This window comes from Mercenaria mercenaria, unplaced genomic scaffold (genome assembly GCF_021730395.1).
Source record: "Mercenaria mercenaria strain notata unplaced genomic scaffold, MADL_Memer_1 contig_1738, whole genome shotgun sequence".
Taxonomy (NCBI): Eukaryota; Metazoa; Mollusca; class Bivalvia; order Venerida; family Veneridae; genus Mercenaria; species Mercenaria mercenaria.
The window spans coordinates 1-71617 of NW_026459739.1; the positions used below are offsets into that span (position 1 = coordinate 1).

Here is a 71617-nt window from a genome sequence, read left to right on the forward strand (position 1 = left end):
TCTAGACACTTTCTCAAGAGTAAATTAATTAGTAGCTGGATGCACCGTATTCGTATAAGCAAGGTATTTCATCAGCAAAAATATATCAGGTTTTATTTGTCAACACCTGAAACATTTTCCATGGCGTTGTATTTCAAAGAGGGTGCGTTGATATATCAAAACAGAAAACATGAATATTTTCCAGCCAAAGATATATCAATTTTTGCATATGGCGATCGTTTTTTCTTGTAAAGTGGCCCTAAATATTAATATAATGACAAAGATGACATGTTTTCTCATCCTGGCTATAAATATAAGTCATATATGTTTTATTTGATGTAATAAACATACTTGGTAAGTATCCTTGACGTGCCCTTCAATTAGGTTCACTACGTCACTAACATGAAAACCTTCGTTTTCGCCATCTTCTACCCCCATGGTGTCGCAAAGACGAAAGTTCCGAAGAAAACCTGTTCCTCTAAACCTTTTAAACTAGAAAAATATAATTTCAGTCAAAATATATCATTTCAACCAAACATACGTCTGAAAGATGGATTTCTTTAAGAATCATATATGAATGTCTTATATATTATCCATACTGTTTTCGTAAATCACATTGCTCCAAATCCCAAACGGAACGCTCTAAATAGGCAGCAATTCACCTAACAATTATTATAAAGCAACGCTCAGGTTTTACAACATTTGCTTTTTGATAAGTTAACTAAGACGTTTTGTTATTTTACCTACATGTGTAAAGGTTATTACCAACGAAAGCTAAAAATTACTTTGAAGTATAATCATGCAATGACATATTTTTATCTATTTGATTTCCTCCATTCAATTTGAAGGAATTATAAACTCTCTTACACTTTTATAATTTATTGGAGTTAACTAAAACATTTGCATTAAACTTAATTTTTGAAACTGACGAGCAAAATAATAATTTCGATATGAATTTCTGCAATTTCTGCAAATTGACCTGTATAAAAGAAAATTATTTCGAAGTGGGGATGACTTTTCCGAGGACAGTTTTAGGATGATTAAAATCAACAACTGTGTATGTTTGACAATTATACTGAACTGCTTAAACCTGCTTTGAACGGGATAGGCAAGAAAAATGATCTTACATGTCTGTCTGTGTAAACATGTTTTCGAAACCTCGGGCAGTTTGAATAAAAAACTTCTCTAACGCTAGATTTTTTTCATTCCACACTCCCTCTGGTAAGGAAAGCCCGTCTTAAACAGGCAGACATGTAAGATCTTTATAGTATTAAGAAACATACAGTTGAATGCGAACTGGTGTTTCTGAGAAAATTTTAATGCAAAAGCCTAAGCGTATAACAAGAGTTGTTTAGAGCTATGAAACTGGTGTGTTTCTAGGTCAGTTCAGTGTATTTATTACTGGATTATTTTCTAATATCAGATATAGGTACATCTTACTTCGAGTACATGAAGATGCTCTCAATAGTAACCCAATATGTGGCTTTAATAACCAATAAAATATGTAAAAAGAATCTTCACATAGTTGTTGATACTGACTTTTCTCAAAAATTTCCTAAACAAATTTTCTTTTTTATTTTTCAAAGCAATGAATTAAGTGTACGTACTATAATTTGATTGGTGTTAAACGTTCGTATGTGTTACGTCAAAGGGTAAGAATTACTTGTTACAGTAAGGAAAATGTACAGGAAAACTAACCAACAACTATTTACAATAACAAAAGATTGTTACATAATGTAACAATTCAAATACCTTAAGAAGTCCAATAGCGGCTAAGCCATAAATTTCAATCTTATATGTAAACAAGAGGGCCAAGATGGCCCTAGGTCGCTCACCTGAGAAACACACCATAACACACAATAACAGTGTAAACATGTTGACCTAATGATTTCATGGAAAAAAATATTCTGACCAATTATCATTAAAATTGGAGCAAAAAAATTTGAGTATAAATAAGTATTTTCTTTGATTTGACCTAGTGACCTAGTTTTTGACCCCAGACTACCCATATTCGAACTTGACCTAGATTTCATCAAGCCAACCATTCTGACCAAATTTAATGAAATCCAGTGTAAAATGCAGTCCCTATTGCATACACAAGGTTTTTTCTTGATTTGACTTAGTGACATAGTTGTTAAACCTAGATGACCCATATTCGAACTTGACCTAGATTTCATCAAGGCTATCATTCTGACAAAATTTCATGAAGATCAGTTGAAAAATACAGCCTCTATCGCATACACAAGTTTTTTCTTTGATTTGACCTAGTGACCTACTTTTTGACCCAGATGACTCATAATTGAACTTGACCTAGATTACATCAAGGCAATCATTCTGGCCAAATTTCATGAAGATTAATTGAAAAGTACAGCCTCTATCGCATACAGAAGGGTTTTCTTTGTTTTGACCTAGTGACCTACTTTTTGAGTCCAATGACCCATAATCAAACTCAACGTAGATTTTATCAAGGCAATCACTCTGAGGAAATTTCATGAATATCAATTGAAAAATACAGCCTCTATCGCATATATAAGGTTTTTCTTTAATTTGACCTAGTGACCTAGTGTTTGACCCGAAATGACCCATATTCAAACTCAACCTAGATTTTATCAAGGCAATCATTCTGACCAAATGTCATGAAGATCAATTGAAAAATACAGCCTCTATCGCATACAAAACGTTTTTCTTTGATTTGACCTAGTGACCTACTTTTTGATCCCAGATAACCCATATTAAAACATGTCCTAGATTTTATCAATACAATCATTCTGACCAAATGACATGAAGATCAATTGAAAAATTCAGCCTCTATCGCATACACAAGGTTTTTCTTTGATTTGATCTAGTGACCTTATTTTTGATCCGAGATGACCCATTTTCAAACTCGGCCTAGTTTTCATCAAGGCAATTATTCTGACCAAATGTCATGAAGATCAATTGAAAAATACAGCCTCTATCGCATACACAACGTTTTTCTTTGATTTAACCTAGTGACCTAGTTTTTAATTCCAGGTGACCCATTTTCTAACTCGGCCTAGATTTCATCAAGGTTATCATTCTGACCAATATTCATGAAGATTAATTGCAAAATACAGCCTCTATCGCATACACAAGGTTTTTCTTTGATTTAACCTAGTGACCTAGTTTGTGATCCGAGATGACCCATTTTCAAATTCGGCCTAGATTTCATTAAGGTTATCATTCTGACCAAAATTCATGAAGATTAATTGAAAAATACAGCCTCTATCGCATACACAACGTTTTTCTTTGATTTAACCTAGTGACCTAGTTTGTGACCCGAGATGACCCATTTTCAAATTCGACCTAGATTACATTAAGGTTATCATTCTGACCAATATTCATGAAGATTAATTGAAAAATACAGCCTGTATCGCATACACAAGGTTTTCCTTTGATTTGACCTAGTGTCCTAGTTTTTGATCCGAGATGACTCATTTTCGAACTCGGCCTAGATTTTATCAAGGTAATCATTCTGACCAAATGTCATGAAGATCAATTGAAAAATACAGCCTCTATCGCATACACAACGTTTTTCTTTGATTTGACCTAGTGATCTAGCTTTTGAATCCAGATGACCCATTTTCGAACTCGGGCTAGATTTCATCAAGGTTATCATTCTGACCAATATTCATGAAGATTAATTGAAAAATACAGCCTCTATCGCATACACAATGGTTTTCTTTGATTTGACCTAGTGACCTAGTTTTTGACCCGAGATGACCCATTTTCGAACTCGGCCTAGATTTCATCAAGATTATCATTCTGACCAACATTCATGAAGATTTTTGAAAAATACAGCATCTATCGCATACACAATGTTTTTCTTTGATTTGACCTAGTGACCTAGTTTTTGACCCCAGTTGACCCATTTTCAAACTCGGCCTAGATTTCATCCAGGTAATCATTCTGACCAAATTCATGAAGATCAGTTGAAAAATACAGCCTCTATCGCATACACATGCTAAATGTTGACAGACAGACAAACAGACGACAGACGATGGACGCCGGACATCGAGCGATATCAGAAAAACTCACCTGAGCATTGCTCAGGTGAGCTAAAAATAGTAAAAGTCCTGTCATAATCAATCCAAGTAGTAATAAATCTAAATCATTCATAAGTCCAAGCCGTACTTAGGGACGTCCAAAGATTATAAATTATCCCTTCAAAGTTAACTTTTAAGTCCACAAAGTTAATGTATTTTCTTCAAATGTTCAAAATATTTTGTTAAGAAGATTCTCCTCTGTCCTAAAACAGCTCCGTACTAAACGTAACATGGAAGGTTCAAGAACATTTTTGTTACACTAAGACTAAATAGAACATTTTATAAAAACCAAAAACAATCCGGACTTTTAAAGATAATTGTTACACCCTGTTTATCAGTATTGTGGTAGAAAATTGTGGAACACCATCAACTGTATTCACGCTGTCTCAAATCTAGGTCAATAAACAATGAGTCACCAATACAATAAAACCTAAAGAAGGGATGACATATAAATAACAATATGTTTTTATGACTTTTATGAAAGTGGTGTGTCATTTTATAATGGCAAAAAATATGATTCTTTAATGACATGTAAATTTAAAGCATGACATTTATAATGTTATCGCTTCAATACAAACATAATTTTAGTTATCGATGGTCGAATCCAATACATTTAGCCTCAATTTTTAAACTAGCTTATAGTCATAATGCGTTTTCGGTAAACTGCAAGAATATCATTTTCGTATTAGACTTTTTCATGGGTCAAGTAAACGGAAATGGGCATGTATATATGAACTGCGTTGTTTAGATAATATCTGAGTAGTTGTTTAAGAAATATTAATATTATCTTACCAGGACGGTTTATTCTTGTTAAGGAAATCGAATGCAAAACAGCTCAATATTGCAAACGTCGTATGATAGAGAACATACGGCTACATATACGAGTCAACTATACCCCATTCTACACTCAGTTCCAAAAGAAAGTGTGTACTTAGTTTTCTTTTTTTTCTCGGTTATTTTCATGAAAACATATAATGTTTGGTACCAAAATTTAAATCAGTTCGTAAACAAATTGGTGTGCATTTTAGACTTTGAGTTATATCTGAAAGTTAGTGTATGAAAAAATGAAACAAAAACGTCGGGGAATTTTTTAAAATATTTAAACTTAAAAAGTGCACACTTTCTTTTGGAACTGAGTATATTTCCGAAATTAAAACGTTTACTGTTATCAATCAACCTTTAGACAAACTTCGACTGTCACATTGTTTAAGTTACATCATGTCAATAAAAGTATCAAATTCAGTTTCCATTACTCTTTACTTTTGAATAAACACAAATTAAACCTCTGTCAAGGTACGAACTTGGTCACTTTAGGGAAACATATGCAAACAGTTTGAGCACCGAACATCGGGTTAAGCTTTATATCGGTCTTTCCGGCCTGCCTTCATCGGTTTACACTGGTCATGTAGTACCGCCTAAACCGATGGATAGCTAGCAAATAAAGATGTATTTACATGGATCTATGTCTTCAACAAAGATAAAAGATATGTCAATAGCTTTTGTACGGAATAATCATTTCTCAAATTACATTCTGACTTGTTCTTAAATGTAACATTTAGTGAAATTATTACAAACATATATCGATAAACGCACATGCATTTGGCTTCGTCGGTTGATAACAAAAAATCGAACAGATCTACATTTGCATTTCGTTTAGATTTCCATCCCCGTGCAAACTGTAACGGTATATCAATGCATCATTATCAAAGAAGCAAATGCCAATATCACCTTCGCTATTAAATTAAAACTACAGAAAGAATATTATAGACATACTGAAGTAGTGAAACTTTTCGCTGCAGCCCCGGTGTACGCTTTGTTAACAAGCCTTCCCTTGCCAATGCTACAAATTGAGTTGACAAATGTTGACTTTCCTGCCTTGATTGGTCCTAGAAGCAACAGACCTGGGTTCTTAACGTCTTTACTGCCTGTTTCATTTTTCTGTATCTCGCCCAAGATTTTTTCACTGAACTGAAATTATTTTGTTTATAAATGTACATACGATGAAATAATGCACAATTACACGAGGTCTATCATACAAATAGACAAATATGCAATGTACTAACCACCATTGATGAGACTTAAGACTTAATCCAAAGCATAATTTGTTCATTGGGAATAAGACAAACCCGGTAACTTGGAATAAATCTCCTCCACCTCTGATTCATGTGGGGAAGTTGGCAGTAACTTGCGAAAAACAGGTTTGTACTGGTACAGAATCCAGAAACACTGGTTAGGTTAACATACCGCCGTTACATGACTGAAATACTGTTGTAAAATAGCGTTAAACCCAAAACAAACAAAAAACAAACAAACAGATATCACTTTTTTTGGCTAGCTAACATCTCTAGAGTCAGATATTTTGTGATACAGTTTAAGTGACAACTTGTTTATTGTAAGTCGTTTTGTAACCCCGGCCGAAAATAACTTTTTATGAAACTGTGATAAGACAAAAGAAAGTTTTCTGATTTAAACTATTGTTTCCCTCTTATAAGAGGCTAACTCGTCTTGAAATTCATTAGGCAAATAGATGAAAGCAATCGCAACAACCCCAGTAAATGGTGTTTGAACGTATTATACACTGATAGTCTGTACAGAACTTTCTACTGTACATAAAGTAATTAAAACAGATTTGTTTTCAGAAATGTTAAGATAACTCAAAACATATGTTTGTTTTTAATAATAAGTAACGTTTACATTATAAACATAATTTACTTTACTATTCGATTTTATTTGAATTAAAAGGAATTTTTTGCACTCCCTTTGCATTAAGACTGACGTGTTCTGACATGTTAGCGAATGACGTTTTAACTCATATATAAAAATCTTTCAAGAACAGTTGAAGAAGAAAGAATGAGATCATTTGTGTTAAGAAATCACTTTGTGCATTACTCTTAGGTGTATATTAATATAAGCTGTAACTTAAATGCATAGATAGATACCTATATAATGCTTCTGGAAAAAAGCACATTTCTACATGTCTCCCTCGAAAGCATAATTATATGCAACACGTCAATAGGGGACAGAAGCCAAAGTCAAAGTGACCCTGCTATGCAACTGAAATGCCGTAGCGACCATCTAGGACTTCTATATGGAAATAAGTTTCAATGTTCAGATAGTTTGTGAGTGAGTGGGGGAGACATACCAATCAGTAAGTCCAATTATCCTGGGAAATGTCAAAGTTATACTACTCTGCAATAAAAAGTTTAAAGTTTCTTCGTCAAGTGGTTCTCAAATTATGTTTTCATGTTTCAGGACTCTGTGAGCTTGACCTTTGTTCTACTGATTCCAAAATCACTAGAAATCATCTTCTCAGCATGCCCAATTGTGACAGGGTTATAATTATTGTCCGATAGCTTTACCCTACAGTAATTGTGTGAGACTCAAATGATGTTATGTGAGACCTCCATTCCATTTCTACGACCCTGTTTGTAACTCCATTCTTATTGAAAAGGTCTATATGTAAAGATGGAAAAGAGAAAATAATAGAAAGGAACCACATATGATTAAAATCAAAGAGGAAATTATGAACTACCACACACACACACGCACACACACACACACACACACAAAAGGGAATATCTAAGGAACCAAACCAATGGATCAGTCATTTAAACCATTACAAGAGCAAGAGAAGAAGGTTGAAAAGGAAAGGAATGATGACAAAATTCAGATGATGAAGATTCTGAAGATTACTATGTAGTACACACATACCGTCGTGGTGACGCCCACGTGCAGAGTGGAAATTTGAAAGTAAGGAGGTGAATATGTAGTAAGGTAGAGTATAAGGGTGCACTTATATTTCCTTGCTATTGAGCTAGCTTTTATAGCGACGTGGTAGAGTGTCCGCCTTAGGTGTGAGAGTTCCCAGGTTCGATTCCCGGTCAGGCCTAAAGTATTTTCAGCCTGTTACATTTGGCGCCCAACTTAGATAACTCACAAGCAGATAGGAATGGACACCTTGGAACATCCCACAGAGGTTTAAACTCTGGAAATCGGGGATGAATTCTAAAATGGAGGGGTTGTATGTAGTACGGTAGAGTATAAGTGTGCACTTATTCTAAAGGAGTACATATGAAGGTATGTACTGACGGCACGAAGATGGATACAGTACTGTGTGTATCCGAAACAGACAAAAACAACAACTGGGTATCAAATAGAAGATCTAGATGGTACTGAAGAAGAACATGAAGAAATGTCAATCATCATAGTGTATGAACTCGGTGGAAGCAGAGATAGCAGTACTACAATATTAAGGTTTTAAAGAAATAAAACTAGCGAGCACAAAGAACAAGCCAAAACTGACAGTTGCAGTACATGTACACAGAGAAGATGACTCAAAGACAAGAAGCTGAACCAGACGCAAACTTCAAAAGGAAATATAAAGAATTCCACATGTATCAAATGACTTAAGTCATAAGACCAAAGGACAAAAAATTGGAAACCCTTAAATTTCTGATGAACTCTGAATCATTCATTGGTTTAGAAACATAGGCCGTCAATAAAATATTACAGCCATCTAATAGCAAAGTGTTATGCTTTCTGTGATTTTATGTTGTTTTATAAATATTCAAAAATTGTGTCGTCATTTTATTGTAAGATACTGCAACTATAATGCGATATGAAATGTCAGTAAAACAGTCAATTTTTATAAAAAAAAAAACATTCCGAGTAACATATATCATGTCAATATCATCTTAATATGTATATGTTACCATGCGTGCTGTCATACGTAATGTAATCATCCTATAGAGTTGAGATGATGCTCAAGTTATTGGTCGGAAATGAAATATGACGAAATAGAAGAAATTCGACATATCGTGCATAAAAGCTGCAGCACGTGACGGTCGATATTTCCACTTTCGTGCCTGACACAAGGTTTGATGAAATATTTATTTATTTTTATTCATAAACAATTTGACTTTTCTCAGTCATTTTCTCTATGATCTATTTTTGTACTTTGCGTTGTATATAAGCCTAGACCCATAAATAAATCAATGGCCATTTATGCTTTTCTGTTCAAATCAAGTCAATAAAAATATGATGATTTAAATTCAGACAAAAAAAAAAAAAAAAAAAAAAAAACCTTCCTTCTTGCATAATAAGATCGCCTTTAAGTGCACTGATGGCCGGACCGATTTATGTTATGATACCTAAAAACCTAAAACATGAGGATAGTAATGACGTTGTTTTTTTTTTTCTTTTGCAAAAGTGCTTGAATATTTGATCCTCCTTTCATAACAAAGAACGTCATTGAATGCATGTATCTAAAGCCACTTTATGTTTTGATACCTACAATCCTGATATAATGAGATTAGATTCCATTTTACAAGAGATGAACGCCCTTAGATATATCGTCTTACTTAGACTAAAGTTTAAATAAAGGGTTTACCTGCACGTTTTTGTGGTCTACCCGTGGACGATTAATCTGTTAAGCATTTACATGCAAATTAATTCGGTGGAGATTCAGCGGGTGTATCAGATGAGAATATAATTATGTATAAACGAGTACTTCGCTGAAAAGAAAAGCTTGTTAATCAAGCAATCTTAGCTTTTTCTGTTTCTTAAAAAGCATTTTAAAGACACGTTTCTATTGTGGTAACCGATCAATTATTTTTCACTAATTCATATTTGTTTTACAAATGTTGTAATATATATTGCACTCGGGAACCGATCTTGCAAAACCTTGATTCATATCACCATGAATTTAATCCATTTGTTGTTAGAGACAATTACCTGTTACAGTGATTGAACATTAATTGACAAATCATTAAGCGTTACAAAATGAAATGTAAAGTGACTTTTTAACTGTTATAGATAAATGTAACAAACTTCAATGTTCCTTTTAAAGTAGTATGAAATGTCGTATACGGACTTATTCCTTGCAGTTATTTCGCTATAATAATTTTAATATTTATTTCTTTTCTGATTAATTTTTCGTCATTTCTGTTTCATATTTCCTCATAAAGTTTACTACGAAGGAAGCAAGCTATGAATAAACCGCATATAATGCACACATATAGAAATACTGTATTTTAATATGCCACATTTTTGTCTTTTTTGGCATACTGAGTAATAGCCAAAATCATAACTGAACAATATCAAATAAATAAATGAAAAAATGTTTTTGAGAAAAGTCGGGTCGGTAAAAAATACTCCTCGTGCATGGTTCGAACCTACAACTTTGTAGTATTTAGTACGAGTTGACTTCATTGCGAGATAACCTCCCAAGAGACCCGGTCACGCTTCAAACCTTATTTCATGTAGATATAGTGTTTGAAAAAAATACATACTTTTTTTTCTCTTTTAATAATGTAATCGTGCCAAAATAGATTTAAGTTTTAAAGTAACGATATATTCATTGACTGGAAATTTGATAATTGTTTATTGTTCTCTTTATAAATACAGTTAGCTGACTTTCCAATAAACATTGGCTCTTGTTTACTGGAACCATACTTCAAACGTTATTGACCCCTAACCGTGCTTATAGAGACAAAACAGAAATACCTTGGCTCATTGCCACGACCTAGCCCTTTCAGTTCATATTATGAATGAGAGATTCCAAATTCTTTTTATAAAATTTTAATGTTAAAAATGGAAATGACGTCATAAAGTGAACGTCTGTATAGACGTGCAGGCAGTTTAAAGTCGTTTGGCGTCATAAATGTTACCAGAAACAGAGAAACAATCGACACGTTATGCACTAAAACTTGTAACGCGTGACTCTCGATTTTTACTCGTGCACAATAATATTGTTGTATTTTTACCATTAAAAGGACGTGAATTAGAATGCATGATCAATGGGACATTTAACAGATACGCAGAAACCGCACAAAACGAAACAAGCACGAATAGATGCATCAGTTTAGATCCTACTCCTGTAATGTACCGTTTTATATTTCAAAGGAATGTATGATGTTATATTCCTCAATATTCTTCCAGCTCCGGGCGTCGGTCGATAACACGTTTTCGTTGAAAGATTCAGATCAGAATTAGGGATATACATTTGAAAGCCATGGCTTATTCTGAAAAGAATAAACTGTATTGTTTCGGTTTGATGTATATGTGCAGTGGTTTCAAAATAATTTCGTCTCCTACAGTATTTAAATGTTAAGATCAGTATGTCTGTGCACGTGTAAGCTGTCATTATAAATGCGATGTACGTGTTCTTCGCTATTTTATTAATTTCAGTATACACAAGTTTCTTACTGCAGTATATACTCGGTCAAATATCCGTTAAATTGACTGCACTGTTATTTATTGTCGTAAATGTTTTAAAAATGTGTTTTCTGCAATAAATATTATCGGTTCGTTGAAACTTACGTTACACTGTGACAATGATAAACGCACTTAAACTTCCCGAGTGTTTTCTGAAATTATCAATATATGGAGGACATTACGGTCAGGAAATTAGATGCCATGAGGCATATGATACGCTATGCAAAAAAAAATCTAAAGCAACATTTTTTAACTTAAGATACCTTGATTTCACTGCCGAAGCGAGAAAACACATAATCTTCCAGCAACAATATTGCACATCTATTTATGAAGTGTTTGGATATTACTTCATTGCATTTATTTAAAGAAGATGCACATAAAAAGAGTGGTAAAATTATTACAATCCATCCAAATTTGAATGGATAAATAAAAATTGCTATTATTCCAGACATGAAACTTTTGCAAAGTTCGTTTGACTTGTCTGATAATATCACATATATTTCACTCTAAATAAATCAACAACCAAGTTCGACCATGTTGCCAATCGAAGCAAATTCAAGAACACACACACACTCCCACAGACACGCACGCGCAGACGCACACACAGTGATTATCAACATGGTGAACAATTATAGTAATTTAAAAAATTAAACATTGTCCATTACTTACTGTCTGCGTCCAGTCGCCTCTCATATCTCGCCATGGATTGACCAGCGGTGGGGTTTTTGGAGGACTTGGTTGTCTGTATACAACACGCTCTTGATATACGACCTCTGTTTACAAAACAAAAATATGAAAGTCCTCACTATACATAATTGTACTAATTTTCTATCAGTATTTCCAGTATATTTTGTTGTATTAATCACATTATTGTAAAACAAACATGAAATATTATGCAGCTACAGACTTAATTCTTATTTCTTTGACGCATTTATGTTTATTCTGACCATAACTGCAAATCCATTAAATGGAAAATTTTATCACTTTTAACTTCGTATTAGTGAAGATTATTCAGGATATTGTACCTTGTATTACTACCTCTTAGTAATAATTTCAGTGCGTAATAAAGTCTAAATTAATACTTTTGATGTCGATTGATTAAGCTGAATATTAATGGGCAGCTATTTTTTTATTGTTTTCTCCTTTATTTTTTTCTCATCATTTAATGTTATTTCTTATTTGCATTGATACGTGTATATCAAAACGTATACCTTGTAGATATTGGCTGTGTACATAATTATGTTAAAACCTTCAAAACTGGACGAAAATAAACTTGTATCTACTTTTTTAAAAAACAATTGTGCGTTCTCGGTCGTTATTTAAAGTACATCTATTAGTTTCACATTTGTTTATCAATTTTACATATAGTTCATTACAAAATTTTACTTGTACAATTATTTTAGTAACTTGTTTAAGTATTATATTTCGAAAATCTTAAAGAGAAAAAGGAACGAACAACAATTACAATTATGTCCATATGACACGGATGTCCCCACATACTGTGTCATCCTCTATATAGCAAAATGGACCATAACATTTACTGCGGTAAAAATATTGACAAAAAAATCCATTCTTTATGGTCATGGTCTACGGATCACGGGGTCGTGAGTTCAATCCTCGGGCGGGGCGTATGTTCTCCGTGACTATTTGATAAACGACATTTTTGTCTGAAATCATTCGTCCCCCATCTCTGATTTATGTGCAGAAGTTGGCAGTTACTTGCGAAGAACAAGTTTTTACTGGTACAGAATCCAGGAACACCGGTTACGTTAACTGCCCGCCGTTACATGAACTGAAATACTGTTGAAAAACGTCTTTAAACCCCAACAAACAAACACATCTATAATAATCTGCACACTATGCTTGTTCGTCTGTGTAGAAGTTTGAATTAATCAGGCTAATCAAGCTAATGTTGGAGGAAATAGACACACACGATTTTTTCTTTATTCCTTATAGCAAAAACAATCAAGGCCGTAACTGCGATAAAAATAATGACGGAAAATATTCCTTTCGTTATGGTCAACTGTACGGAATTCCGTTAGGGCCATCGCCTTTGAATGTATTGATCTGAAACGCGATACTCGATAGTACGATGATGAAAACGCGAAATCACGAAACCACGATAACGAAAACGCGACAGCACGATGATGATAACGCGATACTACGATAACGAAAACGCGATAATACGATAGTACGATGATGATAATGCGATACACTATCGCGTTTTCATCATCGTACTGTCGCGTTTTCACCATCGTACTATCGTATCATCGCATTTTCGTTATTGTAGTATCGTGATTTCGCAATATCATTATCGTACTATCGCGTTATCACCATCGTACTGTCGCGTTATCATCATCGTACTGTCGCATTATCGTCGTCGTACTGTCGTGTTATCACCATCGTACTGTCGCGTTATCACCATCGTACTATCGCGTTATCATCATCGTACTATCGCCTTCCGGTGACCATGCGCACAGAAGAATTTCCTCTCCAGTGTTCTGGTTTCTATTTATCTTGTTATTTAAGCTCTGTTGAAATTAAAAATGATTTCTTTTGCTTGCTAATGGGTTGTAAAAAGTTTTTTCAGCTAAAACCAAATATGTACTTAGGCAAAAACTCTGCATGTCAATCGGTTTGAGTTTTCTATATAGTATATGATAACAAGAAAAAAAAGAATGTTATATTGTACCATGATCAGGGCGTTTTTTGTTTGTTTTTATTTTGGTCTGACATGAATATTTTCACAAATATGATGATGAATATTTTCACAAATATGATGGTTTATATTTCAACACTGAAAAGCAAATGCATGTCTTGTAAAGCTCAGGTCATTGATGTTGAATTCCGTAAGACGCATAACAACACTGAAATCGGAGCAGCGCAAATATTCGAAGAATATTGTTTGCAGTTTTCATGGCACATAGTTTCTTTTAATGCATCAAAGTCTGGCAATTTTCTGCAAAAATAAAATAAAAAGTAAAGCAGTTTACAACCAAAAGTGAGTTAACGCCCCCTTATTCAGACATTTTATTTATGATTTTACAGGAATGAGAAATACAGTAAAATTATATCTGCACAGCATTCTGAACCTGTTCAACATCCAACACGCTTTGTCTCCCTAAATTCATTTTCTGTAAATGACTCTTAAATTGACGAAAGCTAAAAAAGCATGGAAAAATGTTAATTATTTTTTGCTTTTGACTAACTAGCAGCTGTAGCTATAGGAGGATCATCAATACAAGTCAAGATTTTCACACACTAGCACCCGCGTTCGAATCTGCATATCGCCCTATCGCTAGAGCAGGAGCTGTAGTTCTTAAAGTATAACTTCTAATCTTCTCATTTTTAGCATGCACATGCGCACCGGAAGCGATGGTGCGATAATGATAACGCGACAGTACGATGGTGATAACGCGACAATACGATGGTGATAACGCGACAGTACGATGATGATAATGCGACAGTACGATGGTGATAACGCGACAAAACGATAGTGATAACGCGACAGTACGATGGTGATAACGCGATAGTACGATAATGATATTGCGAAATCACGATACTACGATAACGAAAACGCGATAATACGACAGTACGATGGTGAAAACGCGACAGTACGATGGTGAAAACGCGATAGTATATCGCATTATCATCATCGTACTATCGTATTATCGCGTTTTCGTTATCGTAGTATCGCGTTATCATCATCGTGTTGTCGCGTTTTCGTTATCGTAGTTTCGTGATTTCGCGTTTTCATCATCGTACTATCGAGTATCGCGTTTCAGATCAACACATACAAAGGCGATGGTCCTAACGGAATTCCGTACAACTGCACGTCAAGGTTGTTCATCTATGAAATATTGAAGCAAATCTAATAATCTTGGAGCAGTTACACACACAACAATTCGGGACGCACGGACGGACGAACGGACGGACGGACAGCGGCAAATTGAGGGGGAGGAGTGGGGTGCATAAAAAGGAAAAATAACTCAGGTTAGAAACATGTGCTCTCGCAGCACTGGCAATGACTGACTTATCATTATTAACTAAAGGAAGTTTTACAAATATAAGTTGCAAGTAAGATTACAAAACGTCAAAAATACAGCACGTACTGCGATAATAATATACAAAAAAGTCTTGATGTTACATTCGCTACGTAGATAAAATGTGATATGTAAATTAGATTGCAATTATTTAACGGACTTTAGATTTGCGAATAATTGTTCTCCTTTTTGATCAAAATACGACGCATTATTTATGCGTATTTTTATTATTCATTTGACTGTAAAACGATATTAGATCTGAAGTTTGTTTATAGTTAGACTAAAAGAAAATCTTATGTTCAAACAAAGTTTAATAATAATTATAATTCTTATCAACCAACCTGGTTTTGATTCACTACCTCCCATGTCTAACACAATGAATGGAATGAATATTCCAGCCATGTGATCAACCCAAGTCACGTGATCAATGCTTATTTTAATAGGTATAATATATTTTAAACCAATGAAGATAGTACTCGAAAGAGTTCCTTGCGGGAAGTTTGATGCAGCATTTTATATTATTCTGTGATAGTTACTAACTCGTAAGTGTTCTATTGGTTACGTCCTCTGTGTGTTTTTTTTCTTCATTTTGCTCTTGATATAAAACGGATTAAGTTTCACTTCGATAATAAATGGATGTTTATGAATGTTGTGCCGTCTGTAAACGACATAATGAGTTTACGGAGAGTACGTAAAGAGATGATAATAAGTGAAATTCTGTAGCAGAAGTGTGGTTTTCCGTTCGTGTCGTCAGATAAAACCTCAAAAGACATTTTTGTTGTAGGTTGTTTTTTTTTTTTCTTGTTGCAATTTGATAGTTGATCGTATTTAGTGGATCATTGACCATAATGTGGTAAACTTATTCTCACAGCCAAATGAAAGATTTTAAGAAAATACTTTACATTCGGAGTTAAGCACGGACTTTGTTAATATTGAAATACATTTGGTGAGGTTCCTTTTATATCTTTATTTGCCTTTCTTCTTGACATTATTAAAATATTTTATTATTTTTTAGACCGTAATCAGGAAAATTACACACCTGTTATAATGGGACAGTTTTCGTCTAAATCCGATCACGTGAGTAATTTTACATCTAATAAGATACAGATAAAGTATTTTGTACTGAACAAACTTAGTTTATACTAATTTGTTTCAGCTCGATTGTGATGAAAGCTTCAAGCTTATTGGAACCAACCAGTACTGGTGTCATATGAGAAGTCATGGTTGTGACCCCAGTGTGGCTCGAACTCATGACCACTAGATTGAGCGGCCGACACCTTAACCACTAGACCACCGCTCCCCTTGAACAGTCTTGCATTGCATTTAAATCGTTCGAAAATTGCATTTTACTGAAATTGAGTCATGATACGTACACTTTTAGATAATTGAATTTTTCAAGCTTCAGGCCCGAACGCAAAAGCACACACATTACAGTTCATATACCTACTGATGGGTTATATCTCATTAGAGGTACTTATCTTAAATACTGATAACTTGAATGAAAAATTGCATTGTTACAATTTTGATATGCATTTTCTATTCGAAAAAAATACTAACGAAGAAAATGCAGCATCTGCAAGTACAGAAATGGGTTTTTTATTGTGAATGTTTAACAAACCTTATGTCTGTTTCTTCTGAAGGAAACTTGCTATGACTGCAGGACTCCAGAATATCAAATTCTAAGAACGGTGTACCATGTTATCTCCGAAAAGGTAAATCTAGTTGATAAGTCGATACCTCAAAATCAGATACTTATATATAATAAATAGGAACTTTAAAACATAATTAAGTTTCGTATAGCAATGTCTTTGCATGGTAATACGACGTTGTAGTAACATATCAAGGTTATCCTAGCATTTTCGTTGTCTTGGGGGTAAAAATTATCCAACAGAAAAGAAAAAATCAATTGTTTCAGTTTATAAGAAATTCAGATTTGTGTTCGTTCAAAGTTTAGCCTCTCATTTATAGCGACTAACCAACACATTATGAATTGTGATTTAAAACAAAATTATCACCGAAGGGTAAAATGCTGACACTATTTCATACATCTACATGACACTTAATTAAGAAATAATAAGTTCCCAAAAGTGGTTTATCGTAGAATAACCCGTGTTTTGAGTTCTAATGCGAAAGAATGTATCACAAAGGCCATAGCCCTGAGGGATGTACGAAAAACTCGGGTTATTCTACGATAAATCACTCTTGGGATCTTGTTATTTCGATTCTAACCCGACATACTATTATCAATGTTCAGTGTTTAAAAAATTGGTAACTACTTTTTACGACGTGCAAAGTACCTGGATCGGATGACGTCATTGCACGCGAGCGGTTTATTGCAGAATAACCCGAGATAGATTTTGCTCTACTTGTATGTAGGTTATTTGCTGGTCGTGGTAGAATGGTTGATAAGTTTCTAGTTTCCAGATTTACGGAAACATTAGGGTTTTCGCAGTTTCTCATGCATTTTTATAAATTGTTGCAACGCTTTATTTTGGAAGCATTGATATAAATACAGTTAAGCCTGTGTTAAAGACCAAAATGACGAAGTTTTGATTATTACAAATATTGACGGAGGCCAAAATTCGGGGGCCAAAATTCGAAGAGTACCTTGCTACCTTATTGTTTTATTACATGGTTACATTTTCAAAATGGCATAACATTACGCGATACCTATACTTGTGCGCTTTATTTATTAAGGAGAAAAGCCACAGTTGTGTGGGTTTTTTACATAGGCAAAGAAGGAAAACGATGTGTGAGCTAGTCACTTTAATCTTGAATATACATTGTAATTAAACTTGCGTTAAAGACCACCTTTGAAAAACAACCACAATCTTTAAAATTACCGACGAAGGCCACTATTTTCTCTTTCCGTTTGACCATAAACAATATCATTTTACCTGCATGAACGAGAGAGCCGTGAACGAGAGAGCATTTTTTTTTACTGGCTAGGGGTGGAGTTCTTGTAGTAAAATGACACCGGTATTACATTTCTTATTACAGACAAATGGTGCTGACGGAATTTATATTAACAGCGAAGCTGTGGAGAATCTTAAATACCACTATAAAGTATGTATTATTCATTTTTATTTTTACACTTGAAGACAAGACACCAAAGATTATCATCTGTAGATTGACAGAAAAATGTCCTGTTCGATTTAATAGTCAGTGACATTCTTTTAACCTTCGGGCGATAAAATATCGAAAGCTTTGTTCTTAATTACTTGTTTATATATATTTTGACAAGACTTGACAAGGTCACTTATACTTCACATTGGGCAATAAAATCTAATCTTATTTAAAAGCCCCATCATACTATTAGATCAAGTTGTTAATGATATCTTACGGGAAGCAATGCAGCAAATTTTAATTATAAAATCTTTACAGATAATGTGTATTTAAAAGAATTTTTACTGATATACAGATCAACTCACGCGGAAACCCCAGTTTCCGTTTTTCCTCGAAGGAAACGTCTTGCATAGTGAGGAATTTGTGCGAGTACTGCCTTATTCTGACTCGGAGTACCGATTGTTATAGTTTTATTACTTTAGCAGAATTTCGTCGAGTCACTCCGAGAAATTACTTTACGGAACTCCGAGTCGAAATTATACAGGTAACACTATAATGATTTCCGGTATTTTATGGCCACTCCGAGCGACTCCGAGTCTGAAATAAACAACTAATCGGTCATATCGAGTGACGCGAGATGATTTCACGAAACTCCGAGGCAGTATTCCCTTATTTTGATGGAATTTTTATACAATTAGCTTGTTTACTGTTTAAAATTTGTGAAGTTTGATATTGAAATAGTTTCATACCATACGCTTGAGATTAAGCAGCATATTTATGTAAAATGGATGAAATTATTAATCATATAAAATAAATAAAATTTCAAATGACAGTCGTTGAAGAAAAGTGATTTGTTAAATTTTGATATTGAAATAATTGCTGACTTTGTTGATTAATTATAGAGATAAGTTATTCAAATGCACTAAATTAAGCATATTTTATAATTAGATCAACTTTAATTCTGACTATGCTATTTAAATTAGAAATAAATTATGTAAAATGGACAAAATTTAAGAATTATACAAAACTAAACAGACTTTCAAATAACTGGCTTTAAAGAATAGTGAATTGTTGAATAGCATATTGAAATCATTTCGGACAGTGCAAATTGAATTCAGAAACAGATGTATGTAATTTGAACTAGATTAAGAACTATATAAAACTAGAAAAACTTTAAGATAATGGCCAGTAAGAATAGTGATTTTTATTGAAAATAATAGGGGAAATGATTAATTTTCGTTAAGAAATTGGTCTTTCATTTATTCATATGGAAGGAATTATAAAAAGGGAAAATAATTGCTACCGTATCCACTCAAAAAGTCATAAAATGTTATAAATGTAAAATAAAAAGATACTATTATAATTATTTATAAATCTCTTTGTCTTGTTCGCGTATCACTACGTAAAATATAATAATCTTGCTCCATGTAATCTGAAATCTGTCCTCGAAGGTACTCGAAAACCCAATTAAATTTATACAGGTAATTATTTATTCGTCTTGGAGTCACTCAAGAAATTCCGTCAAGTGACCCGGTGTGTATTCCGCTAATTGGATTTCATCTCAGTCACGCCGACGATTTCCTTCGAGTGACTTCGCATAAATCCTCGGAGTCAGACAGCGAAATTCCTTGACGGAAACTAGCTGACTCGAAGAGACTTCGAGTCGGAGCATTGGTACTCGTTTTGGCCATCCTCCGAGGACCGAGTAGAATGGGTTTTCCGCGTGAGCTGATCTGTATGGTAATGTTTCAAATCAAGTATAAAGAGATAGTTAGGATTTACGTAAGAAACGGGTCCACAATTTTCAGAAATTGTGATATTAAATTACAGCACGTAAAATTACTTAGTATGTCTAAACTAATCAAGCATGTTAAATAAGCATGAAATTTCCACTAATTAGGGTTATATTCAGACTTGCCACAAAACATAGACACTTATGCCAGTTTGTGCTCAAAAACACCAATAACTTTTAATTTTTATCTTCGAAATACTTCCGAATGGTGATTTTTGTCGCAAATTGTTTTACAATTGGTCGAATGTTTAGAAATTCCAGTTATCAATTTCATGATGGAAGGCTCTTTACAAACAATTATGAAGATGCATGTCCATCTGTTGTTGTTTATGTTCACAAAATGGTGGCAATGTCTATGCCTTTGAAACATTAATATAATGTTACTGTAACTGAGAAGTTCATACTTTATTTGACATATCGTTATAGATTAAACATCAGTGTTATAATATCAACTTACGTTACACGTTATCATCATATTTCGATTTTTCGGAGAATGGAGGGTTATGTTTTTCTTTCGTAGGTCCCGCTTATCACTTTGTTTCTCAGATCTGGGCGAATAAAAAAGTCTTCCGTGTTGTTATTACTTTCCAGCCATATAATATGATTCTTTCCTTTGTAAACTTAAGACATTAATATATATTCCTGCGACTATTTAGCAGAGTCCTTTATTTTTTCTTTATAAAATGTTATTCAAACTAACTTGTGATTTTACTGCGCATCTTTTTTCAGTTCTTTTATTCATACTACCTAATTACCTGTTATATTATAATTTCCCTGCCTTATAACATAATTCATTAAGAAATTTATGTATATTTGTACGATCATATAGCAGAGTGCTCTTTTTGTTAAAATGATATCAAAACTTCTTTGTGATATTAATGCGCAAACTTTATCGCTACTTTTATTTCAAATCCTCATCGTATATTACCTAATTAGTAACTTATTGTTACAGAAATCGGTTTGGCTGAAACACATTTCTTATGACCAACAAGCTACTATCAGTCAAGTACCTGCGTCAGGACCAGTTAATGAAAACAGTATGTGTTGAACAAAGACAAACACTTTTACTAAGTACTATTTTAACTGATGTGTTTAATCTGTGGCTAAAAACCTGGAAAAAATAATGTCACCTGGTTGAAAAAGCAATTCATCTCGTATATTCATTTTTGTAACATGTCTGAATATAGATACTTTTGCTGGTCATTTAATGAATTGTAATTTGTTTTTTATTATATGCTTGGGCGAAAAAGTCTTCGTGCTATGTGCTGCTAATTACTTGTTTAACTGTAACTTGTATTCAAGTCTGAAGTAAAAAGATGTATATAAAACCTGTTAATTGGCCAAGTGTAGTATAATCCGAAAAGAAGTTCACCAACACTCCAACTCATGCCAGTATACCAGTTTAATGACTTAATTTGCATTTCAAACACGTTTGTTGTCATAAACTTTGTTTATAACTTTTCCATTTACGTAAACTTACAGAAAAGCTACGAAGTGCAATAGAAGTGGAAGTATTCGATCCAACTCCCTCAGAAGCAACAGAATCGTTCCTGGTGGCATTTAGGCAGATTCTTCATAAAGATGGCATTAATGTTAAACAAATTGCTAAGGTCACTGACGGCAAAACACCAGTTGTTTTGATTTGCAATATGGCAAGTCGTTTAGAGGCCGATATTGACAGAGTATTATCATCAGTCAGAAGTAAGCAATTTTTCTGTAGCAAACCATGTTTAGATTTAAATCCGTGTAAATTGAAAATGCTTATGATTGAAATAGTACTTATGCTAGTAACTATTAATTAGCGCGTAACTTTTATTCATATATAGTATCAACTCCTGTGACCCAGTAAGGGCGGAGTTTCTCCATTTGATTCACATAAAGAAATAGAAAATGCTTACAGTTAAAAAAGCATTTCAGCTATAAACTTCAACCACTAAACCTCACACAGTTACTAATCAGCACATTGAGGTTATAATGCAGTAATTCGGTCCAAAATGTGCTTCCGAAAGAAGGCCCTAATAAATAGATCCGAATGTTTCCATTTTTCGCGCATTTGCGCGTAAATCGGGGGCCAAATGGGCATTATTTCACTCGTAGAATGAATTTAACATAAAACAGGACACTGTTCATGCTAATATTCTCATGTGTTCGAGTTGTTTACTTGAAAACGAAAGTAGGGTGTTTATTCTGCGGACCGCTTTCTGAAATGCGGCAATATGAGGGTACCTGACTTCATTTGACTTGCATTTCACTGCATACTATTCAACACCCCTTTTTCTTTTCGTTTTCTTGAAGCAAATGTATGGATATCTTGTGGAAAATAGGTCTACGACGGAGTGAAAATCTAGAAACTGTAACAAAATTGTTCTGAAGTAGCTGAATTTTAAATGAAACAAAGAACATTTTCTTTTATTGGTATATAGCCTTGACTTTGCTCACATTTAGTTTTATCTCCCTTGATCCAGTTGAAGCAGAGATTTTTTCCACTTGATCTGTTTGAAAAAAGAACTAGAAATGTGTCCATGGAACACAGATGCCCCCACTAAATGACAAAGGACACAGATCAGCTTTGGGAAAACAATATGTTGCTATTTAAATAAAATGCAAAAAACCCATATATAATGTACATATAAACATATATGCTTTCTTGGGATTTTTAGATACCTGTCCATCACCGCATTTTAATGTTGCTTGAATTTAACGATGACTATGCTGTGGTCTGAGAAGTATGTAGACAGGCATGAAGTTCTTGGCTGCTGTATACCATTGCGTACATGCATCAGGTCTAGTGTAGGACCACCTCTTGACTAAGTCAGGGACCATAACTCCTACACGACTAAATGAATCCAGACGTCAAACCCCAGGTGCACAACTGCACATGCTGACCAACATTCCTGTTAACTTTGGTGACTCTAGGTCAAGCACTTTCGTAGCTACGCGCGACACAACATTAAAATGATCAAATTTTTACTAAGTCAAGGGCCATAACTCCTAAGCAAACTGAATGAATCCGGATGCGAAAGCCCAGGTACACAACTACACATGTTGACCAACATTCTTGTAAAGTTTTATGACTCTACGTCAAAGACTTTTGAAGCTAGGCGCGACACAACATTCTCGGAAGGACGAACGGACTGACGAACAGACGGACGGACAAGGGCAAATCTATTCACCCCCCCCCCAAAAAAAAAAAAACAGTGGGGCATAAAAATGAAATTGCTTGTTAGTTCAAGAAGTATGTCAGTTAAAATCACCAAACCTCACATAATTACTAATTAGTGCATGACTTTTTCTCACGTAAAGTAATTTTTCTCTATCGATCCAGTAAATGCAGAGATTTTCCTTGATGTGTTTTAATAAAGAATGCAAATGCTTAGAATTCAAGCGCATGCAGTATATCAGCTAAAATCACCAAACGTCACATAATCATTTATTAGCAGAGAACCTTTGCTCACAAATCATAATATCCATGTTGGCCTAGTCAAAGCAGAGTTTTCCCGCTTGATTTTGTAAAATGCTTATATGCTTATAATTCAAGAACTATTTTGGTTAGAACAACTAAACTTCAAATAATGATTAATTATCACATACTCTTTTCACACATATAGTGTTATCCTCCCACCTTAAACTAGTAATACTGCTTTTTTTTTCTTTATCTGGTACAAAATAAGGATTTTCGACTAACCTGAATAGCATATTGATGAATCTTTATGAAATCTACAAAATGGTAGATCACTATAGGACGGTGATGCAAGCGAGTTTAATAGAGTTTTTGCCCTTTAATTATTTTTGAATACATAAATTCGCATGTAACAAGGTAGCCCATTGATAGATCTTCATGAAAATTAATACAGATATAGATCACTGTAAAGGTCGGTGCAGCTTGCGAATCTTTCATCAGGATCTCTTTAGAAACTGATGAGTTATTGCCCTTTGCTTTACAAACAATGTCAGTCGTTGCATTGCCAAATATTTCCCCACCAAATGTCGTGTTTTCTCATTCCGGAATGACATGATAGTATAAGAAATAAATTGAAGATAAAAGTATAAGAAATAAATTGAAGATAAAAGAAAGTAAGATTTTGATAATTATGGCATATTTGTTAGTCTCTAATGAAGTGTCGCCAGATGAAAATGTGCACTTTAACTTCCCTCCTACCACCACCTCTAAGTCCGATATCCCGATCTTTAATCGATTAGTGTATGACACGATGTGTAATTTCAAGATTGCAAGATTTTTTTTTTACTTTTTCATGTAAAATAGATTTCACAACTTCATCTGGAAACTTATTCAGTCAGTCACGTTTCAGCATAGCTCTAAGAACAAACATAGATAAATAACTATCTTACACTGTAGAAACAAAATGTAATTGAAATTTAACTCAATAAACTGATTTCAATAGATATGGCTACAATATTTTTAATTCAATAAAATATTAATACATTGAACATCGTCTTGGCCTAATATATGTAATTTTTAATTTGTAACTAAACATGTACTTGTATATCTCACTTTTTTCATGCAAATCATGTATAATTACCATCATGGAAATACAAAAGTTTACAATTATTTTGTTGCGCGTCTTTAACCTCATACCGCACTTTGTTTCCAAATTTTGAGTTAGTTATTCTTCCATGTTTTTAAATCTATACAAAAACAGAGATTAACTGAATAAGATGGAAGAATTTGTGAAAATTCATTAATTCAGGAAGAGCCTAAATTGTCCACTTGTAATCTTCATGTATAGCTATATCATACCAGTTTTATCATTTTTCAAGAAGTGTTTGCAGGATGGAAAAAGCAGGACAATCAGATGTGGTGGGATTAAAAATAAACATTCAAAATGCATTAAAGTCATGGAGATAAGGCATTTTTTTTCCAAAAAATAATGATTAGACGTTCGATTATGACACTAAATATTCCAAACTACAAATCAGGAGATACGTAGATTACGTAATTTATTGCTTTCTAATGTGTAATCCAAGATATGTTATTCTAAATGCTTTATTTTTCTGTACTTTCAGGAACAGATTACAGCCGTATAGTGTTGATAGCCTTACATGTTATGCCTAAACACGCATTACCACAAGAAGGGACAAAGGAGCAGCTAAGTTTACAAGAGGAAAAGTATTACAATTTGCGAGGTGTTGTTGATATTGCTTTTACAACAGAAAATAAATTTTATAAATGTCCTATGAACGATGTGGCAGTTAGTGAAATACGGCGTCTTTTTGCGGAGACCTTGTAGCTAAGAATTTACACTATATGAGAAAAGCAACTGTTAAAAGACAAATTGATAATATATCTGTATTTGTTTGAAAGAAGAAACTTTCTCATTTTAACATGCAGTATTGGTCTAGTATCTATGGTGTCAATACTACATATATGTTTCATACTGATACAAAACTTTGTTACAGTTCGTTTCACCGCTCGCCATCCATATCAGTATAGATTAACAAAGCTAAAACTGAACTTTACACATTTCCTACATTAATGTTGTACCATAGAGTCAACCTGTCTTAAGAGACCGCCGTGGGGACTGCAAAAATGTGATCGCTTAATAGAGTAGTATCTTAATAGATTTTGTTAGGTTAAACCCGTTTTTGTATTTTTGTACTGTTTATAAATTATGTATACTATAAATCTTACATTTATACTGTGGTATGTTTAGGAAATATGCTATTATTTTTTAAGATTAAATTATCTCGTGCGCACGACATCTTATCTTGAGCGATCAACATCTTATCACGTGCGCACAACATCTTATCTTGAGCGATCAACATCTTATCTCGAGCGATCAACATATTATCTTGAACGATCAACATATTATCTCGAGCGATCAACATCTTATCTTGAGCGATCAACATATTATCTTGAGCGATCAACATCTTATCTTGTGCGCACGGCATCTTATCTCGAGCGATCAACATATCATCTTGAGCGATCAACATATTATCTTGAGCGATCAACATCTTATCTCGAGCGATCAACATATTATCTTCAGCGATCAACATCTTATCTCGAGCGATCAACATCTTATTTCTTGAGCACGACATCTTATCTTGAGCGATCAACATCTTATCTCGAGCGATCAACATATTATTTCGTGCGCACGACATTTTATCTTGAGCGATCAACATCTTATCTCGAGCGATCAACATATTATATCAACATCTTATCTCGAGCGATCAACATCTTTTCTCGAGCGATCAACATATTATCTTGAGCGATCAACATCTTATCTCGAGCGCATCTTATTTATATATATTAAGGCCCTTTGTGTGTGCATTCAGGTCATCAGTAAAACATACCGACAAGTTGTTAATTAGGGTCCCCCCTATTCCGCTGTTATTTAAACTTCCCACAAGTACATGTACAAGTTTATCACATCAATTGGGAAAGCAATGCATATAATTGGTCATCCTATCTTCAAAATCAAATGAACATAACCAATGATGCATACTGCATGTTAGAACAGCAACAAATTTCAGTTCGACTGATAAATTTGCGCAGAAAAGTTGCGTATATGAATTAAGGGAAAAGAAGGAAAATCGTTTAATATATGGGCGAAGTATGGAAGCCTTGGAGAGACAATTGATTTCCGTACTTCCCACTTCTGACTTAGAACAGCAACAAATTTCAGTTCGACTGATAAATTCGCGCAGAAGAGTTACATGTATGAATTAAGGGAAAACAAGGAAAATTGTTTATATATATATAATATATGGGCGAAGTATGGAAGCCCTGGAAGGAAAATTGATTTCCGTACTTCCCACTTCTGACTTCTAACTTTTGCACTTCTCACTTCCAACTTCTTGACTTCCTAGTTCTAACTTCCGCAATTCTGACTTCTAACTTCCACACTTCTGACATCCAACTTCCTGACCTTCGCCTTCTGATTTCAAACTTCCACACTTCTTCTTTCCGACTTCTAGACTTCTTACTTCCTTCTTCTAACTTCCGCACTTCTGACTTCTAACTTCCGCACTTCTAACTTTCAGACTTTCGACTTCTGATTTCTAACTTCCACACTTCTTACTTCCGACATTTTGACTTCTTATTTTTCTCTTCTAACTTCCGCACGTCTGACTTCTAACTTCCGCACTTCTGACTTCTAACGTCCTGCCTTTCGACTTCTGATTTCCAACTTCCACACTTCTTACTTCCGACGTCTTGACTTCTTACTTCCCTCTTCTAATTATCGCACTTTTGACTTCTAACTTCAACACTTCTGACTTCTAACTTCCTGACGTCCGACTTCCAAGTTCCGCACTTCTGACTGCCAACTTTCCTTTTTTGGAAGTCGGAAGTAAGAAGTGTGGAAGTTGGAAATCAGAAGCCGAAAGTCAGGAAGTTAGAAGTATGAAGTGCGGAAGTTAGAAGTCAGACGTGCGGAAGTTAGAAGAGGGAAATAAGAAGTCGAAAGCCGGGAAGTTGGAAGTCAGAAGTGTGAAAGTTAGAAGTAGGAAGTCAAGAAGTTAAAAGTAAGAAGTGCAAAAGTTAGAAGTCAGAAGTGGGAAGTACGGAAATCAATTGTCCCTCCAGATCTAATGTTTGTTCATACATAATTCAGAATTGAAATGTAAATGTAGCAAGTGATCTTTTTAAAGGAAAAGTAACAAAACAAATGGCATAAATTTGGAATTGTTGTCAAGTTTTTGTTCCTACTAAAACGTCAATATTTGTCTTTTAAAGATGTTAGTGAGTTCAATGAGCTGTTTTTATTTGTTCAAAAGAAACATTGTATTTCAGTATGGAACTGAGTTTAAATATCAAATTATCTGAGTTTACTAACATAATGGTTCAGAACTACAAACGCAGGCATAATATAACATCATTTTACAACATATGGCAGAAATTTTCTTTAGCATTTTGATGTATATCAGGTTGCAATAAGTCACTTTTTTCGAATCAGGATAAGCGCATAATAAATGCATATGCTAAGAAAGCCTATCCTATTTGTTAGAAATACGCCTGTGGTGCACTGATGCTTATATAGTGTATTTGCAGAAGTAATTCTTTTTTTGTGATATAAAATATTTTATAGCACTATCACGAAACTCTTATTTATCTCGCCTCCTACAAGATTCTTGCATTTCTATTGGTCGACAGACTTCACGTGGAGACAGGATATATTCCATATCCTGCTAGTACATTACAGATATGAATTTTTATTAAAAACAAAATGGCTGCCGCATCGCTAGGATAATTAAAACATGTCAGATTATGAGCCTAAGCTATAGATATCATTTCAGAGATAAAAGAATTTAGTGTTTTCTTGCCGCTCTCATTCTCCTATCTAATTTTAAGGTTCGTGAAGTTAGGGGAAATTATACAGAAGAACAGTAACTCTGTATGGCACGGCCGCGACTGACAGGCTGAAATGTTGTTTTAGTTAAATCATCGAAAAGCAAAGGAATAAGCACATTTGAAAGACAGCAGTTTGTTTTAGGATCATTTAATCTACCTGCAAGATAAAGGAATTAACAGTAAGCGGGACTACAGCCGAAGTTTTAGAACATTTCTGACATCGTGTAATCAGTTGATTTTTCGAAAGGATGGAAATTAAAAGTTTTTTTAAATAGTCCAGTAAATCTAGTGTCAAAAATGCAAATAACGGAAAAAAATTGCCCAGAAATGGTTTTTGTGTTTTCATATTCTACAACATGTGCTGAGTCTATAGTGAAAAATCTACCAAAATCCAAATATGCAAAATATGATTTTTTGGGAAAAAAAGCTGAAAACTGTATCTAAAACCGCGATTTCTGGAATATTGATAATACGCCTATATCTATGAGTAAATTGGAATTTTAAAGCTTAAAAATGTTGAAACTTATCTTGTACATTGTTTTCAATGACTTCTTAACATTGCATGTGTAAAAAGATACACAGAAATACCTTTGATATAATTTATAGTGCATTTTAAAGTTCTTTAAATGTGCTGCAAATATTTTTGTTTTAAATTTGTGGATCAGATTTGGAAGGAAAGGGTTGGAACCCTATTAATTCCTTTAACTTGAAGAATAACTATGAAATCTCTTTCAAAGTCAAACACAGGACCGTAGAAGGCATTTTCAGATTGGTGGGGGCGGGGGTGGGGGGGGCACATATTATGATAATCAGCTAAAATTGACTCGCTGTCAAAATATTTGCAATGACAATTACTATAATCAGTCAAATTATTGGGGGACCCCACCGCGACTGTTCCTACGGCCCTGAAATATACACTTAGGCAAGTACGCATGCGGATATGAATGCATTATTTTATTTGATGTCCGTGTCTAACTTACAAAGTTACTTCCTGTATGTTTGTAATCATGATGTCTGCTAAACATTTAACTTAAATGTCTCACAGCAAAACAGATATTTCTGAATTAGTGTACCGACCTACTCACCAAAGATATTCTACAAATATTTACCCTTTAATCAAACAAGTCCTGATTTCTGAGATATTATTTTTGTAGATGTAGTAAAATGGGGGTGGAGGTGAATGAGAGTAGAGCTCTTGTGTTGGGCGAATGTCCGAAACCTTGGGGACAGCAGGCAAATAGCTCTGGGGCTGTTAGTTCTCTACTGTGTCCAGACTTTAGTCTTGATGAAATCAGTGATGAGCACAGAGGAGCAGTACATTGAACGGTCACCAGCTTGATGACTGTATCAAATGATGGTGGGAGTAATATTGCTGACACCACTAATGCTAGTAGGCCTGGTAGGAATAACACCATATTTAATCCAAACAAGTTGATTAGTACTGGAGATCATTAAGAGACTGTATCCACTTGTAATCGTAACAATGTGTCAGTGCAGATATTGACTAATCCTTCCTTGGAGCGCCCCTTACAGTTTAGAAAATACGGAACCGTATCAACCCTTAATTCCAACATACATACCTCATGTTTTTATTTTATGTAAGTGAGATGTGGAACCAAAATTTGTAGTCCTGTTTGGCGCCATATAAACTATACTGTGTTGTTGCGCCGTAAAATCCAAATAAATAAATAAATTCCAACATCCAAAGCAATCTGGCCAGTAATACAAATACTGTATCTACCATTCTGCCCAAGCCATGTGCAATTTAGACAATGTGGATACCTAGTAACCCTCAAGTCTAGCACCCATATGACTTCTGCCATAAATCAGATACCTTACTTACCCTTTCTTTGGCTGCCCTAGATACTGTGGTCCCCCCTGTTTCTAGCGCTCAGTATGTTCTGTAAAATAATGCAGATACTACGTATCTAACTTTTCTCCTAGTTATTATTATTATTATACCAGATTTATATAGCGCCCTTTTCATGATCAATTTCACGTTCAAAGGCGCTTTACATAGTTCAAATGCAGCCACACAGGGCGCATAATTCATCCTCTACTAGTACAGACACAGAGCAATCTGACCAGAGGGACAGAGTGAGACAAAGCCCCAACGAAAGAGAGATCAGAAATCAAATATAGGCTTGTCCGGCTAACTTAGCCTAGCTGTTGCGAATAGACAGCCTGGTTCTTTAACGTGCCCAGTGTATAACACTGATACACGCAAGGATTGCCTGGGTTTCTGACCAGTACACCTCTAGTTGGGTGGAAAACACTGAAAAGCGTTTCTGAAAATTCTCGAGTAGCTGCCGGAGACCATTTCAGTTGGTGATACAGAATAGTTCAAGCTGGCGATACAGAATACGTGTAGATTCAATGGAGTCTGGAAGTTAAGCGATGCTGCTCGTCGATGATTGGTACTCCTGACCAGGTGATTGGAATCCTCCTCTCTGATTGGCTGTTTCTCCTGTGACCTCTTACAGTGATCTAATTAAACTTAACTGAGTTCCCACTACAGAACTTTAGAATGTAAAAAGATTTAGTCAGCACTAAACTTCGGTACAAACGATTTTTCACAAATAAGTCCTCTGCACGTCGAACAGACGGAATAGTTGTCATAAAAGTTGTTTTCTGTACTTGCCAATCAGGGTCCAGTTGTTCAAAAATTTAACGAGCTGTTGAACTAACCGCCGGCTAACTTTTGATCAAACATATTAGTTATGTGGAAAACACTAGTATGATGTTTTGGTTTTATGGTAAGGACATTTTATTGTTCATATTCATTTATAACTTTGATTTACTAAGTCTTCTTAAATATTGAAATATAACCCTAAATGTTAATCAACCATTAGCTTAATCGCCCGTTAAAGTTTCAAACAACTGAGCCCAGGTAACGAGGTTGTAAAACATTAGCACGTACATGTAGTTGCAGAAAAGTAGGTTTAGTTAGTTCACATGCAGAGGACTTGACAATCTAAAGTTCACTACATCTACAAACAAATAAAAGCTCAGAAATCAGGGCTTGTTTGATTATTTGCATTGATATTGTATTAGTAGAGATACTAGCTATTACAATACCATATAGCATTTAAGTAAAGCTATACAGTGTGATAACCTCTAAAAATATAATGTTTGTGAATGTTAGTTAATACCCTTACAGAAATAATTGGCCTCTCGCTACCAACAGTAGCTAGGTAGATCTAGCAATTAAGTAGCTGCTACCACACTGCTACCAGTAGCCGCTAGCTGCTATTAGTGGTGTTTCGTATGCAAATTAGTTTTCCTGCTACTTGTAGTGGCTAGCTGCTACTTTTTCCTGCTACCTCAGTTGCTTGTACTTGTTACTTGCTTTTATAGTAGAGCCTAACTGCTACCTTTCCTGCTACTTAGCTTCTATTGGTAGTGTTTTGTATGCATATTAGTTTTCTTGCTATACTGGTAGCCGCTACCTATCTGCTACCTTTTCATGCTGCCAAGCTGCTACCTTTTGGATTATTGTAGAATATTCTGTGGATGTCATCTAATACACCTAGGGTAAACATAGTAAAGTATCATGAAGATTGGACCACAAAATTAATTAATGTACTACCCCCACAGTGTTCAAAACTGAAAAGGTTGACCTAGATATCATGAGTAAGACTCATGAAGATTGCAAAATATATGGTGTCTAGAGTGTCCACAAGGAAATCGTCTATGCCTATGATCAGATGACAGGCTGACAGATTACTGACGAATGTAGTCACAAAAGCTCACCTGATCACACTGGGATATTGGTGAGCTAAATAAAAGTAGAAGTTCAAAATACTGGCTCAAAATACAGACCCAAAATCAACAGAAGTGAAAACTAACAAATTATAAACCATTATTATATTTGGAGACATAATATTGACTAGATCAAGATTTTATTTCATAGAGCTGTCATTGATATAAAAGTTTGTATTGATATATCAAATGGCAAGTATCGATGATAAAAAATAACAGGCAACTGTCATTTGACTACTAGTAGAGAGTAGATAGCAGGTACATAGCAGATACTCGCTACCACCTGCTTCTTTCCTGCTACTAGTTCTTGCTATCAAAAATGGAAGTGACTAGGTAGCAGCTTGGCTTGCTAGCCGCTACCTTTGTTTCTATAAGGGTATTTGTTACCCATTTCATAAAGATAATGCTAAAATTGTTAGTTATCATGTTGTTTTAGGCGGCCATATTGGAAATAAGGCAGTCATATTGGATATATGATGTAATATTGGATTAAAATGCTGTAGGGAGTATGTGTAATGAACGTTGTTTTACTGTTCTGTTATCATATGAATGTTTGACACACACAGATGCAGTATAAAACATACTATGAAACAATTCCCGAAATTCCCTTAAGTTATGGCGGCCATATTGGATTTGGTAGCCATATTGGATATATATTGTTTCAAATATAATTTTCGGTGACTGGTAATAGACTTTGCTTATATCCTTTAAAATTTGGACATGTTTAGATAAGTATATATGAAGCTATGATGGAATTCCAAAAATTCGCACTTTCGTTTCATTTTTTCAACATTTTACCCCAAAAATAGGGTATTTGCATCATTGGATTTTGGTAGATTTTTGATATGTCGTTCCTGATATGTTATAGATCACACATGCCAAAAATCATTTCTGTGCAATTTTTTTCCCCCAAATTTCGTATTTTTCCTGGACTAAAAACCAGTTCATGACCTGAATAATTGAGCGTCTGTGTTTTGTGATTCTGTCAAAATACAGTTCATTTTGCATTTTATGGCTGGTGTTAATTAACTATAATCAAAGCATGAACACCAGAGAAGATTTCAGGATTCCTGTCTACACTGTAACTGTAAGTAGCTTTACCATGATTAAAAATTGTGTCAATCAGTACAGCGAGGATGTCAAAGGTAGTCGGCAAGATAAAATCGTTACACTGCTTGTTGGTGACAGGATACGGGATATACGCTGTCTCGAAAATCCATATAATGGATTTCCTCGACAGCGTATATCCCGTATCCTGTCACCAACGTTACTTTAAATATTAATTACAACAATACCTGTTGTTATTACAGTATTATTCATGATATCAAACAACAAACAAATATGATACATAACATGCTTATCGAAGCAATGGCATGCACAATTTATAGCTGGTACGCTCCTTACTACCTGATCACCAGTGATAAGTAAACATACGGCTATAGATGTATTTATTATAGTTTTGCACTATTTCAGAGGTCAACGTATCGAAAGGATTTTGTTGAAGGACACTCAAGGTATTTTGCATTGTATTACCGGTATATCTGAAGATTTATTTCAAGCAAAACAGCTCAAACGTTCAAGTACACCAAAAGGTATATCAAATGTGTTTGTAGCATAAACTGCTTTGAGAGGCTTGAAACTGTACGTGCTCAATTTTGTTTGTGCAAATAGAAAGTGATTTGACATTTTAAAATGGGTCGTAAAATCTACTGAATTGTCACACTCGGAAAAACAGTTTGCATTTAAACATAAACTGTATAAATATTTAAATGTTTATAAAAGAAAAGATTACAAAACTGCTTGCACAATGACGTTTTTCTGTTGAATATTAGACACAAGTGACAGTTTCCTTATACCTTCACTTCTCCAATGCTAGTTATTTTACTCTCATACGCTGTATGCGTAACATCTAATAGGCAGTCGTCCTGGTACAAATACATTCACTACTGGACGCACATGCCATTAAAAGGGTCATGAAATTGGCCTTGATTTTTCAAAAGTTTTTAACAGAGTTTTAACAGGTCACCATTAAATTCACCCATTACTTCTTACTATTTAATGGGATTTTCATGACCATAGATTTAATGCCATACATTAAAAAGCCATGAAATAAGTACATGTATATTAAAACCCTGGTAAAATATACCTTGTTAAAATGACTTTGATGGCCATGAAAATCTACTTAAAATAAACCATTAAAAGAAGTTAGCAGGCTCCTTAAAACTCCATGAAATTTTTAATTGACATGAAATTAATTTGCCATTAAAAATTACCCCTTAATTTCACATGAAATAGTAAAATCTAATGGGATTATCAATGTGTTTAATACTCTGTTAATGGCCGTTAATTATCAAAACATTGATCAATGTCTCATTAAATACGAAATAAAGAAATATTGTATTATATTTTATTGTATTGTTGTATTGATAATTAATACTGCACGCATCAATATAAAAGAAAATAAAAGAAAGAAAGGTAGAGAGCGAGTGTGAAGTAAGGAAAGTCATAACAATTTCATGAGTTAAGTTTACACAATTATAAAAAAGCTAGAGTAAATATATGGTATATACTTGACTGCTTGCTAAAAATCATGAGACAATAATGCACTTTGCAACTATATACATTTCTTTCTAAAAAGGATATAGCCACTGTCTCGTATTTTTAAAAATATTCGCATAATTATATTTGTACCCGTTAGAACACATGTTAATTTTTAAAGAGTTGCTTTAGAGTGAAAATCTTATATAATAAAAGTTTTCCGACAACATTGTAAAAAAATTGTCGTTTTCATATTGATATTATATTAGTTTATTGTCACTTTTTATTTACAAAATCTGACATTTATTAAATCAGTCAGTCAGTAACTTTTAAGAAACTTTGGGAATAGAGAAAAGTAGAAACTTCACAGGTCGCTCAACACGGCAAAAACGAAAATGTTGCAGGCACGGTTTGATTGAGCCTGTTCATGGACGGTAGTGGAAATGCATGCTACCGTCCACGCCCTCTAGCCCCGGTTTGAGCAGAACTCAACATTTACAAATGCTAAAAGTACAAAAAGCAATTTAGAGACATCCGCAGATGTATTCAAACGGCGATGAACATGGAACCTTCAATGATACACGTGTTGTGGCGTGTAATTCCATGAAGAGCGGCGTTTGGTCCCCAGATAAAGTAAAGGGTTTGCCCCAAACGAGAAAACAATGGGCAGAACTAAACAAACTGGAATTTAGGAAGGGGATCTGAGGTTATGGAGCCTGCGTATCACAGGAACTGTCAAAGACAAAATTAAAAACCCATAATTCGCACATTTATTACGTAATGACTGGCTCGGGGCAAATATGCCATACTTCCAATTAAACAGGCTTTGGTGTCATAAATTACATTGTCAAGTATATTTGATAGTTTGTTTTTCTGTTCATTTTTTATTAGTGTGTGACAATATGGTATTCAAATGTTCATTACGAAGCAAAATTAGTTTTGACAAGTTAAATATGATTAAATACAATTAATTGATTAATTAGTTAAATTTTCATTTCAATTAAAGTTCCTCTGGATGTTAAAAAAAAATTGATCTCAATAAACAAGGAAAGATAATAGAATCGATTTTTACTCAATTCTTCAGTATGATCTTGATTAAAACAAAAGATATAGCCCTTGAAACATATTATTAAAGTGGTGGTTTTCAATGGAAATTACTTGATAAAATTCAGAAGACTTCCCTAAGCCCCGACTTTATCTCAGTGTTGTTATATTTTCTGGTCCTTCGGGATCATTGATTTCAACTCATTTAGATTTGAAGATTGAATACTGCTTAAGCCGGTGCTAGGGGGCGTGGGCAGTGTTGCATTTTCCATTACTGCTCATGAACAGACTCAATCAAACCGAGTCTGCAATTTTCACTGTTTGCATTGTTTTCGGTGCTTCCGAGGGATCTACTTTCCAGATTTTATTCTATTGCAGAAATGAATATACAGACAGATATATCTTTTTCATATGTACTATTTGTGAACTTCTTTCTTGTGACCATTTTGAATATGACGGTATCTTTATTAGATTTATTTAAATATCCACGGTGACCGCCTCGGTAGCCTAGTGGTAGAGCGTCCGCTTCGAATTCGGGAGGTCGTGGGCTCATACCAAATAGTTACGCGATAAATGTTACCAGTAGCTGCCTTGCATGACGCTCAGCATTCAAAGTGAAACTGGCTTCTCTTCTCGCATATTCTTGTGGCGATGGATTCCATCAGGAATGATGTGTCGAGAGTGATTAATATAAGTTGTAGAACTTGCTTCAAAATAAACCTAAAATAAAATATGTATAAACTAAATATCCAAGTTCTTCAATCCCTTGAAATTTAGCTTGATTTGTCTCATGATAATGAATATTTGAACAGTTGTACCTTAACAATATTTGTACATGTAACATACTTTAATGGTCATTTTGATAAAAGTAAACTGTAAAATCCTCTGTAACATCTTTAGATCAAGGTGATTTATGTTATAGCTATGACCATTGGAAGAGCCATATCTATTCCAAATGTACATGTTTGATCGAACTGGAAAAGGGTGCCCATCTTAGTTTAAATAGTCTGTGTATCCAAATAACCTATTTTCCTGATTATTTAACTTAACTTAAATTAGTTGATCTAATTACTACTATCTACAGAAATAGTTATCTAAAATAAGACCAAAACTGAGATAAAAGTGAGTTAAAGCCATTAAAATAAAAACCTTGGTGGCATTAACTCATTTACATTTACATAATTTTGGATTAATTTCAGTTTGCCAAAACTGCAATGGGTGTCATCTTGAATAAAGATTTACTTTTGGATGTGCTTCCCTTTTGATGTTCCCGATGTGGAACTTTCCTTTCCTGAAAGTTTTGCGCTTGTATCAGCTTTTGTAATATTATCTGAATTTGTACCTGGAATTTTCTTGTTCTTGAAAGTTTTGGGCTTGTACCAGCGTTTTCAACATATTTACTCCACTAGTAAATCATATGTTTTACAAAATAAAAATCGCCAAAAAATCAAACACCAACCCATAGTTTAAACTGATTGATATTAGCCTGCAAAGTATTTGATATTTTAGTCATTTTTATTGCTTTTGCTTTTTATATTGCCTTGTTCTCCCTTTTTATATCCGATAATCTTTTCAAACATTCTCTTCATGAAAATGATTTTTGTCCGTTCGCAAACAGAATATATAAGAAAATGTTCATCTTCATTAGCTACTCGAAAACATCAATATCGGACAAAGCTGGCGGAAGGTGTATAGTTCGATGTTGTTCAGGGGCCAAATAATTTCATGAATATGTAAATGCATATATAGACCCGCTACGCATCTCCCTGTGTCAGGTGCACATATACAGGGTGTTATTTTTTAACTCTCTGATTAGAATTATGATCTGTCAATCGCTGGTTGGACTGTAATTGTCCAACTCGTGATGTATTTATTTATCACATTCATTTCAATTAGGTCTGATATTTTGTCAAACCTAGCCACGTCTGAAAACAGGTGTTATTATCACTGATTAACATCCGAACATAAATTATAAGCTTCATGCAGAGTACGAAAAATGAAAAACAGAAATTATAATGTGCTGTAGGTAATACATTTACCTCGCAAGCAGAAACGTTCTGTAGGATATTCTGCAAAGAAATTTTAAGAAAAAAGCATTCATTTCAGAAGGGAAACAATCCGATTATATAGTTAAATTGTTGAGTGAACACCGTTTGTTAGTACTAACAAAGGAAAGGTAACCCATCCATGTTACATCTGACAGTCTTGAAATAGATTTATAGATTTTTTTTATCTTCCCATTCCCATATTTCTAGATATTTTCCTATACTTTAACGCATATATATGGGTAGTCGATATTAATTTTTTTCTCCAGCAGTAGCCCTTTTAACATATTTCACCTTGTGAATTTCTGTGGGTTTTGACATTTTTAGAAACAATAGTATGTTTGTTTATAAATTTTACTGCAGAAAATGTTAGACTCTCCCCAGGGAATTAACTTATTTGATCTTTACATAGGTTTCTATTTAGATTGCTAATCAAAATGGATTGCATTAGATATCAAGAACTGCATTGGATACCAGTTACTCAAAGATAGGACTTTAAGATTCTAGTTCACACATACAAAGCATTGCACGACTAATCACCGATCTATGTTAAAGACTTGCTAGAACTCTATCAGCCAGAAAGAAATTTGAGATCCAGGAACAACTCAAAACAACTAGTAGTTCCAAAAAGGACAACTGTGAGGTACGGTAATCGTAGCTTTTCATCAACTGTACCGAAGTTATGGAATACTCTTCCGGCTACCATTAGAGACGATAAAAGTTTGAATGCTTTCAAAAGCCATCGAGGCGAACTTTGTCTTCAATGTCTATTGAAACCAACTTTGCACTGGAAACAAGATGTTGTATGAATTTTCAATAGAAGTTATTTGCTGTTGTTTATTGTTCTTTAACATATTCAGTACAATTAATATGTAGAGTCAATTAAACCTGATTCAGACTAACTACTTTTTAATGTTGATATATTTTTGTATTGTATTGCATGTCCAATCAGTCTGTGATATGTAGTTTGTACTGCGCTTTTGAACGTTTATTTTATAGATGATAAAAGCGCTATGAAAATCTGGTAAATAATAATAATAATAATAATAATAATATTGTGGTAATTAGGCATGCTCTTTCCCCGCTTGGAGGTAAAAAATGCATAGTTTCAGGAGGTTCTAGGTCAATAGCCACCTATGCCTAACATAAAGTCTTAGCACAGTTGTCTCCATTTTTTAAATATTTTATCAAGGAACATTTATTTCAGGTTAAAGAGCTCCTTTTCAGAAAATATAGATTATTGGGTTTTTTCGGCGTGCCGTATTAAGCACGATTTTATGACCTCGTATGACCTTATGCCGCCTGAATGATGTACCAATCGGATTGCTTGGTATTTCAACCATAATGAGAGATTTTGTAAGAGTGGCGCTGACTGGAGGAAAGGTTGAAAATGCTTCACTCTGTGTCTTGTGTGACAATGAGTGAAATGACAACGCGTCCGTCATCTATAACCTCTATAAGTACAGTACCATCGGGTTGTATGCGTACTACTTGAACAGGTGTGCGTTACCAAATATTCATCTGCTCATCCGGACATTTTCTATTTTGTTAAGTTTCCTTTCCTTAAGTTTTGTTTTTACAAAAAAGGTTATTTGTTTTATACAGTTGTTAACTCTTACCCTGCATTACAGCAACAAGTTCTAACCAGTGCAAATCATTACTAACCTGCAACAACATGTCCGATACTGTTAAACTTTAGACTATAAATTTTAAATTAATCTTTCCGGTGAAAACAGTACTGTACAATTCCAGAAATAAAGTATAGAACTTATTTCAATATTATTTGCTTACTGTTACCATCTTTTAAGCACCAAAGGCTCAAAGTGAGCTTTTGCGATTGTTTGGTGTTCGTCGTGTGTCCCCCCACAATTTCTAAACACAGTCCTCTTCAGAACTACTTTCCTCATTAATACAAACTTCGCAGAGGCCCCTTTCAGCATTCAATTTGCCAAAAGATTTAAAATACAGGTTTCTGTCCATATATAACTTGTGCTTCAGTTACCATCTTTTTTAATGATATTTCTTGTTCAGTCTTGTACTTTGATGCAGTTAACTAGATATATATCTAAAAAATATATAATTCCTACTTAAAGTTTGTATTCTTAGTTACACTGCCTACAAGAACAAACCGCATTTAGCACAGTGTAAAGTCGTGATCGGTTTGTCCAGCAAACTTTATCCCGGGTGTTCAAGAAGGATCAAAGACACAAGAATAAATATGAATACATCTTTCCCCAAACGTGTTTTTTTTACAAATGTTGTATGTTTGATCCTTAAATACAAATTATGTTTCGCATATATACTTAGAATTAGAGACGTTGTGCTCCCCATTATCTGCTTTTAAAAACTGACATAGGAACTCAAAGTACCTATAGTATATAGACAGGTATTGCATCATCCTGTCGCCAATGTTTTAGTTATTGAGGTGAATGTTAGATTAAACGCATAGAATACCGTTCGTATTCTTTTTGCATTTGATAATTTAGATGTCCATTTAAATTACATTGAATTTTTTTCTCTAATATGGAAGTTAATAATTTTTAAACTTCAGCATTTTATGTTTTTATCTCCCAAATCACTGTAGCTGGCTTAATTTGTATAATGTACTTTCTGTGGTGAATAGCCGATTTAACGTTTCTGTCGTGATTTACGTACAAAACTTAATCTTCGGCGGGACATTACCATACACATTTAGAAGCCTAGATGTGCTTAGTGCACACCACATTTCCGCTGAGCAATTACCTATTTTCGAGTTTTGGAAAGCTGTGTAATGTTTAGTATGTTCTTTTCACATAGACCGTATTTGTCTTTTTTAGTTGTTAACTATGGAACGCCAGAATTGTGTTGTATGTTATACTATAAATGTATGGTTTGTCTAGTATGTTATATAATATAGGTCAGTGGGCGACTTTCTTCAAATACTGCGAATTGCTGCTCATGATATGACATGTCGCTGTTATACAATAACTAGCACAAAAATAAATTTGCTATTCAGAAATATTTTTCTTTTCGCCTTTAAATCCTCATTATTAGTGTGTTCATACCACGTGGTTTGTGACGTCATTTTCGGGTATTACGGCAAGAATATTAATAAACAAATCCATCAATTCAGAACTTAAAACACCGTAAGTACGAGGGGCGTTCAATAAATACCCGGAAAAGATCTCTCAATTCTTCATGTATCATCAAAAATAAATGAAAATGCTACAAAATTTATACTAGGGAATACTGAGTTGATATGTCAAAATTAGATTGTCTTTGGATAAATAATAAGTAAATGCGAGTCCCCATGGCAACGTCATGTGACGTCATCCGGCCCAATTTTGTCTCTTTTTTTTATTTTACATTTTTCACCGATTTGAATAATTCTTTTACGAGGCTCAAGACAAGATAGTGGTCTAATAACATAAGGCACTGTTCTTCTGAAATTCATAGGAGTTTTTGCAAAGGTCCGTTCCAATCCTGAAATTCAGCAAATTCTTGGAGGGTAATACGGCAAGAAAATCCCGTGTTTTACACAAAAAAATGCAGTATTGTTTTCCTTTACATTGCTGTGTTTTTAACCGTTGTTTATTTCAGTTCCAATAAAGCCTGCGAACCACTTTATTTGAAATAAAATGGTAGGTTTCCCTGTGAAAAATGTGTCTTCCGAAAATGCTAATACGGCTAAAATGATATGACGGCAAGCAGATTCATGAATACACCTATTGCTCCCTTACCAACGGTTTCGCGGATTATTGATTTTGAGACTCGACTCCTCATGTATAATACCTGTAAGCAAATATCTTTAGCTTTTAAGATTAATGTCGATTCGGTATCACGTGATAGGAAGAACGACTTTTTTTCAGTGCTTCTTAAAGATCGTTTAATAAATCTTTTAAAATGTTTCTGTTTCATTACCTGTTATCTAATAATTTAGAGTTTTCAAGAGAAGTTTCTTAATTTCTACTTTATTTATAGTCTCAAGACGTATCTTAAAATGTGTTCTTATGTATCTATACTGTTGCATCCGGGAATGCTAACAACCATCGTAAAAGATTCAAACAGCCAAAATGTCTACAAAAAGTGTTTAAAATTGAAAATACATCCTACATGGTCATATTATGTGTCTACTTATCAAACATTAGAGAATGTTGGGCCTCTGAACAATGTCTATCAATAATAGTAATTGATAATGTATCGAAACTTTATATAGGATTAAGTATTTGAGATTTCGTGATTATGGTGGTAGATCTCTTCAACTTTGATAAAAAAAATGCTTCATGTTATCAAAGACAAATACTGAGATGACGTATTTTAACTTCTGTCAGAGTAATGACGAGAACAAAGACTAAAGTTAAACTTGGGAAATGATTTAAGACGTCAGTGTTCAGACACAGAAACCAGCAAGCGAGTATGTAAATATACATGTAAAGCATGATACATCGTGGTAACGTACAGCAGATAAAAATTACAATAAAGCTTCTTCTTAACATAAAATTAACACATTAAATAATAGTACATGTATATGCAGATAATAAGAAATTTTAGAAATTTACCAAACGTTTTGAATGTATAACATAACACTGAAATATAAGTACAAGTGGAAATATTCATTTTATCAGACCCAACAAAGCAATGGCAATACAACAAATGCAAAATCAATACAGTGTCACTAAGCTAGCATTGTAGTGTCCATATACGCAACGACATGTTATGCATATTGAAACTTAGTAATCAACGTTCATAAATGAAGACTCTGCAGCATCTTTTTGTGATAAATTTGTATTTCAAAATGATCTTTTACTTAAACAAGAATTTTACTGACGATGGGGAAACTAGCACATGTATATGATATAAAGTTACTGCAAGAGCAAAACAGTTCCGTCTCGACTTTGCATTTGTCGTATCGTCCATTAATCACAGTTTAATCAATGTAAACCATATATAAATAACAAAACTATACATGTACATACGTCTTGTATGTCATACGAGAATGTAAAATGCAGATTCACTTTTTAAAAATAAAAACAATATACAAAACGTAATGTGTTAAAATATTTTCTCAAATATTTGGACACTTTCAACGCGTAAACCAACGATTAAAAGACTATAATATATTCGAGTTTGAGTAAAACTTTGTATCTCATAAAGACCACACCAAACGTGAGAGAAAGAATTATTACATAATCTTTAAATAAAGCGTTAGTGATTAGCCAAAGAGCACACCTAAATGCGACCTTGATCTGCTCCTGAGGCATACCTATCTGTTGGTAAATAAAAATAGTTATCACAGACGGAATCAAGGGTTGGTGTAACATCTTCCAAATACAGGTCAGACATGTAATGAAACAGTTGTCTACTACTAAACTATGACCCCCTAGTTATGGTAAGTATCGCAGAATCATTGAAGATAACTAGGGCTTATCATACAACTTAAAAATCGTATATCCAATCATATAATGATAAAACGAGACAGTGCTAAATCTGTAAATTCGAAGATATATTATTATATATTTACTTTAACATGAAGTTCTTCGACACAATAATCACATATATTATGCACATATGCTACGCATCTCACTGTGCCAACTGAGTATATGTAAACACTTCTAGTGAAAACATTTTATAATGCTAGAGTGATTATACATTCTGTCCTTATATTTCCTAAGATTATTTGAAAAATATAACATAAAGCTGAATATTTGCATATATACTGTATTCCCTGTACAAGCACGGTCAGTAGCAAACAAATAACGATTAGCTTGAACCGTCTTTCTGATTGGAGACCTAAAGTACACCTCTGGAATTATTTCAAGCACGAGCGGACAGACGGATATAACATGCAGTCTTACTCAAGCCAGATAGTTAAACGCATATCAGGATACGATTCTACATCCTAAGTCGTGTTTCGCGTATTGTCTGAAAAGAAATCATTAATTAATCCACAAATATTTTACTGCGTTCATTCACTTATAGTAAAACAATGGTGTAAAACTTTCTACATTTATTAAAAAAGTATACGTATGTCACAAACTGACATACGGGCCTTTTTTTATCTGTAGTGTAAATGCATGTATTGCATCATCTTTTTGTAAATTTTTGAGTTATTGAGGTAAATGTCAGATTTATGTTTTTCTGTATTTCATTACTTAAATTTCCATGTAAATTTCATTAAATTCGGTCCAGTAATAAGAAAGTTGATATTTTATAAACTTCAGTAATTCATGTTTTTATCCCCAAAACCACTATAACGGGCCTCAAATTGTCAATTTCAATCTGCGCCAAAGTAGTCAGATTTCCCGGCTATATCGTGAATCCCGTGGAAATAAAAATAAATCGGAGTTCACGGCTTAGCCGTGAGTCCCATGAAATTTAGTATTTGGCGGGACATTACCCTACAAATAGACTGGACTAGATATGCCTTGCGCACACCACATTCCGACATTAGACGAATCTATGTCAGACTTATTTTTCTTGCTAGAAATTTATGCTCGATCGAGGTAAGAAGTTTATTTGTTAGATTTTTGTATGATTTTTGAATTACGATTTTTATTTGGTAATTGTTTGTGCATTCTACAGAATCCTGTAACATTTACTTTTCGGCATGTGATTTTGGCTAGTTTCGGTATGTCAGGATAATTTATTAAATATTTCAGACTTTTGTAAATTATTTCGAAAGAGGAATCTAAAATGTTTCGTTTAAATAAGATGTAAAATTTGTACTGAAATTTGTAACATGATATTTATATAGTACTCTGTTTCAAAAACATATGTCAAACATTTCGTTGTTATGGAACGCCAGTACTGCATTGTATTTTTAGGTATAAATCTATGTGGCAAGTCTAGTACCATGTATGTAATATATTATTGTAATATGAAATTGTGTGCCAGTCTATTGCATATACATACAATGTCCGTTTTAGTGTATGGCATTAGATAATATATGGATGCCAACTATGATATAACGTTTGATTTACATTGAATTTTCTTAATTTGTAGTTGTAAATAATGGCTGCAGTTTATCATGTCCATTATTATATATTTTTCATCATAAACTTTTCATATCTTTTTCATACTTTAACTTTAGTCTTTTAAGTAAGTATTTTTTGTAATAATGGAAGTAATTAGTGACGTATTTTAATCACGTGACGTATGAACTTAGTAGCACATATATTTTGTATAAGTAGCACGTATTATTTATGGGAGCCTACGGAGGTATGGTGTACCCAAAGGAGCAGTTTTATGCCCAGACTTATTTGTTTTGCTATGGTGCTTACCAAATGTTATATATTTTAGCTTCTTCCGCCAGACGATTTTACCTGGTGATGTCATAACCCGGAAGTACAATGCCCGAGGTTCACTTGTCTTCACTCGCCTGGATGTGATTTTCCCAGCGCAGAGCTTTCGTCCCATGGTTGTGCCGTAAACCGCAAAGACGATGATTTTTGTTATCCTCTGAAGTCATCTCAGGGATGCAATCACCTACCACCATAGGGAGCCAAAACGGAATCAACGTATTCACGGTTTAAAGGGACTTGATTTGAAGATACGTTATATATTTTTTGTGCTACTAAAAATTCGCAATTAAATGAAAGAACTGTGCCACGTCACATTAAAATGGACTTGTCAGAACTTTGTATCTAGTAATACTGAACTTTGATTTTTTTTTTTATAATCATTTTTTTTCGTATCATATATTCATTGTTAATAATCATCTTATGTAAATAAATTTGTAAATATTGTAAAGGTTGTTGATTTGTTCTGATGGTTACTGTCGCCGGTACGGCCATTCTTGTCACAATGGTGTCAGAAGTGAAGCTATTCAGTAGCTATTCGAACATTATTAACACCCATTTAACTGCAGCCCGCCCGCTTAGCTCAGTAGGTAAGAGCGTTGGTCTACGGATCGCGGGGTCGTGAGTTCGATCCTCAGGCGGGGCATATGTTCTCCGTGACTATTTGATAAACGACATTGTGTCTGAAGTCATTAGTCCTCCACCTCTGGTTCATGTGGGGAAGTTGGCAGTTACTTGCGGAGAACAGGTTTGTACTGGTACAGAATCCAGGAACACTGGTAAGGTTAACTAACCGCCGTTACATGACTGAAATCCTGTTGAAAAACGGCGTTAATCCCAAAACAAACAAACATTTAACTGCAGCAATCAATAATTTGTAAAGATTCGTCTTGTTTTGTTCTATTGGTACACATATAATAGTTTTATTCATTTTCAATGTGACGTCTTACCTCAGACCAGACAGATCCATAGCTTCAGCTAACCAGCTTTAGTGGTCACAGACTGATAGACAGTTGTATACGACACTTGGATTTTGGGGTGAGTTCGTTCCTTTTATTTTTCTTTTGGGTTTATTTTGTGTCACTCTATGATTAAGCCACCATATATCTGTGCTGAGAGTGACCGCCCTTGACAAAGATAGTTATCCTACTCACTCTTAATTGTGCGTCGCCCTACTTCTCCCAGTGATCCTATTTTGTATTAGTGTACTGTATACAAACTAGATACAGTATTTTAATTTGTGTGTGTGAGCAAGCTTGTTTACTTGCATATACTTTTACCTACTTTTTAGTTTTAGTGCTACACATTTGTGTTATACCTACACTTTATCTTAGGATAGAACACTTTGGTTTATTTTTGTTTTATTTGTTATACTAAAGTGTTAACACTAGTTACAGTTGATTGATATTTGATAAGGCTAGGGTATTATTGCAGCCTACTGTCACTGTACATTGTTGATTGTTGCCTATGCAACCTTGATTGACACATAGTACTGTTGCGCAACTTAGTGTATTATTGTTTTAGTGAGGAGGTTTTGTATAGTATATACGTAGAGTATAGTACTTTGTTTTTGCTTCAGTGGTAACTGTATAGCCTTAGTTTTAACTTGTGTAGTCTAGTATTCCCTCACGGTGTTTATTGTCTCAGGTTGTTATAGTAGCTGTAGTGCGTAGTGTTGTATAATGTTAACGTAGTGTAATCATTTAAACATGACTAGTGTAGTAGAGTTAAGGAAGGTAGGATAGGAGTTAGGTTATGAAGGAGAGGAGTTACGTAACTTTGTTAAGGAAGAGCAGGCTAGGGAACGTGAGGAAAGACATAGTAGATTAGAGGCAGAGAAAGATAGGTTAGAAGCAGAGAGAGAAAGAGAAAAGGATAGATTAGAAGCAGAGAAATTAAGAGTAGAAGCAGAGAAAGATAGGTTAGAAGCAGAGAAGGAAAGATTAGAGTTAGAGGCTAGGTTGCAGAAAGAAAAGATAGAATATGAACGACGATGTAGTTTAGAAGCTGAAAAGGAAAGATTAGAGTTAGAACGTAAGTTAGAGCTAGATAAGTTAGAAATGGAAAAGGAGAAGTTAATGTTAGCTAGGAAGTTAGAAACAGAGAAGGAGGAAGCAGAAAGTAGAAAATTAGAAACAGAGCATAAGTTTAAGAGAGACTTAGAAACAATGAGTAAGAAAAAGGTAAAGGTTAAGATGTCTCCCTTTGATGAGAAAACTGATTCCATGGATGCGTACTTGATGTGTACGAAACGTACGCTGTTGCGCAGGATTGGGATAAAGAAATATGGTCACTTAACTTACCGTTCCTTCTAAAGGGTACGGCAAAAGAGGTTTTTGATAGGCTTCCGTTGGAAGATATGAAGGATTATGATAAACTGAAAGCCGCTTTGCTACGTCAGTTCGAACTCACTGACGATGGCTATAAGAAAATGTTTAGAACTGAAAGGACTCGTGATAATGAGACCTTTGTTATGTTTCTAGCCAGAATAAGTAGATATTTAGATGGTTGGCTTAGATTGAGCAAGGTAGAGACAAGAAACGCGGCAATGCCAAGAAACCAGGTTTTCAACACTTTTCATAAGAATAAACAAGAGTGCCAGAATGTCACAATATACGCCCGTCACAGCAAATTTCTTTACTCTAGCACCTGTATTTGCAGATGTAATTTTAATTTTGTGGTTGTTTAGTAATCATTGTAATTCTTTTGTTTTTCTAAGTCCACAAAAAAACTCCTTACCAAAATTAGAAAGTAACAACTATGTTGTACCACAGAAAAGTGGTCTTGGTTTTTCCCTACGGTCAATTATAAAAAAGTTACAATATAAGTTATTTATAGTAACAACTAAGGGAAGTTAATCTTAAAAAAAAAAAAAAAAATACAAAAAAAAAATTGTAAGTCCACACAGAAATCCTTACCAGGTAGAGATTGGTCAAAATACACCTCAAAATTGGATGTAACATGCATGTTGTACTACAGAAAAGTGGTCTAGATTTTTCCCTACGTCTAGTAATGAAAAAGTTACAATATAAGCTATTTATAGTAACAACAAAGGGAAGTAGTTCTAAAGAAGGGAACTGCGCAAGACACTTCGTCTCATGATGTTGTATAATTGTGCCGAGTTACATCAAAATCCCTCTATGCATGAAGAAGATATGCTCCGGACAAAGTTTTCATTCTTGTATCCTTTGACCTCTAAGTGTGACCTTGACCTTAGACCTAGGGACCTGGTTCTTGCGCACGACACTCCGTCTCATGATGGTGAACAATTGTGCCAACTTTCATCAAACTCCCTCCATGCATGTAGAAGATATGCTAACCCTAACCCTAACCTAACCCTAACCCTATTTTTAGTAACAATGACCTTGACCTTAATCCCAGAAACCCCAAAATCAATCCCAAGCTACAACTTTATATAAGTTTTCTATACACCAAGTTTCATCATGATAGCTCATTCCTAAGTTAAGTTATTGACCGGAAACCCTATTTCTATTTTAAGTAACAGTGACCTTGACCTTGACCCCAGAAACCCCAAAATCAATCCCAGCCTTTGTCTTGATATAAGCTACATACATACCAAGTTTTATTCAAATATCTTTACCGAAACAAAAGTTATTGACCGGAAACACCAGTTTGACGCCGCCGCCGCCGCCCGCCCACCCGACCGACATCTACCCCAATCTAATAACTCAGGTTTTCGTTGAAAACCTGGTTAAAAACGTACGAAGGATTATTAGATTTTATACTATGGGAACAATTTTTAGATGTATGTAATAGAGAACTATACCAGAATTTGAGTAGTAAGAGGTTAATTAAAGCTAAGGATGTAGCAGAAGATGCAGATTTGTTTGCAAAGACTCGTGGAGGCCCCAAGTATGTCGTGAATCGAACCAATAAGGACCGGAGCCATAAACCATATGAAATACCTCAGAGACAGTATTCTAGTAGTCGTAATGTAGGCACTAGTAATAGAGGTAGTAGCAATGTTGCTAATAGAGGTAGAGGTTATCAACCCTTTGGTGTACTGAAGTGTACTAATTGTGGTCGTATAGGGCATAGCTCATATTACTGTAGGAGTGGAAAGTACGGTAATAGTGCTAATGCAGCAGAAGAGGTAGAGGTAGAGCAGGAACAGGAAAGTAGTAAACGGGAGAATAGAAATAGTAAGGAAAATAGAAATAGAGGTAGAGGCCGTGACCGATCTAGGAGTAGAGGTAGAGGAAGAAATAGAGATAGAGATAGGAGTAAGTCAAGTAGGTCAGAGAGTGGAAATAGTATTATAGAACTTAGTGACGTTGAGGAGTTGCTTAGTGTAAGTACATGTCCTACAAAACCCGGTACTTGTAATGGTAGGGATGTAATCGCTATGCGAGATACAGGTTGTACATGTGTGATAGTGAAACGGGACTTAGTAGAAGCAAGTCAGTTTTTAGAGAAAACCCGTAGATGTAAGTACATAGGTATTTCATGGGTACAGTAGAGGCATTAGTTGTAGATAATCCTACCAATGATGTTATAATTGGTAATGTAGAGGGAGCTGTAGAGCCTCAATTTAGTAGCTTAGCGTCAGCAGTAGAAACTAGGGTGCAAGCCAAAGTTAAGAAGCAAGTAAAGCTTAAAGTTCCGTCTCAGATTTTAGATATATCTAGGGAGGAATTTTTAGAAAAGCAACAGAAAGATAGCACTTTAGATTTGTGTAGAAAGAAGGCTGAGGAAGGTACGATTAAGCAATGTAGAGGTAAAGGTTCAGTTAGGTTTGAGATAAGGAATAAATTGTTATATAGAGAGTATACCGCCCAGAATTTAGACAAAAGTAGACAGTTGATTGTACCTAAATGTCTTAGAGAAACTGTGATGAAAGTTGCACATGATTCGTTTCTGTCAGGCCATTTAGGTGTAAGGGAAACTAGTGATAGGGTATTAGGCGAATTTTACTGGCCAGGAGTAATGGCAGAGGTTAGGAGGTACTGTCAGTCATGTAGTATTTGTCAACGTACTATAGCTAAGGGTAGAGTAAGTAAAGTTCCGTTAGGAAAAATGCCTGTGATTGATACTCCGTTTAAGAGAGTTACTGTCGACATTGTTGGTCCGATCGAACCTATGACTGATAGGAAAAACAGATACATTTTGACAATGGTAGATTATGCTACTAGATATCCGGAAGCCATAGCACTACCTAGTATTGAAACTGAGTGAGTAGCAGAAGCATTAGTAGATATGTATAGTAGATTAGGAGTGCCAGAGGAAATGCTTACCGATTGTGGATCGCAGTTTACGTCAGACCTTATGGCAGAAGTTAGTAGGTTATTGTCATTAAGGCAGTTAACTACAACACTGTATCACCCTATGTGTAACGGTTTAGTAGAGAGGTTTAACGGTAGTTTGAAGCAAATGTTGAAGCGTATGTGTAGTGACAGACCTAGAGATAGGGATAGGTATTTGAATGCTATGTTGCTTGCTTACCGTGAAGTTCCGCAAGAAAGTTTGGGATTTTCTCCCGTTGAGTTACTTTACGGTAGAACAATCCGTGGACCGATAACTGTGCTAAGAGAGTTATGGGCTGGTAAGACGGAGAATGATGAGGTTAAAACCACTTACCAGTATGTTATGGGTTTGCAAGAAAAGTTGGAGGATACGTGTAAGATAGCTCAGCAACAGTTAGCAAAAAGTAGTGCTAGATACAAGAAGTTTTACAATAGGAAGGCTAGAGATAGGAGGTTTAAGGCAGGTAGGAAGGTACTTGTATTGTTACCTAAGAAACATAATAAGTTGTTGTTACATTGGAAGGGTCCTTACGTAGTAGTAGAGGTAGTAAATAGACTAGATTACAGGATAGATGTAGACGGAAAATTGAAAACTTTTCATGCAAACATGCTGAAACAGTACTGTGAAAGGAAGGATGATAGTAAGTCTATACCAGATAAGGGTATTTTAAGTAAGGTTGGAGCAGCTATTGTAGAGGAGGATCGGAGAGATTATGACAGATTAGACCCGAATGAAAGTAGTGATGAGTTTTCGAGAAGAGTAGAAAAGGATATAGTGGTGTGTCCTATAAAGCAGGGTACAGAAACGTACAAAGATGTAGAGATAAATTCAGAGATACCAGTAGAATGTAAAACAGGAAGTAGTCGATTTGTTAGACAATTTCTCAAATGTATTGACAGATATTTATTTTGTATGTGTATTTTTATTGATATTTTTTAAGTTTATCCCCAATTTTGCCGCCATTGCAGTTCCACTCACAGATTTGACGAAAAAGGGTCAGCCAAATCTTGTCAAGAAAAGGCTTTCCAGACTTTAAAGGCTAGCTTAATGGGTCCGCCTATTTTGAAGTTGCCAGATTTAGATCAGACTTTTATATTGAGAGTAGATGCTTCAGATGTAGGTTTAGGCTCAGTATTGCTTCAGGAAAGTGATGGAGAGAAATTACCTGTAGCGTATGCTAGTAGGAAATTGCTACCTAGGGAGCAAAAGTACTCAGTGATAGAGAAGGAGTGTTTAGAGATAGTATGGGCAATAGCTAAGTTTCACCGGTATTTGTTCGGTAAGGACTTTATATTAGAGACAGATCATCAGCCGCTCACTTATTTGAACAAAGCGAAACTTAGCAACTCCAGGCTGATGAGATGGGCATTGGCAATACAGCCATATAGGATCAGTATTAGAGCAATTCCTGGTAGAGAAAATGTAGGTGCAGATTATTTGAGTAGAGTGTAGACAGTTGGCTATAATATATGGTGTACATATAGTGACAGTGTTTTTTTTATTATTTTTTTTTCTTTTGTTTTGTTTGCTATTTTCAGTATGTCAGTTTGTTTTCATTTAAGAAAATTATAAATTTTCTTTTCAAGGGGGGACGTGTGTCACAAATTGACATACGGGCCTTATTTTATCTGTAGTGTAAATGCATGTATTGCATCATCTTTTTGTAAATTTTTGAGTTAATGAGGTAAATGTCAGATTTCACGCATAAAATACCTCTAATGTTTTTCTGTATTTCATAACTTAAATTTCCATGTAAATTTCCATGTAAATTTCATTAAATTCGGTTCAGTAATAAGAAAGTTGATATTTTATAAACTTCAGTAATTCATGTTTTTATCCCCAAAACCACTATAACGGGCCTCAAATTGTCAATTTCAATCTGCGCCAAAGTAGTCAGATTTCCCGGCTATATCGTGAATCTCGTGGAAATAAAAATAGTCGGAGTTCACGGCTTAGCCGTGAGTCCCATGAAATTTAGTATTTGGCGGGACATTACCCTACATATAGACTGGACTAGATATGCCTTGCGCACACCACATTCCGACATTAGACGAATCTATGTCATACTAATTTTTCTAACTAGACGTTTATGCTCGATCGAGGTAAGAAGTTTATTTGTTAGATTTTTGTATGATTTTTGAATTACGATTTTTATTTGGTAATTTTTTGTGCATTCTGCAGAATTCTGTAACATTTACTTTTCGGCAGGTGATTTTGGCTAGTTTCGGTATGTCAGGATAATTTATTAAACTTTTCAGACTTTTGTAAATTATTTCGAAAGAGGAGTCTAAAATGTTTCGTTTATATAAGATGTAAAATTTGTACTGAAATTTGTAACATGATATTTATATAGTACTCTGTTTCAAAAACATATGCAAACATTTCGTTGTTATGGAACGCCAGTACTGCATTGTATTTTTAGGTATAAATCTATGTGGCAAGTCTAGTACCATGTATGTAATATATTATTGTAATTATACCCCTACCAAACATGTTTGAGGGGGTATATAGGAGTCAGTTTTGTCACGTCGCGTCCAGTCGCGTCCCGTCCCGTCCCGTCGCGTTCCGAAATCTATTATCTCAATTATTACCAAAAGGATTTGATTCAAACTTAAAATACATGTTCCACCTTATCACCCACATCATGTGACACAAGGTGCATAACTCTTGACACCGAGTTTTCATGAATTATGTCCCCTTTTACTTAGAATTTAAGTTTGTTGTATTTTCACTATATCTCAGGTATTACTGAATGGATTTGATTCAAACTTAAAATAGATGTTCCACCTCATCACCCACATCATGTGACACAAGGTGCACAACTCTGACACCAATTTTTCATGAATTATACCCCTTTTTACTTAGAATTAAAGGTTGATTTTGATGTATTTTCACTATATCTCAGTTACTACGGAATGGATTTGATTCAAACTTAAAAATGATGTTCCACCTCATCACCCACATCATGTGCCCACATCATGTGACACAAGGTGCATAACTCTGACACCAAGTTTTCATGAATTATGTCCCCTTTTACTTAGAATTTAAGGTTAATTTTGTTGTATTTTCACTATATCTCAGTTATAATTACTAAATGGATTTGATTCAAACTTAAAATAGTTGTTCCACCTCATCACCCAGATCATTTGACATAAGTTGCTTAACTCTGACACTAATTTTTCATGAATTATGCCCCTTTTACTTAGAATTTAAGGTTAATTTTGTTGTATTTTCACTATATCTCAGATACTACTGAATAGATTTGATTCAGACTTAAAATAGATGTTCCACCTCATCACCCACATCATGTGACACAAGGTGCATAACTTTGACACTAATTTTTCTTGAATTGTGTCCCCTTTTACCTAGAATTGAAGGTTAATTTTGATGTATTTTTCACTATATCTCATTCTGATTGGCTTAGAGCCAAAGGGTAGTAACCTTTTTTTAACTTTTGTACTGAGTTTCTTCCCCTTAAATTCCAGAATTAGTCTATTTTTAGAAATCCTATTTTTATATTTTCAATATTTTAGGTATTTTTCTAACTTTTTTATTATAAGTCCTATGTAAAAAGTAAATACATTTTTCTGTGGTATCATGGGTTGGTAAGACATTTTTTCTGTATTCACTTTTAGTGTATCTCTAATATTAGAGATTTAATGTATTTACTAGTATTACTATACTAGTATTATACTGGTATTACTTATATGTGGAAGCCCAGGATGAAGTACTCCAAAGACTAAGTATTTTTAAGATTTCTTATGGTTGCCATTCTTCTGTGACAAGACCGTATGGTGGGGGTATGAGTCACTCCTGTGACAGTTCTAGTATGAAATTGTGTGCCAGTCTATTGCATATACATACCATGTCCGTTTTAGTGTATGGCATTAGATATTATATGGATGCCAACTATGATATAACGTTTGATTTACATTGACTTTTCTTAATTTGTAGTTGTAAATAATGGCTGCAGTTTATCATGTCCATTATTATATTTTTTCATCATAAACTTTTCACATCTTTTTCATACTTTAACTTTAGTCTTTTAAGTAAGTAATTTTTGTAATAATGGAAGTAATTAGTGACGTATTTTAATCACGTGACGTATGAACTTAGTAGCACATATATTTTGTATAAGTAGCACGTATTATTTATAGGAGCCTACGGAGGTATGGTGTACCCAAAGGAGCAGTTTAATGCCCTGACTTATTTGTTTTGCTATGGTGCTTACCATATGGTATATATTTTAGCTTCTTCCGCCAGACGATTTTACCTGGTGATGTCATAACCCGGAAGTACAGTGCCCGAGGTTCACTTGTCTTCACTCGCCTGGATGTGATTTTCCCAGCGCAGAGCTTTCGTCCCATGGTAAACCGCAAAGACGATGATTTTTGTTATCCTCTGAAGTCAGCTCAGGGATGCAATCACCTACCACCATAGGGAGCCAAAACGGAATCAACATATTCACGGTTTAAAGGGACTTGATTTGAAGATACGTTATATATTGTTTGTGCTACTAAAAGTTCGCAATTAAATGAAAGAACTGTGCCACGTCACATTAAAATGGACTTGTCAGAATTTTGTATCTAGTAACACTGAACTTTGATTTTTTTTTTATAATCAGTTTTTTTTTTCGTATCATATATTCATTGTTAATAATCATCTTATGTAAATAAATTTGTAAATATTGTAAAGGGTGTTGATTTGTTCTGATGGTTACTGTCGCCGGTACGGCCATTCTTGTCACAACGTACGATTTCATATACTTTTAATATAAGGAGCTTTAACATATATTCTACAAAATCACTATAATTCGTCTTGATGCAATGTGTCATTGTTTTTTATTTTTCATATAATACTGCAAATAGCTATACAATGTAAATAGTAGGCAATACGGAATACGGAGCGGAGGATCAGTTTAGAAATTTTCGATATTCTACAAAAGGCTTTGAAAAATGTATCATATATTTCCTGATTTATTTCATGAAATATGTTTTTGTCTACAAGTGTAGACACTTATTCTTGTAAAATAAACACTTATACCGAGCAATTCAATAAGATACCAGGTACGTGTTTTCCTCAATAAAATTGTGCTTATTTTTCCATGTACAACAAATAGATTAACGATGTTAACAGTCCATGTAAAAAGCAAAATATAAGTAAGAAGTTGCATTGTTATTTTTTTTTATTTCATTACGTCCTACCATGCAACATTATTACATTTTTTTGACATTATAAAACATATAAATTTCATCTTCCGAAAGATTCGAAAGTATTGTAAACTGTCACATGTTATGCCTGATTACATTCTTTAATAAAGAATAAAAACACACTAATCAACCTATTCAGTCAGAGTCTTCATCGTCAGCTTCTATGAAATCAGATGCAAAATGGATCATCTGGCGCAGAGCGAGCAGTAATGGAATATTTATGATCGGATCAATATCGATTTCTCCCTCGTAGTTCTTTACAGGATGGATGTTCGATTCTGGAATAGCGAAAATTTCTGCTGCCTTTTTTACTGCCTTTTGCACTTTTGTGCTCCTAAAAGTATTTCGAATATCCCCAGCAACCTTTTCACATAGGAGATCCACTTTGGTAAGAATAAGCACTCTGGGTATATCTAAAAACAAAAATACAATTGGTTCAAAACTGATACCCATCATTATACATGTATGTATGTACATCTATGTTTTCTACTATCAAACTGAACTCGATTGTTATATCTACCGCCTACAACTTTGATCTCAAGATTGATTGTATCTACATTTGCATTATATGCTTTACATCATATTTCTGTGCTAAACGGTAGTATTTCAGCATGTAGAAAGCCTTATTATACGTCTTCTAGAACAAGCAATATATTTCCCAAGAAATAAATATCATGTCGTTAGCTGCATTCTAATGGCGAGATATTTTCCCATCAAGTCTAAAACACAACTGGTGAAAACAAAGCTCTGACTCGAAAAAAAAAAATGAGAAGCGAATCACTTGACATACAGCATTTATGAAACTAAATTCACTTACTGCGCAATTTAATTTCGTCCTGCAAACATTTGATTTTTCCCTTCAAATTATTTGATATTGATCCTGAACTTAGAACCACGGCATCAATTACAAATATTACACAATGTGTCTTTTCTCTTGCCTGTGGGTATGGGTTATAGGCTGGATCTTCAGGGGTCAACGGCTGACGTGGGTTGAACTGAAAAAAGTGTTAAAATCCAATGTTATTTTTCTATCCAATAATATGGTTGGCTTCTTTTAGAGTAAGATGATAAAACAACTAAAGGAAATGATGTAAGCTTATCAAATGAAAACAACTTCACTTTCAAAAACATTGTTGAGAATATAATACAATTGATCGGTAAAAGGTGTTAAAGCATGCTTAAGGTCGACTATTGACTTTAGAATCCCATTTCAAAACCTTAAACAGTTAACATTTCCCTTATTCTAGTTGGGGACCTCATAGCCTGCTGAGGGGTTAATGTCAATGAGGGGTTAGCCAAGTTGACTATTGACAAGTGGTTTGTTTTCGAAAGTCGCCATTTGCAACAAATAAAGGGTAATGTACTGATCTGTCCTTTCTCATAGAAATCTAGGTATAATCTGTTGTCAAAAAACACTTATTAGCTATTGAGACTTTGAATTGATTAGAAGACTGATGCACCGTATTTTGATGGAAGTTATTTCAATTGAAACAAATATGTTAGGTTTTATTTGTCAACACCTAAAACATTTTCCAAAGCGCTATATTTTAAAGGATTATCAATTTCCTCGGCCAAAAATCATGCGTTCACATCAAAAAAGAAGGAAACATGAATATTTTCTAACCACAGATACATCCATTTTTGACAAATGGCGGTCAATTTTCATGTAAAAGTGGCCCTAAATATTACTGCATTGTATTATATTCTCATTCTGTCTATAAATATAAGCCAGACTTAAAGGGAATTCCTTTAGTGTTTTATGCGCATCTTTCTGCGCAGCCGACACTTTCTATGGAAAACTGAACTGAAGTCAACATTTGTTGAAACATGTGACAGACAATCTTAAATATGAGGAATCTTGAGTGAAATAACATTTTTGATAAGTTTTATCAGTAATCAAATGTTGATACTGGTTTATGTTGTATTAACAAGTATCATGCCTGACAGGTATCTAGCTATTTCTGTGGTTGTGTTTTCACATCGCATTTTAGTACAAAGACAGTGTTGTTCATATAGTGTAAGATAATTGACCTAGTACTGATAAGACAATATCACGTTTCAGATTATTTAGTAATCAATTATAGAAAGAATTAAGAATTTTTAAAACTTGTTTAACTTCTAGCAGACATGTAATCAATTTGGCCAGGTTCGCGCCATTTTCCTTCTGAACAGGTGTTGTATTCTAGCGGTCTTAACATAAAATTTAACCTGGTGACCCATACATTTTTAGCCATTTTCATGCTTCCCACACAATTATCTATACAAAAGAGAAACAAGAAACAATTATATGAAAGAGTTTTTTTTTCAAAATTTAGATAAAGATTCTTCACTATGGGTATTTTTCATTGATAAAAGATAACAAAAGTGAATATGAAACATTTTTTTCCATTTGTACCCATTATTGTAAGGATAGAGTATTACAAATATGACTATGATATCTATGATATCAAATAAATATATAAAAACATATGTAAAAAGGAAAAAAAACCTTATTATGCTGTATTGATGTATGTTTGGGTTGGTATTTATAAAAAAGCAGAAAATTATGAAAATGTTGAAAAAATCGCAGGCAGTTTCAGCAAGGGTGGGTGTGTTCAAAACAGTTTTTCACAAAAACAAGCCTGGTGACCCATTATTTTTATCTGTTCATTGTTTTCAGCACAAAATTTCCTATCATATATGTGAATTAACATAAAATCTATGAAAGGAAAAAAAAAACTATAGGAATTCTCTTTAAGCTACTTGATGTGATAAACGTACTGTGTAAGTATCCTTGACATGCCCTAGAATTAGGTTCACTACGTCACTGACATGAAAACCTTCATTTTCGCCATCTTCTACGCCCATCGTGTCGCAAAGACGAAAGTTCCTAAGAAAGCCTGCTCCTTTAAACTTTTTAAACTAGAAAAAATAGAATTTCAATCAAAATATTTGTTTATGCAGTATGCTTTTTTGATTTTTAAATGGCCTTTTAATGGCAGGTTCAAATTTCCATATAGTATTCATAATGTTATAGCTTTAATATAAATATAATTTTAGCAATTAATGGTCAAAAATAATATACTTAACCTCAATATTTTAACTTGCCCATTGTTATAATGCGTATTCGGATAACTGCAAGAATATCATTTAAATTTTTCACGAGTCACATACATGGAAATGGGCAGGTACATAGGAAATGTGTCTTATAGATTATAACTGAATAGGCTTATTTAAATAGGGTGGTTTATTCGTATTAAACGTATCGAATACAAAACCATTTAAAAATGCAAACAGTGATTCGAGTCACAAATAGAAACGTTATTTGATAGAAAATATATGGCCACATATACAAACCAAATATTCTCAAATCTATTTCTGAAATCAAAACGCTTACAGTTATCAATCAGCTAGAATATATACTTCAACAGTAATATTGTTTAAGCAAAATTATGTTACATAAAAGTTTGAAATTCTCCATATCATTTTACACTTAAATAAACACAGTAAAACCTCTGTCATGGTATGGACTTGGTCACATAAGGGAAACATTTGCAGACAGTTTGAATACCGAACATCGGGGAAAGATTTATATTGGTCTTTTTGGCCTACCTTCATCGGTTTGCACTGTCTATTCAATACCGCCTAAACCAACGGATAGCACGAAAATAAATACGTATTCATATATATATCTTAACAAATGTTAAACATATATCAATTGCTTTTGTACGGAATAAGTAATAGAAAGAGCATTGAAACTCGAGGGTAAACGATTTGTACGAGGGGGCGTAGCCCCCGAGTATAAATCGTTTACCCTCGAGTTTTAATGTTATTTCTGTTTTGTATCATAGCCATCCATATATGGTAGTTGTAGGCGTTCCACATTGCCATATACAACAGTTGAGTGAGTACTTAAAATCCTTGGTTTACAAATGTGTAAAGCCCAGGTAGAATAAACCAATGCTAGAGCAGAAAATCAATAAAATACACTTCGCTGTCTTAACTATTCCAGACACGCTGGCATACATAAGTTTCCTACCAAACAATGCGCGTAACTAGCGAGCGGGTATTACATAACAGCACACTTTTAGTTTAGTTACCGCACCCTGTACTTAGTGTAGACTCTATACGAATTACCAGCATCAAATTTATTAAGAAAAAAACACCGAGCTATGATACAATCATTTCTAAAATCACGTTGCTAATTTTTCGTAAATGTAAGATTTAAGAAAATTAGATTCTATTTCAACATAAACGTATATCGATTTACGCACATGTGCTTCGTCGGTTAAAAACAAAAACCCGAACAGATCTTCATTTGCATTACGCTTACAATTCCATCTTCATACCATCTGTAACGGTATATCAATTCATGATTACCAAGGACAAATGCGAATCAAATCAAAACTAATGGAAGATATATTATACACATACTGAAGTAGTGAAACTCGTCGCTGCAGCCCCAGTGTACGCTTTATTTACAAGCCTTCCTTTGCCGATGCTACAAATTGAGTTAATAAATGTTGATTTTCCTGCCTTAATTGGTCCTAAAAGCAGCAGACCTGGGTTCTTTACGTCGTCACTGCCAGTTTCATTTTTCTGTATTTCACCCAATAATCTTTCACTGAACTGAAATCACACATATGTCAAGAAAAGATTTTGTAGATAAATGCCTATACTATAAACCTGCCTGCTCAGCTCAGTAGGTAGAGCGTTGATCTACGGATGGCGGGGTCCTGAGTTCGATCCTCGGTCGGGTTGTGTGTTCTCCGTGACGATTTAATAAACGACATTGTGGCTGACATCATTCATTCTCCACCTCTGATTCATGCGGGAAAGTTGGCAGTTACTTGAGGAGAACAGGAATGTACTGGTACAGAATCCAGGAACAACACTGATTAAGTTTACTTCTCGCCGTTACATGACTGAAATACTGTTGAAAAAACGGCGTTAAACCCAACACAAACACAACAAACTATGATATAGTGTACAGATAAACGTTTCGTGTGTTCTTTGGTTAGGATACATATTTATTTATTATGTACAAAGTACTAAGTAGACCATTTAATGAGACCATTTCATTTCAGACTAAATTCAAAACATAATGTGTACATAGATAATCTAACAAGCCCAGTATTGTAGAATGGTTAACAATTCAAGATTTAGATATTATGTGACAGAATTGCGGTAACTATTACAATTTATTTGTTATGTAACTCTGTCAAAAAATATTTTTTTTATGAAACTGACGTAATAACAATAAGCTTCATTTTCCTACAATTCATAGGGCAAGTGTTTGAAAGAATCGCAACGACCTTTAGTTAGTAAACAGTGTTTGAAATAAGTAAGTAAGGAAGTTTCTACTGCACATATAGTTATATATTTATTTTCAGAAAATTAATGTAAAGATGACTCAAATATTTACCATGCTTGTTTTAAGTAACGTTTACATAATAAACTCAACTTACTTTATTGTTCGATATTAATTAAATAATAAGGAATTCTATTGCATCCGCTTTGCATTAAAGTTGACGTTTCCTGACATGCTTGAGAATAACGTTTAAACTCATATATAATCAAATTACAAGAAGAGTTGAATAAGAAAGTATGAGAGCATGTGTATTAAGAATATCGCTTTGTGCATTTTCCTGAGGTGGTATATTGATACAAGCTGTACTGCTATCGCATAAAAAGTTGTTAACAGAGGATGCTTCTATAGAAATGAACGCGTCTCTTCCAAATTCATAGTCACAGGCAACAAGTCAATAGCGGACAGAAGCTACATTCAAAGTAACCCTGAATGTTTGAAATGTGATTGCAACCATCTAGATCATTCATATGTAAATGGTTTTTGATGTTCAGACCCCTATAGTCTTGTAAGTGGGGGGTTGAGACATACTAATCTGTGAGTCCATGAATACTAGACTAGGAAGTGTCGAAATGTGCTACAGTAACTCTGTAATTCCAAATATCCTTTGAAGATTCAAGGGTCTATGTCAACTGTAGCTAAAAAAATTCAGCCCAGAGATGTTTATACGCTGTTACGGATCTCTATGCTGAAACGAATCCCGTACTGAAACCTAACCAGGAATCGTGCCAGAAGTCTGTCACGCTATAATTCCATCAAATGAAATGCAATGAACTTACCTTTTATTTTAAAATGTTTCTAATTAATTTTTCTTTTGATCTGGTATAAAATAATCCATGCAACATAATTTGAACACAAGTTATACACACAAGTTTCAAATTGGTACCCCTGTCTGCAATATTGTGTCCGCCATTGCAGTTGTCACCTGATCAGGATGAAAACCAATAGGCGGTATAAAATTGGTATTTATTGACCTTTTCTGTGAATTTAAACTTTCTAGGATATGTTTTTTATGAATTTTATCGAAATTGGTTATGTTTATGATTAAAATAAATGCATTAAGAAGTGAAATTTTGATCTTGATTTTCAAAAACTTAAAATAACCACGTGTACGAACTATTGCATGATGTCATCCGTTTCTCACGAGAGAAGTGTGCGAGATATTGCGGTTTGATACTGGTTAGTTAACCAAATGGGGTTTCGCCATAACTTAATGGACGCGACTATCAGAAAATAAAAACAGCGTCAGTTAAGATATGGTAGCTAGAATTAGGTCAGCTGGTTATAAAATTAGAGTTCGGACATAGCTTTCATGTTTCAGGACCATGTGAACTTGACCTTTGATCTACTGTTGCCAAAATTATTTGAGATTATCTTCTCTTCATGTGTAATTGTGTCAGGGTAATAATTAAGTTTTCCAATACCTTTACCTCTATGATTGTGTCAGACCTCTATACACTTCTATAACACTGTTTGTAACTCATCATTCATATTAGTTCGCGTGATCACCTCCGTCAGACAGAGGCGCCATTTTGACTTAAAATTAATGAAGACCTGTATTTTCTTGGTTCCTGTAATTTATTTAATATTGGAATTCTGTTAAACAGTCACAGAGAGAAATAAATGACATTTTCGGCGTATTACAATAAGGCCCATAATTTTGCCATGTTAAATTTTACAGCACTAGTAAAACTTTTAAATACAGAGATACCGATTATACATTATGTATAAACTATCTATAAACTATATTTGAAAGTAATACAAATAAAAAATATAATTTATAAAGAACCTTCAGTTAACTTGGTAATCTTTTATCTAGTCAAACTATTTCATCTGCATAAAAAACCCATAGCTACCAGTGGCGACCGACTTAAATATTCAAAGTAATGCCACTTCAGTGTACTTTGTAAAAACTTTGTGAAAAGAAAATTTTACAGTTTAACACAGTGAACGCATCACAGTGTCTGATTTTAAATTTGAATATACCGGTGTTAAAAAGCAATATGAATTGGGAAACTGTTTTCCACGTTCGGGCCCTTGACCTCAACCTTTGATCGATCGATTGACCCAAACATCAGTGGTGGTTATCTGCTATGTATGTCCTTGCATGCCCTATCATCCTATTAAGTTTCAACATTTTTGGTCAAGTGGTTCTCCAGTTATTAGTTGAAAAGTGTTTTCTATGTTCAGCCCCTATGACCTTGACCTTTGATGAAGTGATCCTAAATACAATAGGGGTCATCTAATCTGTAAGTCATAACACTCTATTAGAGTTAAAGGTTCTAGGTCAGTTGGTTCTCAGGTTCTGTCTGCTGTTACCTTGACAATTAGTAGAGTGACCCCAAAAACAATATGGGTCATCTTCTCTGTAAGTCCAATAACCATATAAAGTTTCAGCATTCTGGGTCAAGTTGTTCTAAAGTTATTGACCAAAACATGCAACCTTCAGCTTTAATAGAGTTACCCCTAAATGAATAGCAGTCATCAACCCTGCATATCAAATCAACCTATGAAGTTTCAACATTTTTGGTCCTGCGATCTTGACATAAATTGAGTGACCCAAAATCAGTAGGTGACATATACTCTACATGACCAATTATCCAATGAAGTTTCAACATTCTGGGTTAAGTGGTTTTCAAGTAATTGATCGGAAATGGCTTTGTCTGTAACAGTAACAGTTCAATTACTTTTAATCTTGACCTTTGATGGAGTGACCCAAAGAGCAGTAGGCGTCGTCTACTCCATACGTCTACCACACTATGAAGTATTCTACGTCAAATGGTTCTCCAGTTATTGATCTGAAATAAAATCTGACTGACGGACGGACGAACAGACTGATGGACAGGTCGAAAACATGATAATTCCCAAAGTTGGGCGAGACACACATGTAATCAGGAACGAATGAACAGATGACAGCGGTAAGTGACGTAGTACAAATCTATGAATTTCCATGGAACCGATGTAAACTAGGCGTTGTTGAGAAGTTTATTTTAGGAAGGGATGGTCTTACCCAAGCTGCTACCGTTACAGCCACGAACGGAACCACAACAAGACTAATAGTGAAGTAAACCCCCTGGAAGGTGTGCAATATAGAGACTTTCAAAGGGTGTAATGTGAAGTGATACCAGATTTCATTAATCATAAGTACAGACATTATAACGTATAAATTTGTTAACATAATTTTAGTGTGACCGAAAAAAAGGGTTCATTATGTCACCCTGTCATTGTTAGCCACACATGTTTATATATGCAATGTAAAAGAAACAATAAAAAAAAAACCTTCATTTTGATCAACGAATTGAATGATAAGGACCAGTAAATGTTTTAATGTAATTATTTTCATACTATTTTATAGATTTTATACGTCATGCCATTCCAGCTCGGTCTTTCAATCATAAAAGCGTACCCTAGTTTGTTTTGATAAAATATGTAAACCCATCAATCGAAAGCATAGAAAGCAATGAAGCAAAACGATAGCAGACTCAGTTTGTGCTGAGCCTGTCCATGAGTTGTAATAAAAAATACGCAATAAAGCCATCTAGTTCAACATCACACGGGTATTACTGAAACATTTTGCTGAGACCGCTCGCGTTAGGTTTAACATAGTCATGTAAATTGATGTTCGATATAATCATGCTTTCGCGCGTACATCGCAATGTACATCCATCCGATTTTGTCGTAAATAACTTTATCATTAACGCGCAATGTATCTTATATTCTTTGGAAATGTTTGTGTTTGTTTTTTCTATGAGTGTCAAACACAAATTTTACTACAGTTTTGAGCCAAATGTCATATCAATTTTTGTGCGGGTTGTAACTGTGACGTGCATGACACAATTTATCATTTAGCACAAAAAATGTGTCAATGAAATTGGTTGTCACGCACAAACCCCATACTCTTCTAGATCTCGATTAAATGTCATTCTAAATCTTGTTCGGGCCGTATTTTTGACATGACTGGAGCAATCATCTTTGATTTTGCCTCAATGAAAGGGACTATCAAGAGCACACTTACATTGTATGCGATCAAATATCATTATTTAGAAATATATTTTCCAGAACCACAGAGCAAAACAAAAACAGCCAGATCAAAATCCATCCACCAACATTCTTTTTTCATGAATGACAATAGTATACATACACATGTATGGGGATTGGACAGCGAACGAGGGGAGCTGGGGAAAACTAAGATGAATATTAATAAGGGGACGTTACCACTTAAAACGCAGCCTTTTTGGACTACAAGCATGGACGTGACCAAAATATTACACACACGCTCGAACACACGCACGCACGAACGAACGCACGTTTAAGGCAATAAAATCTGTAAAAAGACCGCTTAAACTTCAACCAAGCAAACTAATAGCAGAGTCAGTTTGATTGGGTCTATCCATGAGAGGTAATGAAAAACGCAACACCAGACTCATACTTGCCCTTTCTTTAGAAACTTATACAAGTCGGTGTAAATAGAATATGTCCCTGCTGAAAAATGCTCTAACATTAGTGACAAAATACCAGGTCGCTAAGGTAAAACATATAAACAGGGCTGATCTGTGGCATCTGTAAACCAATGAACTCAACAACTACTGAAATCTGTAAAGAAATGCATTTACTCTAACGTGCATGGCTAAACGAGTAAATGCATTATTCACACATTCCGTCCATTAGGTTGTTTTGGTATCATAATAATTTTTAAATGAGTAAAAGATCGCATTATTAAAACTATCCTTGCAATAAGGTATTAATGATATCTACGGCGGTTTATGAATTGTGCGCCGTCACTTGGCGGTTATAGTACAAGAATCGTGCCGTTCAATAAACAATGACTTTGTCCTAAGTATGAAGATATTTAACATTTTAGTTACTTTATGTCTTCTTGACGCAATTGTGGTACAAAATTTTCAACCAGAAAGCTGCGTCAAATTCCTCAGTATACGACCTGGTGTGTTGCAATTGAAATACTATTTTTTTATTAGTCTAACATGATGCGTTATTATTACCCCCTCCTCCAACAACTCATCTGTTATCTGCTACTAATCAGCGATTATGTATTAGTAATTACTTGGAGGGCAAATAGCGCAACAGACAGTATATACGTATAGCGGATTAGAAAGGTCTTTATTTTCTTTCAGTGGATGAAGAAAAGAAGTAATAATACTTAACAATAATACTGTATACAATGTTATGATATTAATAAACCAAAATTCGACAATTTGGTGTTATTTACCTACAAATCTGCTAATATCCTTACAATGAAAAAGGTTATAGCTGTGAAGTTGATTTTACCGTTATATTCATATACAATACAAAATGGTAAATGATTTTATCATAAACGTGTAAGTATAGCATAATAGGATAACATCAAATAATTGCGTTTTACCGAATACATGGAACGCAGTGGGGCACCGCCTTGGAACGGTCAGTGGCAAAAACACCACTGGGGAGCTTAAACCGGTTTATGGTGCGCACCCATCCTCACTTTTACCCCACTATGTTCCAAAGATATGGGACAGCACAAACAAAACCGTGGGTTCTCTTGTTTGTTATATGAAAAACGGTAAGAATGTCATCAAGTGAACGTCTGTGAAGACGTGCATGCAGTTAACATTCGTTTAGCGTCATAAATGTTATCAGAACCAGTGATTAATGGACACCTCGTGCACAAAACTTGCAACGGCTGACGGTCGATCGTTCCTCTTCCGGAATACAATTGTTGTACTTTTACCATTAAAGATGTACCTGGGAGTTGCCAATGCGCATCTTTATGTGAATTCACTTTTATGTTACAAAGAAGGAAAATTTAAACTAATTAAGAACTTTCTTAAACTTTACATGATCATTGAGCAGCATATTAGAAACGAATTTATGAAGAAAAATAGCATTAGGGTCAAATGCTACTTTTTGAGTTTTCTTACCCTGAATGCAAGAGGTCTGCTCTTTAGGTAATTTTCAAGGGCAAATAACTCAAAATCTAGCCTTAAAAAAGAATTAGGGTCCAATGCTACTTTTTGAGTTTTCTGCCCCTGAATGCGAGAGGTCTGCTCTTAAGGTCATTTTCAAGGGTAGATAACTCAAAATCTAGCCTTCGGATAGCTTATTTCATTTCACTTTTTTTTGTTATTATATTTCTAGTTATTATGCAAAGTTTTTAACCATTCTATCAAACAGAACTTTTTCTGTATTTTAATGAGTTAACACGCTGCATTTTTCTTGAAAGAAGACTTAATTTGAAGAAATTTTCTATTTCTTTGCGTAAGCGACTATAGAATAAAATTTGTCTCATAGAGTTTCTGTAATTTTGTTCAGTAGAGGGAAATAAAGTAACAAAGACTAATTGGAAATCAAATAAAGTGTAACTAACCATTACCTTGAGTTATCTGCCCTTGAAAATGACCTAAATGAGCAATAAAACTTGCATTCAGGGGCAGATAATCCCAAAAGTAGCTAAGGACCCCAATTTTTCTCATATATTTGTTTATAATATGATGCTCTATGATCATGCAAAGTTTAAGAAAGTTCTCTCCGCTAGTTAAGATTTTCTTTCATTGCCTATATAACAACTCCCGGATACGTCTTTAATAAAGACGGGAATGAGTGAGTAATGCTAGGAAATGAAAACGTAACAGATTAAATGCATGTGCATATTATGGATTTTCAACTGTATACCAATGAAGACAAACAAACAAAATTAAATTTTCAATTAAAGAAGTGCACCAGTTTAAAAATTAATGGTCCCATTAGTTCTTACTATTTAATGTGGAATTAAGGGGTAATTTTTAATGGAACATTAATTTCATGCCAATTAAAAAACTCATGGAGTTCTAAGGAACCTGTTAACATTGTAATGGTTTATTTTAAACAGCTTTTCATGGCCATCAAAGTCATTTTAACAAGGTATATTTTACCAAGGGTTTTGATATACTTATTTCATGGTTTTTTAATGTATGGCATTAAAACTATGGTCATGAAAATCCCATTAAATAGTAAGAAGTAATGGGTGAATTTTAATATTGACCTGTTAAAACTCTGTTAAAAATGTTTGAAAAAAAATAAGGCCAATTTCATGTCCCTTTTAATGGCATGTGCGTCCAGTAGTGACAGTTAGTCAATCAATTGAGGAAGTTCTATATTTTGTATGTAAGAACATGTTTAACGTCAATAATACGACATTCAATCAAAGTTGTCTATGTCAAATGTTAACATTGAAATAACTGTTTCTTATAAGACTTGGACAAACCAGATGCATGATGCTGAAACATGATAAATCACAAAACCGTACCTGGTTGTATCAATGTAATGTTTAAATCCCTTTTCATTGCCAGCAGCAACTGTTGAAATTCGATATTCCATGTTTTAGCTAAAAAATTTCATTAGGCTTCACAAAGCTGTGCAAACAGACAATTTATTTTCCCTTTCATTCTACTCTTTCCAAAGATAAAATTAACAGTCAAAACATATTAGTGGTTCCTATAAAGCAATTCGAATTAAGGAAAACATGCATACAACAAAAAGCAGACAACTTACTGGGATTATCTCCCTATCTGGGTAATATTCAGCATATGTTTCAGTTGTTGTGTTCCTACATTTGAACTTTGTATTTGGATATATGCATTGTGTTTAGAAGTTATCTGCCCATAAAACTGGGTTTTTCTTATAATTTTGTATATACAAGAGCAGTTAATTCCTGAACAAGCATGATGCCATTCGACCTTTTTCCTCATAGTTCTGTTTCTAGCATGACTCTGTGTTCATATAGTTACGAAGTTTGAATAAATCCTATTATTGGGACTTTTTCACCCAAAACTTCCGCATACATGTAATCCCTAAAGGGCGAAATAAGGACATTACGAGCGATATTTCGGTAATATGATTCAATGACATGAAAACATATTTATGCGATAACCCTATGCGAAAATGACATAGTGTGATGTTGATTACGAAAAAACCCAAAATATTGACATCGACGGTCTTGTATCGCGTATCATTTCACACTTTTTTTCAAAGATAAAAGCTTTCGTACAGCCGGCAATAAACATGGTCTGTACATGTTTAAAATAACACTATTTACAGATATTTATATTTGTATTAGTGTTATCAGGTAAACAATATAGTCCCTTAAATCTAAAATGCTTGAACATCTCCTATTATAAATCAAGAGAAAAGACCCACTACTTGACATCGGTGGAAGTAAATCAGACGAAAACTCAAGAGGAAATACCAGTGCACAATAAATCTCCTAGAACAAACAAACAAACCGCAAGGTCAAAGTGAATTCCATTTTTCCATTTAAGCTGGTTAAGAATTTGGGTTCGGGTAACCCTAAAATAATAGTATATATATTTTTGTTATACCTCCCACCAGCTTCTAGCCCTTTCATTGAAAGAGTAGTGTCACGTGGTTGCCCTCTATATTTCTATAGAGGGTCAGTGGGTGACCCTACGTGAGAATTGCAATTCAAAATTGCGTAAATTTGTTGAAATAAAGCAAAATATTTCTTCTTTAATTATGATTTAACGTTTCATTATTTAGGTTGACTATTCAATGAATTAGGGAGCTATCCTAATTTCCCGGAAGAAGTAATAATAATAAAGTGGTTGATAAAACACGTATCGCCCTCTGTAAAGCATACTGACCCTACATATTTCCGTACAGGGTCAGTAACAAACCCAATAAATAATAATATTGCATATATAGATTTAATACCTTTCCCATATAGTGCTTCCTTTACGATAAACATAACGCCTTTAAAGCCAAATTCATCTTCTACTACCGTGGCCGTCTGATCAGAGGACAGAGTGAGAGAAAGCCCAAGACAATCCATCAGATTATATCCACTGTCAGGCAAACTTAACCTAGCTCTTTGCAACAGACAGTCGTTCCTCAACGTGCCAGGTCTATCATGGTCTATAGAATCAATACACGAGGATTCGTCCCTCTTTAGAAGAACCAGTACTTGCTTCTTTGCTAGAACGGAGATACTCAAGAGCATCTAAAACTTTTCCAGTGCCTGGACCGGGATTCGATACTAAGACATCTGGATTAACAGTAAACGTGTAACGACGAAATAACCGAGCCACGTGTATCAATTAAATGTTAAATATATATATGACCATTACTCTTCCAGCTACCGTGATCACAGACCGACTCGTGAAGCTTGCTTTCATTTGGATGCCACGCTTTGCGGCATCTGGTGCCTTCTCCAAGACATTGCATGTGTATGAACTTGTAATTTCAATACTATGGGGTTTAAAGTGGTCTTATTTCCACATGTCTGATCTCCCCCGGTACATGTACTTGAAGATATTTACCTAAAATCACTTGTGATCGGATCATGTTTTTTATTTACATAGTTGTGTGGAGTAATATATTCGTTATGGATTTTATTGACGGTGCACTGAAACAAACATATCACAGCTAGTCTATATGTCATCAATGTAAAACAAAAATACTTTAACCAATATTTCAAGTAGTTGCTAATATTTATTTTAGAAAATTATTGCTGTTGCTTTTGTTTGAATACTTATCTCCTACAGTCCCATAAATTGAAAGTAATGGCAATAAAACTTGTCCTGTACTTTGTACTGTAATTTAGACATGATTACTCTCTTTAAAGTAACTGCTTTCAAATATAAAAAGTTTTTTCTTCTTCCACAACATAGATTTTCTTTTTCCGCTACCTTCTCTGTTGAAAACGGCGTTAAACACAAAACCAATGAACGAAATCCTCAGGAAAAATACAGGTAACCAATCAAAAACGCTCTATTTTTATAAAACCGCTATTTTTATTTATCACTCATTCTGTTGATCGATATGTTCATTGAGCATTTATATATCGAACTATACAGGCGGTATTTACGCCGCTGCTGTGTTGTTTCGATTTATGCTACCCTTGAAAAAGGCTTTTTTAAAAAGCCGAAAGCGCTCGGGTTTATAATTAAACTTTTGACACTGTTTGAACATATATTTTTTCTCATACTCTATAATTTTATCTTTATGTTCTTGTATCCTTCCGGGATCAAGTGTGTTTGAAAAGCATTTCGTTGATGTTTTTTCTTTAATATCTCACTTATATATATATATATATATATATATATATATATATATATATATATATATATATATATATATATATATATATATATATATTCCTGCTTTTATTCGAAAACTTCTTAGTGGTATGTGCGAAAATAGGTGAGAAGCGAGGCAGCATAGTGTTTGCCTAGCTTTGAATTGACAGAGCTTACGACATTTACGAATATGATCCAAAGTTTCCATAATCTCAACTTTTAAAGATTAAATTTTCAGTATGCCAAAGTTTGTTAGTTTTTTAAAAAAAGATGATATTATGGAAACTTTGGATCATATTCGTAAAGGCCGTAAGCTCTGTCAATACATAAAGTGTGATTAGAATATGATATGTTTACGGGCACATCAATCTGACTGAAGTACATCTCCTATTACGCTACGCATAGGATCTGACAACGAGCTATTCATGGCCTCGTTCTGACAACCCTTCCGCTAGCCAATCAAAAGCTACCTTACAACATCCTGCAAGCTTTAAAAAGCCGTGGGTTTTGTTATCAACAATTTTTATGTCGAAAGATGTCAGATAGCCGGTTAGCTCAGTCGGTAGGGCACTTGCTTTGTAAATGAGAGATC

General features: G+C 34.3%; 3 protein-coding genes across 10 annotated transcripts; 1 reads left to right on the forward strand and 2 right to left on the reverse strand.

Moving 5' to 3' along the window:
* Window positions 1-82: 82 nt before the first annotated feature.
* Window positions 83-15718, reverse strand: LOC128551825 (interferon-induced protein 44-like). The gene is made up of 4 exons (XM_053532746.1): window positions 15643-15718; window positions 11928-12031; window positions 5817-6011; window positions 83-471 (listed from the first exon to the last, which is right to left on the reverse strand). Exons 1-4 carry the CDS (start codon window positions 15701-15703, stop codon window positions 298-300), a joined length of 534 nt encoding a protein of 177 aa, XP_053388721.1. The 5' UTR covers window positions 15704-15718; the 3' UTR covers window positions 83-297.
* On the forward strand, window positions 15189-39624 carry LOC128551824 (uncharacterized). 8 transcript variants are annotated; one of them, XR_008368894.1, is made up of 10 exons: window positions 15748-15843; window positions 16317-16378; window positions 16942-17013; window positions 18302-18367; window positions 21112-21196; window positions 21642-21860; window positions 25185-25304; window positions 28471-28649; window positions 33706-33824; window positions 38272-39621. XR_008368894.1 is itself a non-coding variant. In XM_053532745.1 (8 exons), exons 2-8 carry the CDS (start codon window positions 16349-16351, stop codon window positions 28476-28478), a joined length of 600 nt encoding a protein of 199 aa, XP_053388720.1. In that variant the 5' UTR covers window positions 15748-15843; window positions 16317-16348; the 3' UTR covers window positions 28479-29213. The 8 variants fall into 8 exon arrangements, 6 of the variants coding, with proteins under 6 accessions (XP_053388717.1, XP_053388720.1, XP_053388714.1 ...); XR_008368893.1 differs by having other exon boundaries at window positions 33706-39624; XM_053532745.1 differs by lacking the exons at window positions 33706-33824; window positions 38272-39621 and having other exon boundaries at window positions 28471-29213.
* A 15944-nt stretch (window positions 39625-55568) lies between these two features.
* LOC128551826 (interferon-induced protein 44-like) lies at window positions 55569-60595 on the reverse strand. The gene is made up of 4 exons (XM_053532747.1): window positions 60025-60595; window positions 58372-58512; window positions 56429-56606; window positions 55569-56024 (listed from the first exon to the last, which is right to left on the reverse strand). The coding sequence occupies exons 2-4, from the start codon at window positions 58456-58458 to the stop codon at window positions 55747-55749; spliced, it is 543 nt and encodes a 180-aa protein (XP_053388722.1). The 5' UTR covers window positions 58459-58512; window positions 60025-60595; the 3' UTR covers window positions 55569-55746.
* Window positions 60596-71617: the final 11022 nt, after the last annotated feature.

What these genes read in the sequence shown, in the direction of transcription:
- LOC128551825 (XM_053532746.1), bottom strand. Translation starts at nt 15,703, where the DNA reads ATGGCTGGAATATTCATTCCATTCATTGTGTTAGACATGGGAGGTAGT. An exon ending in GAGGCGACTGGACGCAGACA is followed by an intron (nt 6,012 to 11,927) that starts GTAAGTAATGGA and finishes AAATAATTTCAG; the next exon opens with TTCAGTGAAAAAATCTTGGG. An exon ending in CGAAAAGTTTCACTACTTCA is followed by an intron (nt 472 to 5,816) that starts GTATGTCTATAA and finishes ATATTTTTCTAG; the next exon opens with TTTAAAAGGTTTAGAGGAAC.
- LOC128551824 (XM_053532742.1), top strand. Translation starts at nt 16,349, where the DNA reads ATGGGACAGTTTTCGTCTAAATCCGATCAC. An exon ending in ATCTTAAATACCACTATAAA is followed by an intron (nt 18,368 to 21,111) that starts GTATGTATTATT and finishes TTATTGTTACAG; the next exon opens with AAATCGGTTTGGCTGAAACA. An exon ending in AGGACCAGTTAATGAAAACA is followed by an intron (nt 21,197 to 21,641) that starts GTATGTGTTGAA and finishes GTAAACTTACAG; the next exon opens with AAAAGCTACGAAGTGCAATA.
- LOC128551826 (XM_053532747.1), bottom strand. Translation starts at nt 58,458, where the DNA reads ATGGGCGTAGAAGATGGCGAAAATGAAGGTTTTCATGTCAGTGACGTA. An exon ending in ATGTCAAGGATACTTACACA is followed by an intron (nt 56,607 to 58,371) that starts GTACGTTTATCA and finishes CACTTTTTTCAG; the next exon opens with TTCAACCCACGTCAGCCGTT. An exon ending in GGACGAAATTAAATTGCGCA is followed by an intron (nt 56,025 to 56,428) that starts GTAAGTGAATTT and finishes TTTTGTTTTTAG; the next exon opens with ATATACCCAGAGTGCTTATT.